Genomic DNA, 72,089 nt, shown 5'->3' with positions numbered 1-72,089 from the left:
ATTTGTACATTAACTTTTATTTTATCTTTGCTGCAACACAAGTGTTTTTCCCAGTGGAAACCTAGGTATACATTTGTGGATGTTCAACCTATAACCTTGCGCAAGTGCTGTCAACTGTTGGGCATCACTCTGAAAATATCAGCAAGTCAATGCAGCAGTGCTCAAGTCGCTCGTGACCACAAGAATACATAGATGTGTTTGGTTTGCTATATTCTACTGTACAATTGAATATTGTTATTGTTATTTTGCATGATAATAATTGAATGATCATGTTACTATTAATTACAATAAAGAATTTTTTGTAACTAATTATTTCAGTCCATAAAATGAAGCCATGTTTAAAGTTTAGAGAATATGGTTTGAAAACAAATACATATGTTTGGAGAAATCTTGCATCTAAAATCATTAAAAATATCACCTGAGAGCATTACCACTAAAATTTTTTTCTTCCTTCCCCCCACCCCCAAAAAGGTCAGGTCTCTAAGAGTTAATATATAAGGAGCAGTTAAATGAAAATAAGACAGATGAAAGAAATTGGCCAAGTGCAAGCAAGACTTACGCACTGAAGGTTCCATGTTGTTGTTGTTGTTGTTGTTGTTGTGGTCTTTAGTCCTGAGACTGGTTTGATGCAGCTCTCCATGCTACTCTATCCTGTGCAAGCTTCTTCATCTCCCAGTACTTACTGCAACCTATGTCCTTCTGAATCTGCTTAGTGTATTCATCTCTTGGTCTCACTCTATGATTTCCAGTATGAGACAAGATGGTCAGTGCCTTCATGGAAAATTTTTTTTCATTGCTTACAGAACCATGACTATTCAGGTGTGCACCACATTTTGCGTAGCTAATTGATGGCCATATATGTCTTTCTTTAGGGCTCTAAAAATATGGAAATCACCTCTGGAGAGAAATCAGAACTGTATGGAGGATGTGCAAGAGCTTCCCAGCAAAACTTCTGCAGTGTAATCAAAACAACAGGTACAGCAGTTCTGGGAAATCCATTCTGACCTTTTTCTTTGACTGCAAGGGCCTGCTGCTCATTGAACTTTTGGAACTCAGAACCACATCAACACACGGCAGTGCATGGACAGTTTGCAAAAATTGTGGTGCGCCATCAAGCCTGAACATCAAGTTATGTTGACGGTCAGCATCATTCTGTTGCAGGATAATGCTCGCCTACGTGTTACTAAGGTTGTTTTGACTATGCTGCAAAAGTTTTGTTGGGAAGCCCTTATACAACCACCATACAGTCCATGCAAGTTTCATAGTTTTTTAGCCCTGAAGAAAGACATTAATGGCCGTTGATTTGCTTCAGACAAAGAGGTGAACGCCTGGGTACGATCATGGTGCCACAGGGAGCCACAAACATTTTTCCATAAAGGCACTGAGCATCTTGTCTCACAGTGGTTTAAATGTATTAACAGTTATGGTGGTTACTTTTGAAACAATAAGCAATTTACCTACTTTTCTGTCTATCTCGTTTTCATCTGCCTGTCTCTTTGTAACAACTGCTCCATCCCATATTAGTTCCTCATGAGTAAGATGTAATCTTTTACGTTTAACTTATTTAACCTCGGGGTTATCTGGTGTTCAAATAGGTACAGGATATCAGTCTTTTGAAAGTGCTCTATATTTTCCAGACAAGAAATTCTACCTTATAACTCAATCTTCTGATTCTGATTAAATAAGCTAACCTTACTTTCCTGCACATTCTAAAGCATTTTGTGGGGCTCTCCTGTTATTTTAACATTTTTGACAATGGTGTGTGTAGCAGAGGCACGCACTGAGCCTGCGCAGCCCACACAGGACTGTAGCCGTGAATGCTGGGTGAAACTCGACTCGTGTTGCTCAGTCAGCCAGTCAAGCTGCACTGAGGCCCACCAGGCAATGCCCTGTCAGGACCCGAATGGGTGTCCATGCAGCTTGGCTGCTTGTGAAGAGCACACCTATTAGGCAACACATTGTTGCATCTCTGTGGCCCGTTTGCAAGCAGTTGTTTTTTCATCACACAGTATTTATCGACACATTACTACACCTCTGGTCTTATATTAAAATAACTGATGGCTGTAACATCAGCAACAAGATGTTAATTCAAACCTCCACAACTGCTTGTAATTATTAAATCAACTTATTGTTAGGTGGATGTGAAAAACGTTTGTGCTTTACGATGCAGTGAAAATAGTCAATTTTATTAATGTTCGTCCTACCATCCTATTGATTAGTGAATTTTTGTAACACTAACCTAGGTATTTGACTAACACAGATGTAAGATGTATCTAAAAAGATGATGAGACTTACCAAACAAAAGCACTGGCAGGTCGATAGACACACAAACATACACACAAAATTCAAGCTTTCGCAACAAATGGTTGCTTCGTCAGGAAAGAGGGAAGGCGAGGGAAAGACGAAAGGATGTGGGTTTTAAGGGAGAGGTTAAGGAGTCATTCCAATCCCGGGAGCGGAAAGACTTACCTTAGGGGGAAAAAAGGACAGGTATACACTCGCGCACACACACACACATATCCATCCACATATACACATATATATACTGCTTGTGTCTGTGTATTTGCGGATGGATATGTGTGTGTGTGTGCGCGAGTGTATACCTGTCCTTTTTTCCCCCTAAGGTAAGTCTTTCCGCTCCCGGGATTGGAATGACTCCTTACCCTCTCCCTTAAAACCCACATCCTTTCGTCTTTCCCTCTTTCCTGACGAAGCAACCGTTTGTTGCGAAAGCTTGAATTTTGTGTGTATGTTTGTGTTTGTTTGTGTGTCTATCGACCTGCCAGCGCTTTTGTTTGGTAAGTCTCATCATCTTTCTTTTTAGATATATTTTTCCCACGTGGAATGTTTCCCTCTATTATATACAGATGTAAGATGGTTATATCACAGCACAACTGTTCTTGTATTGTAAGACATTATCTTTTTCTCACCGGATACACCTTTCCCTAGGCAAGTCTGGCTTCTGACTGTAGCTTATTTCACAGAAATTTTGTTAAAAAATCAACAGTTGAAATTTGTTACTTCACAGACCAAACACAAACCTGTGTAATGTGCAAGGCTGTATGAATCATTCATTAAAGTCCTTGCAGTTTGGGAAATCTGCCTAAATTTCAATCAAATTGAGTGCTTCAATACCCTTCATAATTTCCAAGTAGAAATTCATCTTACTTCAGACAAAAATGTCAAGAATAAAATTAAGAAACATCTGAAGGGATTTGCAAAAATTTCAAACATTATTTACCTGCTCTGTCTAGTAATAACAACTAGATACAAGATCACTTGGAAAAGACAATAATTTTGGAACCCACATGTACTGTAAATTTAAACGAGCAGCTACTTGAAACTTCCAGGGTCTAAGTTACAGAAAATAAATATTAGTCACTGATAAGTTCCTGGCTAAGCTTAAAGATGGAGTTTCCAATGCTATCAAACAAAGCGGTAACAAGAGTATTACCCATCTCGTCCACATAACAGTGCAGAAAGGCTTTTCCTTCTTACACGTGTATAAAAGATAAATCCTGAAACAAACTTCACAGCGAAAGTAATTTGAAACTGTCTTTACCATATGTGATACCTGATTTCAAAGTTATGTCATGTACAAAGCAGGCAGATACTCCGCAGTGAATTCTGAGGAAGGGTTGAGCCAGCCAGCTCCATAATGAAAACTTTTAAATTCACAGAAAAATGTAAAATACATTAATATTGCATACTGGACCTACCCATTGTGCATAAGGTTCATCAGCCCTTTGGATGTGGTGCAGGTGAAATGTAAAGTGTTATAAAAGCATTGGGGCTATAAACCCCGATACCAAACAAGCTGCGGACCTCGACAGCACATTGCAGCTTGCGCACTCTGTTGCTGGTACAGTTGAGCTCCACTACCCTCAATGTGGGCAACAGGAGGGAGCGGTCTGCTGCATCCGGGCTCTGGCAGGTAAATGTGGCACGATGCACGGCTCTGGTGTGTAGCCCTGACAACATAAGAAAGATATCCCTCAACACAAGAAACCACAGGGATCTTACTTTGGTTGACAGTGGCCGCCAACATTTCCTGCAGAAGCTCGGCCAACCTTTCTTACTCAGGTGTAGGCCATGATTAGTACATCCTCATCTCTCAATTGCAGCAACAGGCACTGCACTCATCTGAGATTTCATTTCAGTCAACAGCAGCCTGCACAACAGCAGCTCAAAGCAGTGTAAACCCAGGACTGACACGGTGTTGTAGGACATCCACAAACTCACACTTGTGTGTGAAGTTGATACTCCTATTCCATTCAGGTCACCCCTAATGCTATAATTTCTCTCTTTTAGCCAGGCTGTCTTCTGCTCCACCTAATACGATCAACTGAACCTCTTTGTCAAGATACTTACAATTCACTATTTCCTCTGTCACCTGGTTAAGACTAGCACTTGGTTTCAAAATATGGGGTGATTATAATTAAACTTTTGCTATTTGTGCCAGTGTAGATGGAAAACTACAAACCATATAGGTATCTAACTATACAGGAATTGTTGATCGTTTGTTTTGTTTTAGGGTGCAAAAAACAACTGAGGTCATACACACCCAAGTCAAAACTATAGAACACAGACACAGAGACAAGGGAAATGACTATATGTCGGTCTTAATGGAAAGAATAGGAAACATCTAAACAAGGCACATGGAAAAAGGGCTAAAAAAAAACACCATAAAAATGGAGATCCAAAACTAAAAATTAAATGGCCTTCACCATATTGCTTTGGCAGATAAAAAGTAAAACTCGGGCAACAGCCCGTGCATCATTTGCTAAAACAGTTGATAAATCAGATGGCCAACCCAAGATGGAACGTAAATTAGTAAAAAAAGGGCATTCCAGCAGGTAGTGGCAGACAGTTAAAATTTGAGCGCAATGTGTACAAAGTGGTGGGGCAGTGCCATTGAGCAAATGACGGTGGCTAAAAAGGCAGTGCCCAATATGCAGCCGAATTAAAATAATCTCCTCCCAGTGGGAGGGCCGAGAGGAGGTTGTCCAAAGTGCCGGGAGAGGCTTAAGTAGCTGAAGCTTATTCCCGTGAAAGGAGGACCATAGGCGATGCCAAAGGGACACAACCGTCTGACAGACGGCAATGCAGAGATCATCGTAGGGAATAGAGGTACTCATGGGCTTAGGTAAGAGAACTGCAGCCTTGGCAGGAGCGTCAGCAGCCTCGTTTCCTGGCAGACCGACGTGACCAGTGATCCACAGAAACATGACATCGGCTCCACCAAGACTGAGCAAATGACAGTTTTCCTGGACCCGCTGGTGTGGAACTGGTAAAAGAACTAGTGAACGAAATCCAACTAGCTCTTTTGCTATCCCGAAGAACTCGAAGACACTTTGCATGCATCTGTTTATAACAAATGCAGTTTTCCAGCGTAGGGTGGCAGTTAAAAACGCAGAGAGCACGTCTCCATGCGCAAATTGCATCATGGCACATCACAGTCCACCGAGGGACTGGACATGATGTGGTAAAGAGGAAGTGAGAGGAATGGAATGTTCTGCACCAGTGAGGATAACGTTTGTGAGATAGTCGTCCACTTGGTCATCACAACTGAGGAAATCTTGTTCTGCGAAGGTTGCCAGGCAGTAGTTAAGCTGCCATTTGGGCATGCATGTGGATGGGGTAGGAGTCAGCAGACAGAGAGCACACGGGAAGTGGTCGTTCGAGTAGGTGTCAGAAAGAATGGACCACTCGAGACGAGGGGCAAGCTGGGCAGTGCACAAGGGTAGGTCCAAATGGGAATAGGTGTCTGAGGAGTCAGAAAGGAAAGTGGGTGCACCAGTGTTGAGGCAGAAGAGATTGAGTTGGTTAAGAATGTCGGCCAAGAGGGCACCCCTCTGGCAGGCCCTGGGAGAACCCCAAAGGGGATGATGCACATTAAAGTAACTGAGTATCAAAAACGGTGGAGGTAGCTGCCCAATAAGCTGAAAAAAGTCAGCCTGGTGACATCGAAGGACGGAGGTTCATAAATGGTACAGAGAGAGAAAGTCAGGTGGGGAAGGAAGAGGTGACCGGCAACAGCTTGAAGATGGGTAGTCAAGGAGATGGGTTGACTATGAACGTCATCCCGTACAAGCAGCATGATGCCCCCATGAGATGGGATGCCAACCTCAGGGGGAAGGTCAAAATGAATTGGTAAGTAATGTGGAAGCTCAAAGCGGTCTTGAGGGCACAATTTCGTTTCCTGAAGGCAAAGTACAAGGGGATGCTGCAATGCTAGAAGCAGCTGTAAATCCTCTTTGTAGGACCAAAGGCGGCAGACATTCCACTGGAGGATAGTCATAAGGAGGAAGAGATGTAGGGGTGACAACTCGGTGTCCACGGAGAGACAGCCGGTGGAGAGTCGCTACTACAGGGCACAGAAGCAGGAGGATCCTGCTCCATGTGGTCCACGCAAGCATCGGCATGCTTGTGCAGTTGGTTGGAGTCCAATGCCGAAAAACATTTGGTGGTGCGCACCAGCGAGACAGAGGCCGGCCGGGCTAAGCGATCATGTGACGACACTGTTGAGCAGGATCTTTGAGTTGGTGAAGGGGAAGACTGTTTGTCTTTAGCGGACTTCTTCGTGCCCTTCTGCTTAGAGGAAGACTTGGGTGTTGGTTGGCTGGAGGGACGGAGGAAGTCTTCCCGGGAGTATGCCTTCTGGCCTTTCCTGCCCACTGGTTGTGTAGTGGGTAGCTTCGCCTCATAAATGAGAGTTTGACAGTTTGTTGTACAGCAGGACAGGGGGATGGTGGCGCTACCTCAACACTGGGCAACTTCACAACCTCGGAGCCAAATTTGAGGTCGCATGTCTGTGTAGCCATGTCCTTCATGGAATGAGGGGTAACAAGAACTGAACTATAAGTGCCAGATGGGAGAACACAGGGTTTGTGGCTAGCCAGTAACTTGCGAGCTACTGGGTAAGGAACTTTTTCCTTTGCCCAAATCTCTTGAACAGCCCGCTCTTCAAGATACATGGGACAATACCGGGAGGAGGCGGCATGGCCGCCGTTACAGTTGATACAGCGGGGAGAAGGAGGCGGACATACGCCCTCGTGTGTATCCCTCCCACAGGTTACGCATTTAGCCAGGTGTCAACAAGATGTTCTAGTGTGATTGAACTAATGACACTGGTAACAGCGCATCGGATTCAAAATGTACAGCCGGACTGTGATGATGTAATAGCCTGCTTTAATCTTGGACGGCAGCACCACCCTATCAAAGGTGAGGAAGAGAGTGCAGATGGGCACCAAGGAAGAATCAACTTATTTCATGACACGATGAACGGCAATGACACCCTGATCAGAAAGGTAAGATTGTATTTCAGCCTTGGTCAGACCGTCAAGCAGCCCGGTGTAAACTACACCACGGGAAGAATTCGAAGTTCTATGTGCCTCAACACGAACAGGGTAGCCATGGAGAAGCGAGGCAGCAAGAAGTTGTTGCGCTTGAGTTATCAGAAGCCGTCTCCAAAAGCAAAGAGCCATTCTGTAAACAAGAGCAGGATTTCACAGGACCAGCAATGGTGTCAACACCTTTCTGAATAATAAACAGATTGACCATGGCAAAGGACTGACCATCTTCAGTACATGATACAACAAGGAACCGTGGTGCAGCAGGAAGGGTCTTCAAATCAGTAGCCTCATTACGTTTTCGTTTCGTCAACGTCGATGGAGAGGATGAGTGACTCATTGCAAGGAAATCCCCCATGACTGCCAGCGTCTCCGATGGTGCGCTCCTTCCAACTGGGGGCCCCCTAAGGAAAAAAGGAGCCAAAAAAGAAGTTGAGACTGTTCGCAGATCAGCAACAGAATGCAGAACATTCCCATTAATACCCCAGATATGTTCCCCAATAGAGGGGAAAAAGAATAGCAAGAGGATAGACATGCAGAACGGAAGGGAAAAAGTGCTGCAAAGGCTGGGGCCCCATGGTAGCCAAGCAACAACCCGCCAGAGTGGCTAGCCCCCTGGGGGGCTATATAGGAATGATGTTAAACAATGAGCACAGGATTTGCATTGTTAGTAGTGTTAGTGTCATGACTTGCTGTAAGGCACTGGTATTGGTACAGTTATGTAGTGTTTAAAAAGAAGTATCATTTGGAGACAGTCAACATGGGTCTGGACAAGGGCTTTACTCGTAAAGCTGTTTTATCAAAACAACAATCGTGCTGATGCCCTTAGCGAGGATTGTTGCATTAAAGGAATAGGGAGAGGTCTTCTCAGGGTTGAAAACATTGTTTCAAAGTTCTAATTACTTTGAGACTTGGGAGTTGCTCCTGGGAGAAGCTGATGGACAATTGGGCCGCTGTTTGTTGAAGTTACTGTAGCAATGGCTGGGACTGCTGCACCTGTTGTGTGATCTTCAAGCAGTGCATGGTCTGTCATGCCACTTGAACTTTCCATGATGCACCATTTGAAAAGTGCTGCAAACAATTGTGAAATGATGTCTTTTGTGCTGTTCCACGCTGTTGGTTGGATGCAGATGGGCATCATATTCAGCAATGTTTGTAACTTGGAACACAAATAATATATGCAATTAACAAATGTTACATTCTCATGTGGAAGTAAAAATGTTTCTTTCAGTTGTTTATTTATTGTCTCTTGTCCTTACAAACGGCTCTACAATCACTCATTTTTCCATGGGATGGGGGGTTTCTCCCAAGTGACGAAAGTTTAAGTATAACCACCCTATACTTGTGTCCAGGTTCTCTACTCCTAATCTGACCTGCAACACTATTATGGCTAGCCTTCTAGCTATCAGCAAGACTTTTTTCTCAGGTATCTCATTTGTTACCAGTTAGATAGTTTCTTTGCTAGAAGTTTGCTGCACCCTACAGCTTGTGACTGAACCGCTGAATCCTTCCATCAGTAAATGGGGTATGTTCTCAACTGACTCGGTTGTTTTAACCCCCTCCACTGACGGAGTGACCCGCTTCCTAATTCCGTATGTATATCACCAATACGGACTTGTAGCTGTCACGCCTTTGCACTTACTGCTAGTATTTTAACAGCAAATAGCTCAGTCCTAATGGTAAGAGGTAGTAGTGAATTCAAGTTGTTAATATTTGAATACCAGCACAGCTGCCACATGCTCAGTTCACTTTTACTCCGCTCCTACCCTCGCCATTGCACAACATTAACTATGTGCTATTTGGACCTTGCTAAGCTATTAAATTCACTTGCGTGTACATTTTGACCGTTAGTCGCCAGTATTTACCTAATGATTAAAGCACACTCCTAACCAGACTATTTCCCAAAGAGCTGTGATGATTGAATGGGTTTGATCCACGGCCTACAGTTCACACGGTAACACTGCCTACCTGACCCACTTAACTTGGTATTGAGCTTATGTATCCAATCATCACTGCTAGAAGCAGTGGATAATCCTATCAGCACGACGAGAGCAGCAGACTTACCGTCGAATCCTCCTGAAAATACTTATAACTACGGTCGCCAGCTCTGAAGGAGCAAAAGAATAAATCAATTTTTGGCTCATTTCAAAGTGAAATGGCTTGAGTTGAATTTAAACTTAATTTCGAATATTACTATTACTGATCATTCAAGGTGATTCAACCAAGCAAATGCTCTTTCAATTTCTGTGTGTTGCCTTGGTAATTACTACCAAAGCTATTTATGCAACTTGGGTTAACAAAATTCTATCCTTCAACTTTATGTAATGATTTTGGATATTACTCTTTGAACAATTGATATAGAATTACTTAAGTGACATTACTTTAAAAGTTACTCAGAAAAATTTAAGTAAACTATAAAATGGCGACTCATTCCAGTGTGACCATTGCTCTTTTCAACATTCTTATACGCTAAATTATTCTACAACAAAAAGAATTGTAAATGAAAGAGGCGATGGTGGCCTCAGTCTGATTCCACTATACTATGTTTGAGGTTACTACACTTTACAATGAACAACATGCGTCGTAATTTTACTCATAACTGTATTCTGTCCTCTGTACTTGCATAAAAAGAAAAACTGGTATTCTCCTTTTACATTTCTATAAAGTTCGAGTTAACAGTTACAAGCAGTCTTGCCTTGGGTAGATGTGCCATTGCTGGCGGTGAGATGTATGTGGATAACGCAACCCTTCACGCCTCATGCCCTTAATGGCAGCTGGAACCACGAGCCGTAGCACTCGTATAAACTGCTGCACGTTCGCCATAAAATCTGGGCGCAGGAACTCTTACAATCAGCCCCAGTGGCATAGAGGCAACTTCGATAACCATTCGTCGCATTTTACTCCACAGACATCGACGATATTCGCCTCTTCGCTGTTGCACAATCACTTTTGCGTGAGCACAGTTACACACGTCCGATCATGTCGACACTAGCCAGGCCATTCTATTGTTCAGTCCCTGTGTCTCCAGCTACCACGAGCGACGTTCGTATCACCAAGAGTGGGGGCCTTCCCCTACCACATTTTTATCGAAATCATTCAGTGTTTAAGAAATTTTATATTTATTACCCTGGAGGTCATACCAGTCTTAATGATTTACTACTAGCACTTAATAACATTAAATTATACAGTAATAACTTATAATTAACAAGAAAAGGAATATATTTGAGTCCGAGAGCTTAGTGCATTGTCTGATAGATAGCATGGTGGTGCCTTTCCGCTGGTGTCATGCTCGCGCTAATTCCCGGTTTCGCCAATAGATGGCATCAGGGTGTGCTCCATGGCTGTCTAACACCAGCCCACCCGTTTCCGATGCGCGGGCTCCAAATTACTATCAGCCTACCATCATTTCAGTTCCGTTACACACACCCCACTTCTTATTGAAGTATCTAACAGTGATAATTCAATAATAAGTCTCTCCTATAATGAATCTGAAAATGATCGTTAAGCTTTTTACAAAGGGTTTTTCCCTATCTTACTGGTACACCTCCACACTTATATTACATATTTAAAATTAAACACCAATTCTTTCTCTCTTTATGACTAAACATTACATAAATGATTTACATAGAAGCTCAGTCTTTCCCTATCTGTTTAGTCTCTACTTAAACTAGAAGTTTCATTAGAATACTGCAACATATTTTAGTGAACATTTACCTTTCACATAGAACAAAAGAAACAAAACTATTTACATATTGCTTTACTTTAACATTTATTTATTTATATTCAATCTGGTGGAATCTGTGGTTCATACCTTTTGAGTTTTACTATGTTTCTTACTCCCACGCTTTTGCCTGTTAATGGGTCCTCTAAATAATAAGCATTCACATTGGGTATGGACATTATTTTAAATGGTCCATTATATATATTTGCTGATCTCGTTATTAATTTCACTTGACTTTTCATGTGATTTACAACAACAAGATAACCTATTTTGAATTTAGGATTCCGTACTTTTTCGTCGTGACAACGAATTCTCGCATCTGCTTGTTTTCTCATCTTGTCTTTTACTAAGTTCTTTTTGCTATCACAATCTAATTCAACTCTATCTGGAAATTCTAGTAGGTCTTCTACTACACTTTTACTTCTTGTCTTTTTCAGGATTTCTTCTGGAGTAAATCCAGTGCTCTCGTTTGTTAATGAATTCATGATTTCTTCGAATTTACTCACGTACATGCCCCATTTCTTGTGGTTTCTATGGCAGTACGTCCTAAATAACCGACCTATCTCGTGCATATATCTTTCTGCCGGATTGCTTGATGGGTGATAAGCTGAGATATGTACCACTTCTACCTGTTTCTCAGTCATCCCATTCTTCCACATTTTTGAGCAAAACTGAACACCATTATCTGATAGTATTCTCTTTGGCTTCCCTACTTTCACAAAATAATCACACACCATTTTATCATACACAGCTCTGGCAGTAGCTTTTCTCAAGGGCTACAGCTTTATATACTTTGAGAAAAGTTCAACTGCTACAAATATGTACGCAAAACCCCCCATGGTTTTCGGTAATGGTCCGAAGATATCTACTGCTACTATTTCTAATACTTCATCCGGTCTTATTGCTTGCATGGGCCCTTGTTTAGTGGCATTTGTTACTTTCGCCTTTTGGCATAGATCGCAAGATCTTACCCTCTGTGCTACCCTTTGTGCCATGTTGTTAAAGGTAATGCATTCATCTAACTTATCGGTACACTTCCGTGCACCACAATGACCATATGCCAAGTGAACATAATCTATTAGCACTTCAGTGTGTTGTTCCGGCCAACATACTCTCCACTTCCCTGGATTACTTAATCTTTGAAGATACAGTACACCTTTATGTATTTTATATGAAGCCCTTATGTTAGTTGCGTCCGGATTGTCAAACTTTACCTTTACCGACTTGAGTGCATCATCATCACTTTGATACCTTCGCATATTTAGACATATTTCCCTAATTTTTTCTGTTCCTTCCACTTTTTTGAAGTAATTCACCTCAAAAACATCTTCCCTGTTCTTTACGCTTTCTAGTGTCTCACAACCTTCCGGTAATCTCGACAGAGCATCCGGTACTGCATGTTCTTTTCCTTTAACATACTTGATCTCTATATAAAATTGTTGTAAAAACAGCGCCCATCGGGTCAACCTGTTATGTAACAATCTGCAGTCTTTCAAAAATATTAAAGCTTTGTGGTCTGTATGGACCACAGTCTTATGTCCCCATAAGAAAAGTTTGAAATTTCCTAAAACCCCATATTATAGCTAAAGCCTCCTTCTCTGAAACCGTATAGTTTCTTTCGTACTTAGACATGGTTCTACTTGCAAATGCTGTCTGTCTATGAGTTTTTTCCACATCTATCATTACCTCCTGAAATATGGATACTCCCAATCCATAATCTGAACTATCTGTTGCCATGTGGAATGGTTCACATAGGTCAGGGTACCATAACTTTATGTTTTTAGCCAAATTGTCTTTTAGCCAGTTGAATGCTGTTTCACATTCCTCAGACCATATATACACACTGTTCTTCTTAAGTAGGTTGTTCAGATGTGGGCTATTAAACACCTGATCATCCACATACTTACGATAAAAGGAACAAAGTCCTATAAACAACTTTAGTTGTTTTTTATTCTTGGGAGCTGGACAATTTCTTATTGCTTTGACTTTATCAGGATCCTTTTCAATTCCCTCTGGTGCTACTATGTGACCCAAAAACTTTATTTGTTTCTTCACAAACTCGCATTTTTTCAGGTTCAGGGTCATTCCTCCTTTAATTAAAGCTTTGAACGCCCTGTCACATAACTCCATGTGCTCTTCCCATGTCCTTGTAGCAATTAATAGGTCATCTACATAAACCTCCTTTAATTAAAGCTTTGAACACCCTGTCACATAACTCCATGTGCTCTTCCCATGTCCTTGTAGCAATTAATAGGTCATCTACGTAAACAGCGATTAACAAAAGTTCACTCCCTAAAATTTCGACTAAATCCCGTATGAACACTGAAACGGAAGTATTTAGGCCAAATGGTACCACTGTGTAACGGTAGCATTTGCCATTGAACAAAAATGCCGTGTACTTCCTAGACTCCTCACTTAATGGGATTTGCCAGTATCCTTCTGTTAGGTGTAAAGGTGGTATTGTGGGCATTTGAATTGGTAAGAAATGTACAGTGTACTCTTGATTATTCATGTGTGGATTCTCTGGTTGGCATATTATTCATGCATAAAATAAAATAAATTTGCACTATTTTTCTCCAGCGAACAGCAATAATCAACCCACCACGTGAAAATAAGTTCCCTTTCCACTGTTTAAATGACTGCTACATAATAACAGAGTACCGTTGTCCATTGTTCAGCTAGCCTGTTCCATGTGAATCCAAACAAACTCAGTTTTCCATGTGAAACAAAGACAAACTAAGTTTTCTGATGTTAATCAGCATGTAACTGTCAGTGAAGGAAGTTAAAAGAAATTTGCAAAAGAGATGATGGAGAAACGAAAGAATGTGTGTTGACATTGAAACAAAAATTTGAATTAACTGAATGATTTGATAAGGGGGAAACTGCTGCAAAACTAGGTGCTGGTTATGGTACTGGAATGCAGACTGTTCAGGGCATTAGAAAGAATAAGCATAAAATACACAATATTGTCAGGAAATTTGATTCTAGCTCTGGACAATCTGCACGAAAGCATGAAGAGATTTACATCTGATGAACTAGATGCTGCTCTTTTGCAATAGTTTAGCTAAAAACGAGCAGAAGGTGTCATTCTTTCAGGTGTGATGTATGCCGAAGAAGCTAAATTTTTTTCATAAAGCTCCAGGGTTAGAGGGAGAGTTTAATGCCTTATCTACATGGCTAACCAGATTCAAACAATGTCGTGGAATTCACAAACTTACTGTGCAAGAAGAGCAGCTTAGTTCAAATTCTTTTAGATGTACAAGAAAGTGATTTTCAAGGTTTCAGTGATGAAGAAATAACAACTGTACAAATAATGAATCTGGAAATGGGTTTAAATGGTATTGAAGACATCAGTGGAAATGGAAAAAAAAAGAAACTTGAATGAGTGGCTGAAGACTGATGCATGTGAATCTGTCTTCCAGTACTTGAGTGATAGTGACATTGTGACTGCTGCTTCACAACAAAACAACAAAGAGGAAAATGAATGTGAAAGTGGGGATGAAGACAGTGACATTGTCACTGTACCACTTGCAATGTGTTGCTATTCTTCCGGGTTATAAGGGTCAGAGGGAGTTTCATTACAATGACATTACTGCTGCAAGATAAATTTGAAATGCCATGTGGAAAAGCTTAAACTCCTCTCAGAAGCAGACCAACATCACAGACTGTTTTAAGAAATAAATAGGCTTACAGTACCTATGCACAGAACTTGGATATTCTTTTGAACAAAGAACACGTTTGATCTCTATAATTCATGCTTCCTCTCCCCCACACTATCCTGAATAATTGAGAGTATACTGTAAATAAGTCGAGCAGAGCTGAGTGAGAAATCATCATACTGAAGATACAGGCCGCAAATGAGGAAATCCACTGACATAAGCAGCTTTGACAGGGGGAGGGTTGTTATGGCCCTGCACATAGGAGCAAGCATCCTGAAAACAATGAAGATGGTCAACTGTTTGTAGACTACTACTGTGATTATCTAGGAAAAGTACTTGAAGGATGGTGAAGTCATAAGTAAGCAACAATGTATTGTATGCCCACATCAGAGACTTGTACACTCTGTAAACCTGTATAGGCAGCAATCTGTGACACATTACAATGCTGGCGCAGGAACAGGTGTTTTGGAGCACACCATTCAGTACACATTATTGAACATGGGTCTCCACAGCAGACCCCATGGCATCATCAACTATGATTGCAAGGGGAGGAGCCATTCAGATTGGAACATAAATCAATTGAAGCCTACTACTTGGTTAGATGAATCTTCTGTTGTTACAGAAGGTCAATGGTTGTGACCGATGTGCCATTGTTCAGGGCAAATAGGTGCTCGAGTCATGCACCATGCCATGAATGCAAGCTAGTGGAGCTCTATTATGCTATGGGAAACATTCACTTGGCCTTCCATGGGTCCTTTGGTAGTAATTGAAGGCACCATGACAATTATTGACTAAGTGAACATTACTGCCGACCACCTGCATCCCTTGATGCAGATGTCTTCCCTGATTGATGGCATGTCCCAACAAGATAACTGTGTGTGTGTGTGTGTGTGTGTGTGTGTGTGTGTGAGAGAGAGAGAGAGAGAGAGAGAGAGAGAGAGAGAGAGAGAGAGAATCATGCTACATTGGTTTGACGTGCTTGGCTGTGAACTTGTGTTGATGTGTGGTCATCAAAGTTGCCTGATTTGGACCTGTTGGAACACATTTGGGATACTATCGGACACCAACTCCACACCACAAATGATAGGTCCACAATTTCTGGAAATTATCTTACCTGTTCGTAGACATTTGATGGCACATACCTCTGGAAATCTACAAATGACTTGTCATGTCATGCAAAACCACAGCTGTACTGTGTTCCAACGGTGGACTAACATGCTGTTAAGCAGATGGTCAATGTTGTGGGTCATCAGTGTATGAATGAGTTACACTTTGTATGGCGAAAGGCAGCACTGAAGCTATGTGACAAAAACAAGTAATTTATGAGGCCATGGAAACACAAAAGTGTTCCATAGACACAATTACAAAATCACATTACATGATTGGTTGTGGTAGGGGTGCAAAGCAGCCACACCAAGACCACTTTAGTAGTCAATGCTCTGCTTTCACTTACCCACTACCTGGTTACCTGTTGTGATGCCCATGTACATACCAGTTGTCAAATGTGAGATATACAGGGTGAAAATTACTGAACTAAATGAAATAAAATCGTAATAACTTCTGAACGATTTGTGTTAGGACATTCAAAATGTATGGCTGGCTGCAGGGCATGATGTAGGCTAAATCAGTATGCACATTCATGGTTTGGTTTAGCAATGAAGCCCACTTTCAGTTGGATGGGTTCATCAGTAAGCAAAAAACTAAATCACAGTGAGGTTTGAGAAATGGCCTGTTGGCAGTTCACTATATTGATTCCTCCACAACATATCTCACAATGAGATACGAAGGAAAAACTACATACATTCTAGCTGAGGTATAAGTTTAGAAACAACTTTTCTTCTCATGTATTATTTCCAACTGGAACAAGAAAGGCAGGAAGTGACATTGGTACACAAAGTACCCTCCAACAAAGCCAATGGAGGATCTGCAGAGTGTGGATCTAGATGGTAGGTTTGCATTATGACTTGCTGGCATGAGATCCTAAAGGTTGTGGTTACTTTGTATGGGATAATCTGGATAGGAATACATGTGTTAGATTGTCTGGACATCACAATTGCATTGACTAGATTCTAGGCTATCTGCTTTGGATCCTTTTGTTCCTGTGTGCAGTTTGTTCAGGGGTGTCTAGCCTTCTTAGGGGTGGTTTTTTTAAGTTAATCATATCTCCACTTTAGGCTGATCTTGGGTTTTGTCATAGAAAATGTTGCTCTGAGGAAACCCACTACAGTGGCATGTAAATATCTGGAAGTACCTAAACATCTGTGGGATAAATGGACCAACTGCAGATGACACTTTCTGACCATAGCCACCTCGCTCATTCGATATTTCAATGAGTAGTCACAAGCACCAGATGAGATGAATACTAAATGAAAGGATTAACTGATGTACACTGTTGCAATATTATGCTTCAGGGAGACTCCCCCCGCCCCTATATTTAAACAATAATGTACGAAAACCCAAGATGGAGTGGTTGTATTTACCTGAAGGAAAGGTTAGACATACCTGAGAAAACATTGCAACAGCTAATTTGTTTGATTTTGAAATTTATCGATCTACCATACATTTGAACAATAGGTGAAGGTTAATTGCATGCATCAATTCATTAAAGTGGAATATCTCACTGTTTTTTAATAAATAATTATATTACATAAATTTTTTTCATTTAAAATGTTGAATGTACAAAAATAAATTACACAGATTTGGTATGTATGAAATTTAACCCTGTCCAATACTTCTAACAAGTTGTTTTCCTGCAGTCATATTTTTAATAAATTCTTTCTTCTGTTCAGACTGCATCATAGACCAATTAAACCATGATACCTAGAAAAAAGAAAAAAAATATTTACATTTTTTCGAAGTCGGTCTCTGGCAAATTCTAAAAATCAATATACACGTCACTTACCAAGGTAGGTTTGTAGCCCAGTCTCTTAAGCTGTCGAATTTTGGTAACTATTGCACCAACAGGTCTGTCCTCCCCTCTTATAAATAAATTCCATCCTCCAATTACAACAGCATACCACAAAGTTTGATCTTCATTTGTTGGAGGTGGTTTCACAAGATGAAGAGGAAGTTCCTTGAAGTTAGCAGGTATATTACTTGGCTTTCCATTGTTGTCAATACCAAAGACAATATCTGTTAAGGCATCATAAAAGAAATACAGTGGTGTAATATATAACAATACAACTCTATTAAGGGTGTAATATGACACTATGGAGTGCTTCTAAGCAATTATACTTCCAACACAAGCTTAGTATTAATTTTAAATATACAATTAAATTTGTGACTACCCTGCAACCTTCTTCCTACAAGCAATTATACTTCCAACACATGCTTAGTATTGATTTTAAATATACAATTAAGTTTGTGACTACCCTACAACATTCTTCCTACAACTTAATATTTTCCATAAATAACGTATGAGTTTACTATGTAGAAATAAATACATTATCTCCAGGGAAGTTCACTTGAGAAATTAGGAGACTGAATGGTTGGGCAGTGCTTGTCTCTTGAAAGTAAGTACTGGTCAGCCAGTTTGTCTCCTCTTGATTTTAATTATACAGGGTGTCCCACATAAAACCACTATGCCTCACACCCAAGATTCAAGTAACAATGAACTAACTAAAAAAAAAAGAAAACAGTAATGTTAAAAACATCTAGTTACCCGTTTATAAGAGATGCCAGTGGTGTGCACAAGCATCTCAAGACAGTATTGGCACTTCACAAGCAGTTAGACTAGAGATGATTAACTGGTATGTGAGGCATACCAATTTTATGTGGGAGACTCGGTATTTTCTGAAGTTGTTCTTGTCATCCTTACCTGCTCTCTCATACTGGGGCAGAATATGTACAGCATGTAAATTATGTGGTCCTCCAAGAATTTCTTCAAGACTGTCCATCACTTCAAGCATAAATTTGTCTGTTTGGCTATGGCTTCTTTTTTCCCTTGATGGAGTCCACTTTGTATTACTCTGCAACAGTATTTACAAAAGAACAATGATAGAAGAAATGAGCTATCCAGGCATGACTCACAAGCTGCCCTTACATCTTTACTTCCACCAATACCAATTGTAATTTCTAAGCTTCACTGAGGTCCCTCTGCATAACTCACAGAATTAGCACTCCTAGCAGGAAGACTATTGTCAAGAAAAGACTTAGCCAGAGCCTAGGGATTGCTTCCGGAATGAATTTTCATTCAACAGTGGACTGGACACTGAAGAGTAAACATTAATTCTGGGAAGTTTACACTATTTTATGCTGCAGCATCTATGTCAATTTCTTAAGGCCATTTGCATATAGTTCTCTATCTTGAAGGTCCTATCTTTTATATGTTAACAGCTATCATCTTTAACTACAAAAACAGTGAACTTAAATTGGCTAACATGTAGACTGAAATGGTTTGAAATTTGTGTGTTCTAATTCAAAACCTTGTATAAACTACTCAAAAAAGTTTTGTATTGTCCTCATGACTATTTCAGATTATTTTTTAATTGGAAACCTCTTTCTCAACACTCTTTTGACCACAGGAAATTGCTATATACAGCTATCAGCGTGACAAAAGTGAAAGTAAACCTCCACCCTCAGCACAGTTCGACAGAAGCGCACTAGCACTACGTCACCAAATCATGAATGGGAGAAAGCAACTTGTGTACACTGTTCAGCCTGTCAAGATATCAAAATGCCTTGAACAGTCATTTCAAGTTTACACCACATTCATATTGTCACTTTATGGCAAGAAGGTTCATCAGCATGGGAAGTTAACATCTGCCAAGGGGACGCTTCTCCACCCTATTTCCACCTCAGTATTTGTTTTTCTTAAATATGATCCCGATGGACCAACTGTGGTGGGGGCAATAATTCTGAAGCTCAGATTTTTGCATGTTTGCATGTTAATGTATATAACTGCATGTACAGGGTGGCCAAAATGTAAGTTAACATTTGAAACTGCACAAGTTCATAGGATAATGTAGGTGAAGTGGTAAAGCTGGATACACATGCCTAAAATGACATGGGATTTTACTGAAACCAAAAACGAGTGCAGAAAATTGCCAACAGATGGTGCTGGACAGCAACACACCAGTGTTGCCGCATGAAAACCCTGTATATAATGATTTGTAGTGAGAGAGTGAGTCAGATGGGCCAGCAATCATGGCATGTTGACTTTACCAGAAAAGGAACTGTTAGTGAAGTTTTGCTGTCAGAATGGAGAATCTGATACTGCAGCTTTATGTACCTACCGCCATAAGATGGGTATCTGAACAGGTAAAGGCCCTGTGACAAATACTGCTGCGAAGAAAATGATTATGAAGTACAAAGCCATGGGTTGTTTAGACAAATCGTTCCCATCGTGGACAACAAGACAAATGCTACTGCTGCTTGGAAAGTTCAGGAAGAAATTGAGATTTTAGCAGTTCATCTCCCTATGATGATGTTAGCGCTCCTGAAGTTACGCATTGCACCAGCATTCCATGCACTGCTTTCTAGTGCCTGCTCAGCTGAAGCATATTTCCCGGGTTAGTGCGAGCAATAAAATTTCTCATGGTCTTTCCCTTAAATTATTCTACAGTGCACACTGTTTGTCCAATGTAAGGTATTTTGTAAACCCCTGGTCTTCTGAGATCTGCTGCATTTTTAACTGATCTCAGTAATTTGCAGATTTTTGATGCAGACCTGCAGTCAATTTGATTGTGTGCCTTTTCAGCAGCAGGTGGCTTATTTTACTTGTCACAGAGCCTCTAAACGGGAAAAAAGCAAGTTTCTTTTCTTGCTCCTTGTCACTGGTCTCACTGCGATTCTTGCTTTTGATACTTCATTAACTTGCCGATTGCTGTAACAACTGTTCTTGAAGACCTTGCATATACGGTCAGCTTATGAGGCAGGTTATTGGTGTCTGATATTGTTCTTGCATAATATGTTAAAGTTTGTAACACAGTACACTTTCCTGCTGAGTGACGATGGCTGATGGCATGCAAGACCAGATCAGTGTGAAATTTTTCCAGCATTTGAACTCCTCCCTTCTGAATATTCACTATGAAAATGGAGATGCCAGTAGCTTAACATTCCTGGATGTCATGGTTAGAAGAAAATCCAACGGAATACTGAGACATAGTGTATACCACCATAGAGTTATATTTGCAGACCAAAAGCTGTCATCACTCTGCAAAATGTGGTAGTGCCTTTGTGTCGAAGCAAGCCAGGATAATTTTACTTCCCCTCTTGTTTTGCCATCTGCCTTCTTAAAATTCACTGTTTCACTTTTAATTAGCATTAACATAAATGCGTATAATCTGATTTTCATAAAAGAGAATGGTTGGCCCTCAGTTTTAAAGAATATAACACCAGATATAATTTTGTGCTTAGTTTTATGTATGTAATTGATTTTATAACTTAGTTTGACTATTCCTAGTTAATACTTTCATTAGAGTGTGAAATCAGTAATTGTTTTGTAACTTAAATTCTATTGTTGACTTACAAACAAATATACATTCTGTTGTTGTTGTTGTTGTTGTTGTGGTCCTCAGTCCTGAGATTGGTTTGATGCAGCTCTCCATGCTACTCTATCCTGTGCAAGCCTCTTCATCTCCCAGTACCTACTGCAGCCTACATCCTTCTGAATCTGCTTGGTGTATTCATCTCTTGGTCTCCCTCTACGATTTTTACCCTCCACGCTGCCCTCCAATACTAAATTGGTGATACCTTGATGCCTCAGAACATGTCCTACCAACCGATTCCTTCTGTTAGTCAAGTTGTGCCACAAACTCCTCTTCTCCCCAATTCTATTCAATAACTCCTCATTAGTTATGTGATCTACCCATCTAATCTTCTGCATTCTTCTGTAGCACCACATTTCGAAAGCTTCTATTCTCTTCTTGTCCAAACTATTTATTGTCCATGTTTCACTTCCATACATGGCTACACTCCATACAAATACTTTAAGAAATGACTTCCTGACACTTAAATCAATACTCGATGTTAACAAATTTCTCGTCTTCAGAAACGCTTTCCTTGCCATTGCCAGTCTACATTTTATATCTTATCTAATTCGACCATCATCAGTTATTTTACTCCCCAAATAGCAAAACTCCTTTTCTACTTTAAGTGTCTCATTTCCTAATATAATTCCCTCAGCATCACCCGACTTAATTCGACTACATTCTATTATCCTCGTTTTGCTTTTGTTGATGTTCACCTTATACCCTCCTTTCAAGACACTGTCCATTCCGTTCAACTGCTCTTCCAAGTCCTTTGCTGTCTCTGACAGAATTACAATGTCATCGGCGAACCTCAACGTTTTTATTTCTTCTCCATGGATTTTAATACCCACTCCGAATTTTTCTTTTCTTTCCTTTACTGCTTGCTCAATATACAGATTGAATAACATCGGGGACAGGCTACAATCCTGTCTCACTCCCTTCCCAACCGCTGCTTCCCTTTCATGTCCCTCGACTCTTATAACTGCCATCTGGTTTCTGTACAAATTGTAAATAGCCTTTCGCTCCCTGTATTTTACCCCTGCCACCTTCAGAATCTGAAAGAGAGTATTCCAGTCAACATTGTCAAAAGCTTTCTCTAAGTCTACAAATGCTAGAAACATAGGTTTGCCTTTCCTTAATCTTTCTTCTAAGATAAGTCGTAGGGTCAGTATTGCCTCATGTGTTTCAACATTTCTACGGAATCCACGAGGTCGGCTTCTACCAGTTTTTCCATTTGTCTGTAAAGAATTTGTGTTAGTATTTTGCATCTGTGACTTATTAAAGTGATAGATCGGTAATTTTCACATCTGTCAACGCCTGATTCCTTTGGGATTGGAATTATTATATTCTTCTTGAAGTCTGAGAGAATTTCGCCTGTCTCATACATCTTGCTCACCATATGGTAGAGTTTTGTCAAGACTAGCTCTCCCAAGGCCGTCAGTAGCTCTAATGGAATGTTGTCTACTCCCGGGGCCTTGTTTCGACTTAAGTCTTTCAGTGCTCTGTCAAACTCTTCACGCAGTATTATACCTCCCATTTATCTTCATCTACCTCCTCTTCCATTTCCATAATATTGTCCTCAAGAACATCGCCCCTGTATAGGCCCTTTATATACTACTCCTTCCACCGTTCTACTTTCCCTTCTTTGCTTAGAACTGGGTTTCCATCTGAGCTCTTGATATTCATGCAAGTGGTTCTCTTTCTCCAAAGGCCTCTTTAATTTTCCTGTAGGCAGTATCTATCTTACTCCCAGTGAGATAAGCCTCTACATCTTTACATTTGTCCTCTAGCCATCCTTGCTTAGCCATTTTGCACTTCCTGTCAATCTCATTTTTGAGACGTTTGTATTCCTTTTTGCCTGCTTCACTTACTGCATTTTTATATTTTCTCCTTTCATCAATTAAATTCAATATTTCTTTTGTTACCCAATGATTTCTACTATCCCTCGTCTTTTTACCTACTTGATCCTCTGCTGCCTCCAGTACTTCATCCCTCAAAGCTACCCATTCTTCTTCTACTGTATTTCTTCCCCCCATACCTGTCAATTGTTCTCTTATGCTCTCCCTAAAACTCTGTACAACCTCTGGTTCTTTCAGTTTATCCAGGTCCCATCTCCTTAAATTCCCACTTTTTTGCAGTTTCTTCAGTTTTAATCTACAGGTCATAACCAATAGATTGTGGTCAGAGTCCACATCTGCCCCTGGAAATGTCTTACAATTTAAAACCTGGTTCCTAAATCTCTGTCTTACCATTATATAATCTATCTGATACCTTTTAGTATCTCCAGGGTTCTTCCATGTATGTAACCATCTTTCATGATTCTTAAACCAAGTGTTAGCTATGATTAAGTTGTGCTCTGGGCAAAATTCTACCAGGCGGCTTCCTCTTTCATTTTTTAGCGCCAATCCAAATTCACCTACTACGTTTCCTTCTCTCCCTTTTCCTACACTTGAATTCCAGTCACCCATGACTATTAAATTTTTGCCTCCCTTCACTACCTGAATAATTTCTTTTATCTCATCATACATTTCATCAATTTCTTCATCATCTGCACAGCTAGTTGGCATATAAACTTGTACTATTGTAGTAGGCGTGGTCTTCGTGTCTATCTTGGCCACAATAATGCTTTCACTGTGCTGTTTGTAGTAGCTTACCCGCACTCCTATTTTTTATTCATTATTAAACCTACTCCTGCATTACCCCTATTTGATTTTGTATTTATAACCCTGTATTCAGCTGACCAAAAGTTTTGTTCCTCCTGCCACCGACCTTCACTAATTCTCACCATATCTAATTTTAACCTATCCATTTCCCTTTTTAAATTTTTTAACCTACCTGCCCGATTAAGGGATCTGACATTCCACGCTCCGATCCGTAGAATGCCAGTTTTCTTTCTACTGATAACAATGTCCTCCTGAGTAGTCCCCACCCGGAGATCCGAATGGGGGACTATTTTACCTCCGGAATATTTTACCCAAGAGGACGCCATCATCATTTAATCATACAGTAAAGCTGCATGCCCTTGGGAAAAATAAATTCTGTATTAATTATAAACATTAGGAGGAGTAACTAATAGTATTCTTAAAGGATCCATTTGGCCCTATTAGAAAACATGTTAGCAAAGCCAACTCTTAGTTAATTCCAAAGTAATTAACAGTTTTGTACAAAGTATTGTTTGCATAATGATATTTGTCAATTTCAAGACGTAAACAAATAATTCAACCTAACTCTTGCAGTAGAAGAAACTGTTAAAAGAACCAATTTTTTGATGCATTCAGTTAATTTAATGAGTTAAGTTTTAATTGTAATTTCTGTAAATTAAACTTCAAACCGATTTTTGGTCCCGAGACAGTCAGTCCACGGCCGAGTTTCAGACGAGAAACCTGTATTGGTTAGAACAAAAACAATGTGTCTGTGAAATAAGTCTAACACAATTAGACCATGTGTTAAAAAAATGACTGTCTGCTCCATATGAACCTTGTCACTTTTCAAGAACTGTGTGGATGGGTTTTTACTTTTCATAGATATTCAACAGTAAACTAGTGTAGCAGTATGTGGATGTTCACCTGAAAACTATTAATGAGGCTTATTGAAAGTTAAACATAGTGCACTGGCCATATTAAATGTGTATATTGGGGGTTGTGAAAAGTGAAAGTAAACAACTGTGAAACGCAAATGTGCATTTGTTGGCTACATCATTTACAGTAGACAGTACTGCACTTCCACCCCCTATTTTTCCAGCCAGTACATTGACACTGAGGAATAAAAGAAGGCACGACCACGCCATGTGGTGCCTCAGGTGAGGGATATTGTGTATGGGTGCAATAAAATAGGACTCGCAAATTCTGAGCAGTGAACTAGATAGTGGTTTACAGTGCAATGGTGCAACAGCCAATCAACGCATGGGTTTCATGGCCACAGTATGACAGCAACCAATCAGCGAGCGGGTTCTATGGAAGCAGCCATTGATTACAGGAGTAGCCAATCTGCATGCAGGTGGACACAGCTGACGTTTCACCAAGAGAATTACAACTTGCTGCAGCTGTGCAGTTCCAGATAACAACCACAACAGCAGCAGCTGAGAAGAAGAAGAGTGAATGAGAATAAGGTAATTCATTGCAAAAGCTGTTTTGTATTCAGTGATACACAATGAATGACTTTGACGAACGAGAGAGTGTGACTGAGAACAAAACTGTAGAGGTTAAGTTGTTAAATGAACAGAAGGACCTAAGTGGGAATAGTTCTATAGTGATTATAAATCAAACATGAATGTAACTTTGAATGATGTGGATGAAAGTCCTACTGTAGGTAGAAAGATGAAAGCGTCATCTACATTGTGTGGTTATGTGAGTGAAATGGACAAAAACAGTACTGAAGTGGGTGAGATCGTTAAGGTTAAGGAGGAGGGCATCTAGTAGTGAAAGTCAGCAAGGGCAACAGTTTATGGCAGACAGAAATTCGGAACCAATGTTAAGGCAAATTATGAGTAGTCTGAGTAATACGAGTACGAAAGAAGACATTAGTAGTATGGAAGAAGACATTAGTTGTATGAAAGAAGACATTAGTTGTATGAAAGAAGACATTAGTAGTATGAAAGAAGACATTAGTAGTATGAAAGAAGACATTAGTAGTATGAAAGAAGACATTAGTAGTATGAAAGAAGACATTAGTAGTATGAAAGAAGACATTAGTAGTATGAAAGAAGACGTTGGTAGAGCAGAAAAGAAAACTGATAGCATTAAAGCTGACATAACTAGCTTAAATGATGAACTGAATGAAGAAATTAAAAAGGAGATTAAGATAGTCAGCTCTAATCTTCAAGAATTAAATAAGAAGATTGAGGAAGTAGGGAATGATTGTGATGAAACGATAAAGAAAGTAGAGCAGGATACTAATGAGAAATTAACATTAATGAGTAGTAAATGTGTAGAAGAGAGAAAGAAGCTTTGTCATGAGTATAGTAGGATGGTGGAGGCTTCTGAAAAACAGTGTAAAGATGAAGTCAAAGGAGCCAGGAAATTTTGTGCTGAAAATAGGTTTAAACCAAGTGTGCAGTAGTGGTATGGGAAAAACTGGTAAAAGTAAATAAAAATGTAGATTCAAAATTGGCTGAAATAGAGAAAAAGATGGAAGAGGTGCAAAATCAAAAGCATACAGTGTGTAATGCCCCAAACAGTCCTTCATTTGTTAGTTGTAAGAAATTTAATAATTTTGAATCATATGGAGAAGGGCATCCACTGGAATTCATTAGAGAATTTAATGATTTGCCTGAAACATGGAATGACAAAAGAGAAAATGCCATTTGTGAGAGGTTTTTTGAAGGGGGATGCTTATGGATGGGCAGCTCAGGTAGCTGATAGTTGTACTTTGTGGCAAAGCTTTGAGAAAGCATCTTTTGATGAATATTGGACCTCAGCTTTGGATAAACAAAGTGAAATATTTGGACAAAGAGCTAGGTAGCGCTTATTATGGGCTTAGAAATGATGTTGTCCCAGAAAGTTAGAGAATTGCTTGTACCAGCCCCTAGGGATAATATTAGTGATTTCTTGATTTATGTTGATAAAGTGGAGAGAGTGTGCAGTATGTGGATGTTCACCTGAAAACTACTAATGAGGCTTATTGAATGTTAAACATAGTGCACTGGCCATATTAAACGTGTATATTGGAGGTTGTGAGAAGTGAAAGTAAACAACTGTGAAACACAAATGTGCATTTGTTGGCTACAACATTTACAGTAGACAGTACTGCACTTCCACCCCTTATTTTTTCAGCCAGCACGTCAACACCAAGGACAACAAATGAAAAAACAAAGTAGGTGAACCATCACACCTTATGTTCACTCTTCACTGCAAAACATTTGGTCTTTGCTCCTTCAGCCTGCCAGGTGATCTGCAACATCTAAGAATGGTGTTCCAACATAATGGTTATTCTGATAAACAGATATGTAATGCATTGCCATGAAAGTGAATTCAGTGTATGGATGTAAATGAAGATGTGGAGGCAACCACTGCAAAAGCTTTCTTGTTGTATTTTTGCAGTAGGTCTTAGAGAATAACACGAATCCTCAAAAGAGACGTTTTTAAGTGCATTTTTCATCCACTGGTAACAATGACCTTGGCTGTAGAAAATGGGGTTTATTGTGAGAAATCTTGTATTGGACAGATATGGACATGTTGCACACTATCAGAGCAATGTGTAGAAAAACTACTGTTGTATATGCCTGGACCAACATGATAATTCAGCAGCAGCATAGCGCTGCCTGTTTTATGAAAAACATATTTCATCATCATTCTGGATTGTATTTTTGAGGAGGCCATAAGTATCCATATGGCAGACAATCTTATAAACAGGGATGTGTGATTTGAACTAAGCATTTTTCTCATTTTATTAAGACACAAGAAACAAGAACCTGTTATTTTTATCCACAGAAGCATTTGGCATCACAATCATTGCCCACTGCTTACATGCAGAAGGCTTCTCTTTGGCTCCCAGTAGTGGGCACAATGAGGCCACTTTCATCCAACTGTAATGCCTGTCGGTGTATGCGTAATTAATGCTTACAGCCCAATAAATTTAACACCTCAGCACAGTAATCATCAGTTGCATTTAGGAGCACTGATGACAGCAACTATCATCACCTGAAGATGCCAAACACGTGCTTCAATGAAATATTGTGGGATTTGCATAGTGTTACCCCACAGCATACACGAGAAGTGTATTTGTATACAAGAGGCTGATCTACCCAAGGAAAATCCTGTGATGGGTCTGGACCAGACTGTACTGGGTGGGTATACCAGACAGGTCTTGTACCTGGATCTTTCACAGTGGTGTGGTCCACACAGCAAGAGGGTGGGAGCATGTGTGGCATAAGGATGGTCTAGGTTATCATGTACACTCGGTGGGTTGCTAATACCACTTTGGGAGGGGTGGGAAGGATTGGTTGGTTAGTTTAAGGATTAAAGGGACCAAACTATGAGGTCAGTCTCTCCTACTGCAACACACAAGTCAACAAAACTACACACCAAAGAACAGCCTAGTGCGTGTAACTGAAGGGAAGAAAACCCCAAGGTCTGTTGAAAGTCAACAAACACTAGGGAAAGGAACAAGGAAGAAGAAAAGGGGGAAAGTCAGAAAGGCAAGTGATCCAGGGATCAGCAGAGGTCCTCAAGGGCAGAAACTGAGATGAGGGACATACCACCCCTCCCTCCCCCACCCAGACCAAAGGCATCCCACCCAACAATACACAGTAAAGACTAGCAACATGAACACGGCACTGTGAGAAGCACAGGAAAATGGAGAAGAACACGAAATCAGACAGAGAAAGGTTCCAAGAGCGAAAGAATGGGTAGGGTGAGGGCTAGGGCAGACTATCAAGCCCAAAGAGCCATTGCCCGGTCAGGGCAGAGAGGGCAACAGGGCGTTCTGCCATCCTCTAAATGAGCCGACAAGGCTGAGGTGTCTTCTCTTAGAGAGAGTGATCAAAACTCCCTTCACAAAAAAACAGCTGAAGCATCATCTGGTAACAACAGGGGTAACAAGTCAGGAAGATTAAAGAGTCCCCCAAAAGGTGGCTAGGTTAGGACAGTTCAACAAAATAAGGACGACTGTCAAATTGGTGCAACAAAGACAGTGGGGGAGATAACCATGAGTCGCCAACTAAGTACGGCTGATGTGGAGCCAACATAGGACAATGGAGTCCTTGTGAGAAGGCTGCATGGAGGACCTCCACAAATTAGTGGTCTCCTTTATCACCCATAGTTAGTTTGGTAAACTCAGCGTATGCAGTTCCATCCTCCAAATCCTAAGAACCTGATGGTATAATACCAATCAAAAAGGTCCAGTGCCATATTACCAATCGCAAAAGATGGCTTGCCAGCAGCCAATTTGACCAGTCTGTCAGCGAGTTCATTCCCTGGGTACAGACAAAGGCCACCGCGCATCTAAACTGTATGAGGGCAAAAAGGGTATCTTGGATAGTCAGGACCACGGAATGGTGAGGGTAACAATGGTCAAGAGCTTGTAAAGTACTCAAGGAGTTGCCACAGATGAGGAAAGATTCAAGAACAGATTTGCTCAAGAACACAAGAGATGGCTACTAACACCACAGTGAAAACACTGCAGCTGTATGACAAGGAATGAAGCTCGGTACATCCCACATGAATGTAAGCAAAACTAGTGTGACATGCAACCACTGAACCATCAGTATAGACTACTTCTGAACCCCGAAATGTACCGAGAATGGAGAAGAATTGGCAGCAGAGCGCCTCAGGCAGGGCTGGTCTTTTGGATCTCATGACAGGTCAAGACAGAACTGTGGGCGATGGATGCACCACGGAGGTGTATGTGAATGGGCCCAGAGAAGAAGTGTTACAGGGGAAAGATGGAGTTCTGAAAAAAGGGAGTGGATGTGGATAGTGATTGTAACCCCAGACATAGGCTGTCATTGTGGGAGGCAGATCTCTGTACCTGGAAAGAGAAGTAGTTTGGGTACTCTGGGTAGCAGTAGATGACTAATACATAAGCGATCAATGCTTACTGGTGCCAAACATGCAATGATTGAACCCCTGCCTCTCCTGGGAGGCTGACCACACAGTTCATCCCAAAGACAACAGTTGCCAGTCATACCCCACCATGGTGTATCAGGTTCACCAATATAATGTCGAAGATGACACCAAACTGTATGCGAGACTCCCATAATCTAGATGGGACTGGACCAGCACTTTGTAGAACCATAGCAGAGTAGAGCAGTTTGCACTCAAGTTGTTATTGCTTAGGCATCAAAGAGCATTGAGATCTGGCCAAAATGTCTTCTTTAGTTAATGAAGATAGGGAAGCCATGTCAATCAAGCATCAATGCCAGTCCTAAAAAAGAAAACAAAAAGTATTGAAGAGTCCATCACACTGAGGAGCTGGCCATCTAGGTACAGATCCAGATGGGAACGCTGGCAGCTGAAAATTGGAAGCTATCAGTAAGAACCCAAAATTGCACTCTTTGTATTGCTCCCTGCAGTCCACAGTCAACAATGCCCATCATGGATGAATAAAAATAAATACAAAAGTCATCAGCATACAAAGAGGGAACATAGGTCCCATAGCTGCCACCAGACCACTGATAGTCACTAAAAAGAGAGGTGCACTCAAAACAGAACCCTGTGGAACTCCTTTCTCCAGCAGATGGGAGGTGCTACAGGAGGTGCCACCCTGTACCTGAATAGCGTCACATGAAAGAAAATTCTGGATAAAAATCAGGAGTGAGCCATGGAGACCCCACTCATGTAAGGTGGTTAGGATGTGGTGGCGCCATGTGGTATCATAAGCTTTATGCAGGTCAAAGAAGACTGCAACAAGGTGTTGCTACTGGGCAAAAGCCATTTGTATAGCAGACTCCAGGTGAACTAAATTAGTTGCAGTAGAACAACCTTATTGAAAACAACCCTGGGTTGAAGCCAAAAGGTCCTTGGATTCATGGATCCGATACAGCCTTTGACTCGCCACACATTCAAGTAACTTGCAGAGGAGATTGGTTAAATTGATAGCTATCCATCTGAAGAGGTTGTTTACCTGATTTCAAAACTGGAATAATGACTCTTTCTTGCCAATGGGAAGGGAATTCTCCTTTGCTTCAGAGACAGTAAAAAGGGAAAGTATATGATGTTGGCTAGCCACCAATTAGTGTTGAAGCATTTGGTTGTGCACTCAGTCCAATTCAGGAGCCACGTAAAGGCAGGAAACAAGAGTGCTGGTGAATTCCCACTCACTAAATGGAGTGTTTCAGATCTCCAGGCGATGGAAAATGGAAGATAAAGGAAGTCGTTCCAGACAGTGTTTGAGAAGACGGAATGTGGGCAGATAGTGGACCGACGCTGAGGCCTAGGCGGAATGCTGAATAGAATGCTCAGCTATAGAGCCCGCAGACTGGTGAGGATAACACCATTCAGGAAAATTCCCGGGACACCTGTTGGAGGATGGTGGCCAAAAATGTGCCTGATCTTTGCCCATACCTGCGAAGAGGGAGTACGCTGCCCTATGGCAGTGATATATTTCTGGTATTTAATTAAATATCAGGCATGGGCATGAAGTTGTTTAACGGACAGGAGGTGGTCGAGAGACAAGTGCCATTTGTAGCATTGGAGAGCCTGATGGCTCTAGCGATTTCAAGGATCCATCAAAGGATATTCTTCCATATGGGAGACACTGAGGAATAGAGAATCGCTGGAGCAGCTGCGAAAAGGATGGTGTTGGTCAAACTTTGTACGGACTTATCAATGCCATCATATGGTAGAATGGTTGAGATGGCAGCCAAGGAAAAGGCATCCCAGTCCACATTGGTAAAGGACAACCTGGAAGGGCACCCAGGCGAGTGATGCTGAAGAAAAGATAGCTGTTGCACAAATCGTCATGAACTCCCCACTGAAGTATGAGGGAGCTTCAGGGTTGAGGAGGCACAGATCCAGTCCTGCCAGAAGGCTTCAATAATCTAGCCCTGATCAGTGGTCAGAGAACAACCCTAAAGAGGGTCATGGGCGTTAGAATTCCCAAGGAGACTGAAGGGAGGAGGGAACTGTTGAAGGAGGGCAAGAAGAGCAGGAAACATAGGAGTGAAATCTGTGGGGAGATAAAAACTGCAAATTGTTACTGCAGAATCTAAATGGGCCCGAACAGCCACCACTTCCAGTGCTGTTTGAAGAGGAATCCAGGAACTGACACTGTCCGTATGGTCCAATCTGCAGACACCAAAGGAGGTTCACAAAGGGGCAAACTGGTTGTGACAGAAGGCATGGGAACCACGAAGAATCAGCAAATGAGTATTCATGAAATGAAATTCCTGCAATACAATACAAGCTACAGAGTAGAGAAAAAGAAGAGACTGCAATTCTGGAAGGTGATGATAGTAACCATTATTGTTCCATTAGAGAAGAGTAGTATGAGTGCCAGGTCAGAATCAACCATCGGGCTGTGTCGGAGTGTGTCACTAGTAAGGGTGGAGTGACATCCATCAATGTAATACTGAGCCCAATTTAGAGGGAGGGGGTGACACCCTCTGGGATGTAGGGTGGGCCTCATGCCAAGACATACACAAACTTCAGTTTCTTCTTAGGAGAGTGTGAGGAGGTGTGTTTGGGAAGAGAGCAAGTCGCAGCAATATCTGGGTCCAAAAGAGAATGAGTGGTCCTGAGGCTCTCAGGGCACGGTTCCTGCGTCCAACTCAAAGTAGCAGGCTTCTTGTCTTGGAGAAGCCAGGGAGAGGGGTTCCTAGAAGCAGCTCCATCCCCAGCGAGTACCAGAGAAGAGGTTTTTTTCTCTGGTTGAGGAGAAGGAGCAGCTCTGTGAAGGAAGGGAACAGGAACTGCCATGGAGGAGGAAAGGGAAGGGGGACAGGATGGAGGCACAGAGAAAGCAGGAGGATGAGGAGGAAAGAACACAACAGAAGCAAAAGTAGATGTTAAAGAAACTAGGTGCTGACAGACTAATTTCTTTTGGACTCAGAGGAGGATGGATGGTCAAGAGTTTTGAGTTCCTCACTCTTTCTTTCTGTTTTATGGATCAGGCAATATGGCGAGCAAGCAGAAAGTGGTCTGGAACAGTTCATGTACTTGGGCAGTGGGTGCAAGGACTCCCCATATATAGAGAGTGGCCGCAGGTGCCGCAAATAGGAGTTGCCTCCCATCGTGAAGACATGACCGAGACACAGGAAATGGTACATGGAAGGTGGGCTATAGGATTTCAAATCTCAACAGTAAACTGTAACTTTGACTTTTTCCAGAAGGTATTCCCTTCAAAAGCCAGGATGACTGTCCTTAGGACCTCTCTGGACTTGCCAGACAAAATGAATGCCATGTTGTGCCAGATCAGTTCCAATTCGTCATCAGATTGGAGGAGCAGATCCTTGTGGAAAATAATGCTCTGGGTCATATTTAAGGACTGGCGAGGAGTAACACCCACTGGGATGTCTAAGTGCTCAGAAGAACAAAGGGAAACTGACTGACTGACTGACTGACTGACTGACTGACAGAAGAGGTTTTAATCAGTAGGGAAACTGACTGCATTTTACCTAGGGAACAAACTTCCCCAAACTTACCTCCAATGTGTCCTACAAAAAAAGAGCAGTTATACAGCAGCGAAAGTCCATTACTGCACATTAAAAAACCAAATAACAGGGAAAGGGTTTTGCCACAAGCTGTCAATCCTTGCCCTTCTTCCAGGGAGTGGCCAGGGAGGGGAAGACTGATGAGGTAAAATTAGGAGCAGAGAGTGAACAAGCAGACATATATCAGTCTGCTTGTGTCTGTATATGTGTGGATGGATATGTGTGTGTGTGTGTGCGCGTGTGTATACCCATCCTTTTTTCCCCCTAAGGTAAGTCTTTCCACTCCCGGGATTGGAATGACTCCTTACCCTCTCCCTTAAAACCCACATCCTTTCGTCTTTCCCTCTCCTTCCCTCTTTCCTGACGAAGCAACCGCTGGTTGCGAAAGCTAGAATTTTGTGTGTATGTTTGTGTTTGTTTGTGTGTCTATCGACGTGCCAACGCTTTCATTTGGTAAGTCACATCATCTTTGTTTTTAGATATAATGTCTATAATTGTGCGGTTTTTGACGTGACAGAGGCCTGATGTTGGATTGCATGGAAATGTGAGAGTAGGCACACTCGCTGTCAAGTTTCATGCCGATCACATCTGACGATCACAAGAGAGAATCACCATTATGTGTTCCAACCACACTGTAAGCCCTTCACACCTAAGCCCAGCATCTGGGAACAAGTAATGGACACCGTAAAACAATCTGTGCCATCCTGCACCATCAGTTGGAGACTAGCAGCAGCTGGACTTTGGAATTAACATATAGTGTGTATGCTCCCATTGACATCACAACACAAACAGCTGCATATGGAGTAGTGCTGCAGTTGGGAAGCATGGAGTGCCAACAAGTGACATTGCATTGGTTTCAGCAATTAACTGCAGTTACGCACTATCCTGGAAGACCATCATCGGTGAGTATGGTGACAACCTAACATGAGCTCTCATTTCTCCAATGTTTTGGAGAGGCACAACAATGTTGCTCTTGGCGTCACGGTATGAGGAGCCATTGGGTGTGACATCAGGCCACAACTGAAAGTGGGCGAGAGAACTCTGATGGCACAACAGTTAAGTCACAGACATTTTGTGTACTCATGTGTTATGTCTCATGCAACAATACTGAGGTACTATTTTTGAACAAAAAAATGCTCGTCCACACATGGCACGTGTCTCTATGAACTGTCTGCATGTTGTTGAGGTACTCACGTGGGTCACGAGATCCCCAGATAAGTCCCTGACAGAACCTCAGATGTCAACGCTGGCCCAGTGCCCGTATCCAGGATATGAAGTGCCAGTTACAAAAATGTGTGTTTCAGGAGAGAATGCAACAGCTTTATGGCACCCTTCCCAACTGAACCAATGCATGTGTTTAGGTCAGCAGTGTACAACATCCAATTGATAAAAAAATGGGCTCATACTACAAGTTCTTTGTAAATTTGACTTGAATTTTGTAATCACTGAAATAATGTTGCATACCATCTCAACCCCTGCGGTTTCATTTCAATCCCTTTTTCCCTGCTTGACTTCTTTTTTTCAAGCAGTGTAAATGCAGAAAAGCATCAAATAAAATTGTTGACAGTACGAAAATCCAACTGCACGTGTAGGTACGGCAAGTTTTCAAAAAGTAATCTGCAACAACACTGGACACTCGAAAGTATAGTAGCAAGGTAGTTCTGGTAGAACAGATGCCAAAAAGTAAGTGAACACGTACTATTACTCACAGTAATTTCTAAGACTGAAAACACATTGCAAGAATGTTAGGGGTATAGGGGAAAAAAATCAATGACTGTTGCCCATTAATGTGCATCTACCATTATGGAAGGCCCAATAAAGCTACTTCTGCACTCTCAATGCTGCAGTAATACCTATATCACAATTCTGCACTGGTAAATATGGGCTGTCATCCCAAGTGATTTTTTTTCCTCCATAAAGTGCAGATATATTATGTATTACATTATTACCTTTGTAATCCTTGATCTTGTTCTCTGAGAAAGTCTATTCCCATTATAGTCTGGGCATTCCAGTTCCACACCAACATCCAAACAAAGTAACTCACGTCCATATGCAAACTCATTTTTACCTGTTACGGGGAAGAAGACCAAAATAATTATACACGTTGAATTTAATAGTGAAAATAATCAAAATGAAAATGCTCACTAACTCATGCTATGTTCCTACCAAAAGAACTGAATATTTGCTGAACATTTCAGACACAGGAAAATGATGTACAGAGGAAATATGGGAATTTCTTATCCAATGTACTTAATGAGTGTAGTAGAGCTAATCACTGAGAACACACAAAGCATAAAGTAGGACATGTGCAAACAACTGTTGATACAATAAAAACTACCATTGCAAAAGTGACATTAAAATCTGTAGGTTGGCTACAAATACTACTGCGCCTTCCCTCAATATATACCAGGTGATCAAAAAGTCATATAAATTTGAAAACTTAATAAACCGCGGAATAATGTAGATAGAGAGGTAAAAATTGACACACATGCTTGGAATGACATGGGGTTTTATTAGAACCACATCTACCGTTATCGAGCCTTTTTTCTTCGAGGAAATGCGTGATTCTGGTTTTGTAACTGCTACCGTGATGGATGAGAGGTACGCCGATATGTTACAGAATCGCATCATCCCCAGCCTGGCTGATAAACACCTGCTGGAACGTACAATGTTTATGCAGGATGGCGCTCCACCCCATGCTGCTAGATGCGTGAAAGAACTCTTGCGCGCGTCGTTTGGTGATGATCGTGTGCTCAGCTGCCACTTTCGTCATGCTTGGCTTCCCAGGTCCCCAGACCTCAGTCTGTGCGATTACTGGCTTTGGGGTTACCCCCTGAAGTCGCAAGTCTATCATGAGTGACCGACATCTCACCATAACTCCGGACATGCTTTACAGTGCTGTTCACAACATTATTCCTCAACTACAGGTATTGTTGAGGAATGATGGTGGACATATTGAGCATTTCCTGTAAAGAACATCATCTTTGCTTTGTCTTACTTTGTTATGCTAATTATTGCTATTCTGATCAGATGAAGCGCCATCTGTTGGACATTTCTTGAACTTTTGTATTTTTTTGGTTCTAATAAAACCCCACGTCATTCCAAGCATGTGTGTCAATTTGTACCTCTCTATCTCCATTATTCCGTGATTTATTCAGTTTTCAAATTTATACTGACTTTTTGATCACCCAGTACAATTATTGTTTGGCTATCCTGTAAGTCTTCAGTTTTATCATTAATTTGATTTTTCTTCATTCATTACATTTACTTATTGCATTACTTGGTTTATACTATGCAGATAAATTTTCAGGAAGGTGGACTGAGTTGAGACATTTCAGGCAGCAGAAGAAGTTAAGAACTAATTCCGAATATGGTAATAACTATCACTTAGATTAGATTAGATTTACTTTCATTCCAATTGATCCGTAGTGAGGAGGTCCTCCAGGATGTGGAACATGTCAGAAAAACAACAATACATGACAAATATTTACAACTAAAACAAATAAGCTAATGTACCATTCCACAGGTCCCAAGTGGAATGATCGTCATATTTTAACTAAGAGTCATTTTACAAATACTAATGCACTGAATTTAAAATAAAAAAGTTTTTTATTTATTTATAAGGTAATAAACATGTAATACAACTACTGAAATACTTATTTACAATGAACACATTACTGCACTGAAATGGTGCAGAAGTTAGATTATACTTACACACAACCACACACACACACACACAAATTTTCAGTGAACACATTACTGCACTGAAATTGTGCAGAAGTTATGTTGTACTTGTATACAAATCAGTTGGTTTTACTAAGAAATTCATCAATGGAGTAGAAGGAGTTGGCCACCAATAAATCCTTTAGGCTTCTCTTAAACTGAATTTCATTGGTTGTTAAGCTTTTTATGGCTGCTGGCAAGTTATTGAAAATGTGTGTTCCTGAATAATGCACACCTTTTTGTACAAGACTAAGTGACTTTAAATCCTTGTGAAGATTATTCTTATTTCTAGTATTGATTCCATGAATTGAGCTGTTGGTTTGAAAAAGTGATATATTTTTAATGACAAATTTCATTAAGGAATAAATATATTGGGAAGCTGTAGTTAGTATCCCTAGTTCCCTAAACAGGCTTCTGCAGAATGTTCTTGAGTTCACACCACATATAATTCTTACTGCACGTTTTTGTGCCCGGAAAACTTTAGCTTGGCTTGATGAATTACCCCAAAAAATAATCCCATATGACATTATGGAATGAAAGTAAGCATAGTATGCCAGCTTTTTCATTTTTATATCCCCTATGTCTGACAAAATTCGCATTGCAAACAGAGATTTGTTAAGACGCTTCAGCAGTTCTGTGGTGTGTTCCTCCCAGTTGAATTTATTATCAAGCTGTAATCCCAAGAATTTAACACTGTCCACTTCTTCTATCTTCTTGTCATCATATGTTAGACATATACTCTTGGGACACCCCTTACAAGTTCTGAACTGCATGTAGTGTGTTTTTTCAAAGTTTAGTGACAAAGCATTGGCTAGGAACCAGTGATTAATGTCCACAAATATTTTATTGGCTGATCTTTCTAAGACTACACTTGATTTGCTATTTATTGCAATGTTTGTATCATCGGCAAACAAAACAAACTTGGCATCTGGTAATGTTACTGATGAAAGGTCATTGATATACACAAGGAAAAGTAAGGGCCCCAAAATGGAACCTTGTGGGACCCCACATGTAATTAGCTCCCAGTTGGATGATGCCTGATAGCTTGATACATGTCTCTTTCCTAATAACACCCTTTGTTTCCTGCCAGAGATATAAGATTTGAACCATTTTGCAGCATTTCCTGTTACACTATAATATTCTAGTTTACTTAAAAGGATATTGTGATTTACACAGTCAAATGCCTTTGACAGATCACAAAATATACCAGTTGCCTGCAATTTTTTGTCTAATGAATTAAACTTCAACACACTATTAGTCCTCATGAACACTTTATTTTTAATCGGTGATAATTTTACATGAAATTAGCTTCATCGTATATAGACCACAGTAGGGTCATTAAAAAGTAAACAGTAAAGATACAGTCTCAAATACTAAAATCAAGATTGTTCATCTCAAGTGAAAGAATACAGCTATAATCTTGTATATTAAAATCAACATTGTCCTTATGATAGAACCCTTTTATATTTTAACTTACGTTCTTTCTTGTGCCTGTATCTACATATACACTGTGCAAACCGCCATATAGTACATGGCAGAGGTACATTTTACCAGTATTAGTCATTTCCCTTTCCTGTTGCAGTTACATATAGAGTGAGGGAAAAATGATTGTCTAAAAGCCTTCACATGAGCTCCAATTTCTCGCATCTTATCTTCATGGTCCCTATGCAAAATGTACGTTGGTGGCAGTAGAACAGTTCTACAGTCAGCAAAAAATGCTGGTTCTCTAAATTTCCATCCATAATGCCTAGCAAAAAGAGTATCATCTTCCTCCCAGGGATTCCCATTTTAGTTCATGAAGCATTTCCTAATACTTGCAAGCTGAGCAAACCTACCAGTAACAAATGTAGCAGCATACCTATGAACTGCTTTGATGTTTTCCTTTAATCCAACCTACCAAGGATCCCAAACATTCACACAGTATTCAAGAATGGCTCACACTAGAATTCTATACACCATCTTCTTTATGAATGAGCTACATTTTTTCCAAAATTCTCCCAATAAAATGAAGTCTAGCAAATGTCTTCTCTATTACCAGCCTGACATGCTCACTCCATTTCATGTTGCTTTGCAACATCATGCCTAGATATTTAATCACTGTGACTGTGTCAAAGCTGTATTTGAACAATACAGCACTGTTTTTCCTACTCATCTACATTAACCCACATTTTCCTACTTGTAGAACTACCTGCCACTCATCACATCAATTAGAAATTTTATCTACATCATCTTGAATACTCCAACAGTCATTCAATGATAACACTTTCCTGTAAAACATAGCATCATCAGCAAACAGATTTAAATTGTTGCTCATTATATCTGTCAAATCATTTATGTATATAGAGAATAAAAGCAGTCCAATCACACTCCCCTGGGACACTCCATGACATCCCCGTCTCTGATGAACACTTGCTGCCAAGGACAGTGTACTGGGTTCCATTACTTAAGAAGCCTTTGAGCCAATTACATATCTGGGAACTTAAACTATATGCTCAGGCCTTTGTCAACAGTTTGCAGCGGGGACCACATCAAACACTTTCCAGAAATCTGCCCGTTGCCCTCCATCCATGGGTTGTAGGATATCATGTGATAAAAGGGCAAGCTGAGCTTCGCTCGATCGGTGCTTTCTAAAACCATGGACAGAACCTTTTCTGCCTCAATGATATTTATTATAGTCGAACGCAGAATGTGTTCAAGAATTATGCAGCAAACCAATGTTAAAGATATTCATCTGCAATTATGCCGGTTTCTTCTCTATCTTTCTTATATCCATGAGGCATTTGCACTCTTTTCCAGTTGCTTGTGACTTTTGCTGAGTGAGAGATCCATGATTGTGCAAGCAGAGTAAGGGACCAATGCCACAAAGTAGTCTCTGTAAAACCGAATTGGGATTCTATCTGTAACTAGAGGCTTATTTGTTTTCAACTCTTTCACTTGCTTCTCTATGCCACAGATGCCTATTTCCATGCCATCCATGTGGGAATGTTTATGAAAAAAACAACAGTATGTTTGTATCATCCTCCTGCATGAATAATTTCTTAATCGTCAAATTCAAAATTTCAGATTTGTCTTCTATTGCCACCGCAGATTGGTCAATGAGCGGATGAGACGCCTTCGACCTGTTTAGTGATTTTACACACGTATAGAATTTTCTTGGAATCCCAGCACGAGCTTTTGCTGAGATATGACAGTGAAAGTAGTTGTATACTTCATGCATTGATCTTCTTATGGTTGCATAAATTTCTGCTAACATTTGCCTGTCAACATCTGCTCATTCTTTTTAGAACTGAGTGTGCAACAACGTTTCCTCGGCATTTCCTTTTCATAATTAATGCAATTACTTGGAACATACGTCTCCAGAATGTGATTTACAATCAGTTATGTCCTCTCATTGTCTAAGTTTGATGCTAACAACTGGTTATCTATTTTTTCTAGAAAAGATACTATCCTAGTCTTCTTGATACATTTATTAACTTTCAGAACCATCTTCGCTATGATGACATCATGATAGCTAAACACTGTCTGTACACTAACTCTGTCAATAAGGTCAGGCCTGTTTGTAGTTACAAGGTCTAAAATATTTGCATTAAGTTTGAGTTGTCTAACTACTTGTTCAAGGCAGTTTTCAGAAAATGAGTTCAAAAGTATTTCACAAGACTGTCGTCTATCTGTCCCACCTGCAGTGAATACATAGATGTTCCAGTCTATACGTGGTAGATGTTGCCTCCAACTAATACTGCGTGATCTGGGTATTTCCATGCCACTAAACACAGAAATTTCCTAGAATGATTCTAAAACTATTATGGCAGAATCAGGTGGCCAATAAAAACACCCAACAATGAACTCAAGGTCATCTAGGCCTGCTACCATTGTCCAGATAACTTCACAGGGCATATTATTTTTATTTTAATTGTTTTTAATGACAAGGACTGAGCAGAGAGGACACCTGGTAAACATTTTGAGGACATTCACTTAGCATGAGTTTGCTGCTATTGCTAGCCTGTGCCTTAGTTCTAGTGTTGTGTTTGTGAAATGTTTCCCTGGCAACACTTTCCTTAATGTTGTTTCTGACAAAGAGTGCAGACACACAGATTTAAAGATTCACAGCTGTTAGTATCCTAAATCTAGTAAGAAAGAGGGCAAGAGTACTCCACAGGACCAGCCTTGCATATTGGACATATAATGTTTTTCTTCTTTTAAAATGTTACTGATGTAAGAGGAGTGTCCCAACATGAGAAGGCCATATGAAATATGTGACAAAGAGCCCAAAATATGTCCTACAGAGATAATTATTAATGACCATATCTCTCAGTTTACAAATGAAGGAGGACATTCTTGAGATATTTTTACAAACTTGGTTGACATGCCCTTCCCAAGTAAGTTTGGTGTCAATATGTATACGTAAGAGTTTGACACATTTATTTTCTACATTATTAGACAATAATAACACCTACATCTACATGACTACTGTACAATTCGTAAGCAAGTGCTTGGCAAAGGGTTCGTCGAACCATCTTCAAGCTATTTCTCTACCATTCCACTTTCCAACAGAACGCAGGAAGAACGAACACTTAAATCTTTCCATGCGAGCTTTGATTTATCTATTTCTATACTTTGCAAACAACCATGAAGTTGATGGCAGAGCAATACATAGGGGGTTGTAGTATATTCCTACAGTAATCATTTAAAGTTGTTTCTTGAAACTTTGTTAATAGACTTTCTTGGGACAGTTTACTTTCATCTTCAAGAGTCTTCCAGTTCAGTTCCTTCAGTACCTCTGAGAGACTCTCCCATGGATGAAACAAACCCGTGACCATCCATGCTGCGCTTCTGTATATAAACTTAGTATCCTCTATTAGTCCTATCTGTTTTGGGTCCCACAAACTTGAGCAATATTCTAGAATTGGTCACACGACTGATTTGTAAGCAATCTCCTTTGTAGACTGATTGCTCTTCCCCAGTATTCTACCAATAAACCGAAGTCTAGCACCCGCTTTACCCACGACTGAACCTATGTGATCATTCCATTTCATATCCCTAAAAAGTGTTACAACCAGGTATTTGTATGAGTTGGCCAATTCCAATGTGACTCATTGATATTATAGTCATATGATACTATGTTTTTTCATTTTGTGACGTGCACAATTTTTCATTTCTGAACACTTAAGAGCAAGTTTCCAATCTCTGCACCACACTGAAATCTTATTAAGATTTGAATATTTATGCAGCTTCTTTCAGATAGAACTTCATTCTAAGTAATTGCATCATCTGCAAAAAGCTGATTTCACTATTGTTTCCAAGGTCGTTAATAAACAGTATGAACAGTAAGGGTTCCAACACATTTCCTTGGGCACACCCGAAATTACTTCTACATCTGACAATGACTCTACATCCAAGATAACATGCTATGTCCTCCCTACCAAAAAGTCTTCAATTCAGTCACAAATTTCACTTGATACCCCACATGGTTGTACTTTTGACAATAAGCATAGGTGTGATGCTGAGTGAATTGCTTTTCAGAAATCAAGACATACTGCATCTACCTGGTTGCTTTGATCCAGAGCTTTCAGCATGTCATGTGAGGAAAGTGTGAGCTGGGTTTCACATGATCGATGTTTCCGAAATCCATGCTGGTTGGCACTGAGGAGGTCATTGTGTTAAAGATACCTCATTATATTTGACCTCAGAGTATGTTCTAAGTTTCTACAACAAATTGATGTCAAGGATATCGGGCAGTAGTTTTGTGGACCACTTCTACTGTCCTTCTTGTAAACGGGTGTGAAGTGTGCATTTTTCCAAGAGCTGTGTACGGTTTTTTGTTTGAGAGATCTATGATAGATTGTAATTAGAAAAGGGGTCAACTCAGCTGCAAATTCAGTATAGAATGTGACAGGGATTTCACTGGGGCCTGGAGCTTTGTTCAATTTCAATAATTTCAGCTGTTTCTCAACACCACTGATACTTATACTTGATCCATTCATCTTTTCAGTGGTATGAGGATTAAATTGAGGCAACTCTCCTGGGTTTTCCTTTGTAAAGGAACATTTGAAAATGAAGTTAAGCATTTCAACTTATGCTTTTCTACCCTCAATTTCAGTTTCCGTCTCATTCGCTAGGGACTGGACACAAACTTTGGTGCCACTAACAGCCTTTACATATGACCAGAATTTCTTTGGGTTCTGTGTTAACTTCTTGTTGTGGTCTTCAGTTTGAAGACTAGTTTGATGCAGCTCTCCACGCTACTGTATACTGTGAAAGTGTCTTCATCCCTGAGAAACTACTGCAAATTAAATCATTCTTTGATGTTTCAGACCCAACCGATCCCTTCTTCTAGTCAAATTGCGCCACAAATTTCTTTCCTCTCCAATTCTATCTAATACCTGATCATGTCATCGACCATAAGTTACTGCTTAGGAAGTTATATGCCTATGGGATACGTGGAGTTGCCCACAAATGGTTTGAATCATATCTGTCAGACAGGTATCAGAAGGTGGAGATAAGCCAGGCAGATAGGACATATTCATCAAGATTCGAGAGAGTTTTGTATGGAGTACCCCAGGGATCTGTATTAGGGCCATTACTGTTTTTAATATTTATCAATGACCTACCAAGTCAACTATCTGAAGCAGAGGCAGTACTGTTCGCTGATGATACAAGTTTGTTTGTTAAAGCAAATAGTGAAGCTGACTTACAGGAAAATGTCACATTAGCAACAGACGAAGCAGACAGATGGTTTAATGAAAACAGACTCATTGTGAATGCCAAAAAAACAACGTGGATCAACTTCAGACATATTACAAATAAAATAAAAACTAACCTTACAGTAGAACTGGGTAAGTGTAAGATTGAACAAGCATCATACACTAAATTCTTGGGAGTATGGTTTGATGAACACTTAAGATGGGAAAAGCATGTAATATCATTGAACCAAAAATTAAGTCAAACATGTTATATGCTTAGAATGCTTAAAAGCTCATGTAATATTAAAACAGTGTTATGTGTTTATTTCTCATTCATGCACAGTTTATTAAGATACGGCGTACAGTTTTGGGGGAACACCAGTCTAACAAAACACTCATTTAGACTACAAAAGAAGGCAGTCAGAATAATAAAAGGTATAGGATATAGAGACTCTTGTAGGCAAGCTTTCAAAGAATTAAAAATCATGACACTACCATCTTTATACATATATGAAAGCATATGTTTCTTAAAAGAACACGAGGAATTTTCTACATTAAACAGAGAATTTCACAACTACGAAACAAGGAATAGGAATGATTTCCACAGAGAAATTCATAAAACAGCTATGTATCACAAAAGTGTACTATACCAACCCAAAATCCTCTACAGTGCTCTCCCCAAAGAACTAAAAATAATACCAAAACTGTACGTATTTAAAAGAGAATTAAAAAACATGTTATTGAGCAATAGCTTTTACAGTATTGAAGAGTTTATGAATCGTTGACAATAAAAGTGCAGTTAATATTTCCCTGGCATGAGAAATATGTGTAATTGCTCACATTTAAATACTTGCCGTTTCTATGAAATTGTGAAACGGTGTTAATGTAAGAATGTAAATAATCTTTGATGTGAGAATCCCTAGCTTTTTTTTTTTTTTTTTTTTTTTTTTTGGTACGTTGTTATCCTACTTGTATATTTTTATGTTAATGTTCTAAAAGTTCTATTAAAATTGTAATGTCTAAGTGACAAGTAAATTCAATTACAAATTTTCATGTATATGTATTTTAAACTGTAATGTTTATTGACAAGTCCTATGTCATTTCGATGATGTACTACAAGGACGCTAATAAATTGAATTGAATTGAATTAGTTACAACATCTACTCATCTAATCTTCAGCATTCTTCTGTAGCACCACATTTCAAAAACTTCCATTCTTTTATAAACTATTTTATTGTCCACCTTTCGCTTTCATAGATGACTACACTCCATGTAAATATTTTCAGAGAAGACTGCCTGACACTTAAATCTATGCTCGATATTAAATTTCTCTTCTTCTTATTTTATTACAATGACCATTTCTCCCTATGTAGGTGGGGTGTCAACAGAATATTTCCTCATTTGGAGAGATAATAGATGACTGAATTTTCATGAGAAGATCCTGCCACAACGAGAAACACATTAGTTTTAATGATTGTTACCACAATTTTCATATCATGTCTGTGACACACTCAACCCTGTTAGGCAATAACACAAAACGAGCTGCCCTCCTTTGAACTTTTTCTATTCCCTCCATCAATCCTATCTGATGCTGATTCCACACCAAACAGCAGTTCTCTAAAGATGACAGACAAGTTTAATTCAAAGAGTCTCTTTAGAAGACTGTTGTACCTTCTATTTGGTTTGCTTTCCCCACAACATTATCCATGTGACCATTCCAATTTACGTAATTTATAATTGTGTAATCCTTAAGTATTTTGTTGAATTCACACTCTTTCAATTTGCTACTCACCACATAGCGGAGATGCTGAGTTGCGATAAGCACAAAAAAAAGATTGCAAAATCTTTTTGTTGTGTGTATCGCGTATGGTGAGTAGCAACTTTTCTTCTCTAATATTGTTACATTCCATCCTGAATCTTCCACTGCTCAATCTTTCAATTTGTTTGAGTTATTATGTAACCAAGATTTAATGCATTCCTTTTAGTATTCATGCTGATGACTTCACACTTTTCATTATTTACAGTCAATTGTCATCTTTCACAGATATCTTGAATAAGTCATTTTGCAATTTCTTTTGATCTCTGATGAATTTACAGGATGGTAAATGATGGCCTCATCTGCAAATAATCTAAGTGGGCTGCTCAGATTGTCTCCTAAATCATTTATATAGGTCAGGAACAGCAGAGGACCTGTAATACTCACCTGGGGAATACCAGATATTATTTCTGTTTTATTTTATGACTTCCTAGCAATTACTACGAACTATGACCTTTCTGACAGGAATAATGACTTCAGTTACACAACTGATATGATGCTCTGAGTGCACACAATTTGATTGGACGTGTCAAAACCTTCTGGAAATCTAAAAATATAAAATAAATTTGAGATCCCATGTTGATAACACTCATTATTGTGTGAATAAAGAGCAAGTTGTGTTTGGCAAGACCAGTATATTCTGAATCTGTATTTGTTAACAAATTGTTATCTTTGACTTAATTCATAATGTTTGAACACACAATATCTTCCAAAAATCTAATGCAAATTGATGTTAGTAACATGGATCTGTAATTCACCAGATTACTTCCATTTCTTTTCTTGAGTAATGGTGTGACCTGTGCAACTTTCCAGTCTTTATGTACAGATCTTTCCTCGAGCGAGTGGTTGTATATGATTGCTGAATAAGGAGCTATTATATCAGTACACTATGAAAAGAATTAACTGGTATAATACCTGGACCTGAGGCCTTGCCTTTATCAAGTGATTTAAGCTGCTTTGCTACATCGAGGATATCTACTTCTAAGGTACTCATGTTGGCAATTGTATTCGATTCAAACTTTGGAATATTTATGTCATCATCTTTGGTGAACAAATTTTTGTTGGTTAGTTGGTTTAAAGGCAGGGGAAGGGGCCAAACTATGAGGTCATCGGCCCCTTGTTCCTAATAAAACAATGTCAAAAGTGTGAGAATAAAACAGACAAAACATATAACACAAAACGGAAAGAAAGGAAAAGCCACAAGAAACAAGGGAAGGCAACGAACACTAAAAGGAACAAAAGAGGACAAGAAAGCAATAGAGAGACGCTAGAAAAGGAAGAGAGTAAAACATGAAAGCAGATTACAATGGTTGGTCAACCACGAGAATAAAAAGGGAAAGCCAGCCACTCTGCAACACATTTAAACCTCCACCCTAAAAGCACTAGGGTGGAGGACACAGAGGGACATGTGCTAAAACCTACATAGAAGTATAAAACCCACTCTCACGGATAAAACGTAAAAATAAAGCTGCTGTGGAGGCACTGTTGCCAACACTGAAGGCAGGGTGCTGGGAAAGTTAAAAGTCTGCCGCAGAGCGGCTAAAAGTGGGCAATTCAGCAAGAGGTGGACGACTGTCATTTGGGAGCCACAGCGACACTGAGGTGGGTCCTTGTGCCGGAGTAGGTAACCATGCGTTAGCCACGTATGGCCAATGACGAGGCAGCAGAGGAGAACTGATTCCCTGCGAGAGGCCTGCTTGGAAGACTTCCACACATTCATAGTCTCAATGACACGCAGTTTGTTGTGTGTGCTGTTATGCCATTCCATCTCTTAAAGCCGGAAAACCCCATGGTGTAAGACAGAATGCAGGTCAGCTTCGGAGATGCCTATCTCCAGAAGCAGTTTCCGCGTTGCCTGTTTGGCCAGCCTGTCGGCAAGTTCGTTGCCAGGGATTCCGACGTGTCCTGGGGTCCACACAAACACCAGGGAACGGCAGGACTGTTCCAGGGCACAGGTGACTCCTGAATGGACGCTACCAGAGGGTGGCGAGGGTAGCACTGGTCGACAGCTTGTAGGCTGCTCAGTGAGTCAGTACACAGGAGAAATAACTCACCAGGGCATAAGCAGATGTACTCAAGAGCACGAAATATGGCTGCCAGCTCTGCAGTGCAAACACTGCAGCCAGCTGGCAAGGAGTGCTGTTCAATATGTCCTCCGTGAACATATGCGAAACCTAAGTGGCCATTAGCCGTCGGTGTAAACCACTTCAGAGCCCCGGAACACGTCAAGAATTGAGAGGAAGTGACAGAGGAGAGCGGCGGGGTTAACGGAGTCCTTAGGGCCATGCAAAAGGTCCAGACACAGCTGTGGCCAAGGCATACACCATGGAACCGTACATGAATGGATCGCAAGTAGAGGTGGTAAAGGGAAGGACTCCACTTAGGAGAGAAGGACCACACGCGAACCGTGAACCGCAATCAGCCCCGATCTGGGCTGTCGATGCAGGAGACGGACTGCCGCGGGTGGGAAAAGGAGACGGTAATTCGGATGCTCGGGGGACCATGAATGTGTGTTGCGTAACTGGCAAGCAGTTGCACACGTCTGATCTGCAGTGGAGGGACACCAGCCTCCACCAGTAAGCTGGTCACCGGACTCGTCCTAAAAGCTCCTGTCGCTAATTGAACCCCACAGTTGTGCACAGGGTCGAGTAAATGCAATGATGAAGGTGCTGGCGAACCATAAACCACACTCCCACAGTCAATTCAGGATTGGACAAGAGCTCTGTAGAGCCTGCAGCGATCTGCACCCCAACTGATGTTGCTCAGGCAATGGAGGGCATTGGGGTGCTGCCAGCACTTCTGCTTAAGCTGATGAAGATGAGGGAGCCAAGTCAATCAAGCATCGAAAACCAGTCCTAGGAACTGATATGTCTCCACTACAGTGTGTGGATCGTCATTAAGGTAAAGTGCGGGTTCTGGATGAACGGTACAATGCCGACAGAAAAGCATAACATACAACTGTGTGGCTGAAAACTGGAAGCCGTGGGCTAGAGCCCATGACTGCGCCTTGTGCATGGCTCCCTGGAGGGGCCGCTCAGCAACAACAGTACTGGAGCAGCAGTACGAAATGCAGTCATCTGCATACAGAGAAGGTGAGACGGAGGGCCAGACAGCTGCTGCTAGATCATTAATGACCACTAAAAATAGAGAGAGACTCAATACAGAGCCCTGCAGGACTCCATTCTCCTGGATATGGATAGAATTATGGGAGTCACCAACTTGAACTCATAGTACGGAGCGATGGGAAGTTTTGGATAAAAATCGGGCGTGGTCCCCGGAGACCCCATTCATACAATGTGGCTAGGATATGATGTTGCTAAGTGGTGTCATATGCTTTACGTAAGTAAAAAATGACAGCAATCAGGAGTTGCCGTCTGGAAAAGGCTGTTCGGATGGCAGACTCGATGGACACAAGATTTTCAGTGGCAGAGTGACCCTGGCGGAAGCCGCCCTGACATGGAGCCAGCAAGCCACGTGACTCCAGGACCCAATCCAACCGCCGATATACCATATGTTCCAGCAGCTTACAAAGAATGCTGGTGAGACTGATGGGCTGACAGCTATCAAGCAGGTTTTTACTGGGTTTGAGCACCGGAATGGTTGTGCTCGCCCACCATTACGATGGAAAGACGCCATCGCACCAGTTCTGGTTGAAGATGATGGGAAGTGTAGCTTGAAGTCAGATGAGAGATGTTTAATTATCTGGCTGTGGATGCGATCAGGCCCAGAAGCTGTGTCAGGGCAACGTGCAAGGGCACTGGGGAGCTCCCACTCTGTAAATGGGGCGTTATAGGATTCACTGCAGTGTGCAGTGAATGAGAGGACATTCCCTTCCAGCCGCCGTTTGAGTGTGCAAAAGCCTGGGGGGTAATTCTCCAATGCACAGGCTCAAGTAAAGTGCTCGGAAATCGTGTTTGCGTACATAACTCGCCATTTATGGTAACACTGGGGACAGCTGTTGGGGTCTGGTACCCAAAAAGACGATTGAACTTTGCCCAGACTTGGGAAGGTGACGTGTGACACCCAATGGTGGAGACGTATCTATCCCAACACTACTTCTTCTGTTGTTTGATACGGTAGCAAACACAGGCACAGAGCTGTTTAAAGGCTGTGAGGTGCTCCAGGGAAGTGTGCCGCTTATGCCACTATAGAGCTCGCTGACACTCCTTAAATGCATCAGCGACTTCCGGCAACCACCGAGGGACTGCCATACGCCTGGATCGCATTTTCTGCCACAGAAAAAACTGTGCTAGTCACCTGCTCAACCATCAGATTGATGTTACTGTGTGGGGGAGATTCAGCAGTGACAGCAGAGGTGAAAGTTCCCCAGTCCGCCTTGTTCAAAGCCCATCTTGGCAGGCATCTGTGCACCTGACGCTGGGGCAGTGACAGGAAGATGAGGAAGTGGCCACTACCACACAGGTCGTCATGTGCTCTCCAGTGGATAGATGGGAGAAGTACTGGGCTGCAAATTGATAAATCAATGTCCGAGTAACTACCATGACGCACACTGAAATGTGTGGCGGCCCCAGTATTTAAGAGGCAGAGGTCGAATTGCAACAGTAAAGTTTCTACATCTCTGTCTCGGCCAGTGAGCATGGTACCACCCCAAAAGGGGTTATGGGCATTAAAATTTCCCAAAAGTAGGAAAAGTTTAAGGAGTTGATCAATCAATGCAGCTAATACATTCAGGGGTACTGCACCATCTGGAGAGATACATTGCAGACAGTTATTTCCTGCGTTGTCCTTATTCTGACAGCCACAGCTTCAAAAAGAGTTTGAAGGGGCTTCTGTTCCCTACAAACCGAGTTTGGGACATAAACGCAAACTCCATCTGACACTCGATTATAGTTGCTACGGTTCCTGTAATATCCCTTATAGCCACGGCGGCAGGGGTCCGCATTTCTGGGAACCAGGTTTCCTGGAGGGCAATACAGGTAGCAGGTGTAAAGCTTAACAGTTGCTGTAGCTCAGCCAGGCGGTGGAAAAAACTGCCGCAATTCCACTGGAGGATGACATCGTGAGACTGGGAAGGCATGGAGCATTCAATGAGGCAGTTTATGCCTCAGAGTCACCAGCTGCCACCGATTTACTGCTTGAGCAGTTTATATCCATTGTGTCTGAGGGTCTGGCGAGATCTAGGTCTTCAGCGGACACCAAATCTCCACCCCTTCCTCAGCCAAAGAGCTTGTAGGTTGTGGTGGCGTGGGTCTTAGAGGGTTTTCTTTTTGGATTTCTCTCACTGTTCCTTGGGTTTCCCTGGCTGGGAGGACTTCACTGACTCAGTCTCTGGGACTGAGGATGAGTGTGAAGCCCTACGACTAGCTGCTTTTGGGCTCTTCAGCCACTGGCAGGTGTCGTCCTTCCCACTAGAAGAAACCTGGGAAGGGAGTGACCCAAGAAGACTTATGCTTCTCTGGCTTAGAAGTGGGTATGGATGTCCCTGATGGTTGGGGGTGGAGGGGGGGTGTTGTTGTTGCTCCCGAAGTAGGTGGTGCAGGAGCAACAGGGAGAGAAATGCCCTCACCATCAAGGGGCAGGTGTAGTCTTCCAGCTCTGAGAGGTGACCTAGGTTGGTGGAGCTCATGGTGCCAGAACTGTTGTAGCGGCGGCATAAGACGATGTCATATGGACAGGATGCAGGCATTCAAATTTTCTCTTAGCCCCAGTGTAGGTCAGTCTGTCCAGGGTCTTGTACTCCATGATTTTCCTTTCTTTCTGGAGAATCCTGCAGTCAGGCAAGCAAGGCGATTGGTACTCTCCGCAGTTGACACAGATGGGAGGCGGGGCACATGGACTATTGGGATTTGATGGGTGTCCGCAATCTCGGTATGTGATGCTGGAAGTACAGTGGAAAGACATATGGCCGAAGTTACAGCACTTAAAGCACCGCATCGGGGGAGGGATATAGGGCATTACATCACACCGGCAGACCATCACCTTGACATTCTCGGGCAATGTATCACCCTCAAGGGCCAAGATGAAGGCACCGGTGGCAACCTGATTATCCTTTGGACCCTGGTGGACACGCCGGACAAAATGTATGCCTTCTGCTCTAAATTGGCACACAGCTCATCATCAGACAGCAAAAGAGGCTTCATTGTCATGAAAGATTCCGCATCAGCTCTCGAACACACAAGGCACCAGGGCGAATAAGATCCGCTGCCATCCTTAGCCCGATGTTCCTCTCATGGTGAGGCCCGGGAGGGGAACAATTTGGGGTTGTACTTCTGTGAGTTGAATTGAGCTCGTGATCGCTTAGAGACAGCTGGTGTTTCACCACCAGCAAGAGATGATGTACTACGCTTCATCGCGTGTCATTCGCCCTGGTGCCACCTACTCCGACCAGGGGCCCTCCCCACGGGCGCCACCCAGCCACAGCAAAGGCCACCTGGCAGAATGGCCATTGCTGGGAGTCCCGATGCCCCAGGGGGATGGGCATCTACACCTTGGCATGTGTGTGTGGAGTTAATGGCGCAGGCATCACCAGTGAGATCCCTGTGTGGCCAAGGGGCTACAACCAACAGGGTACATGGTGGCCCCACCACAACAGGCTAGCTACCGTGCTGGATATCAGGTGCAAAGAAGTCAATGGTCATCGTCGGCGCAGAAACCGACACTGCATAGTTTATGGTGGAAAACGCACCCAGGAAGGTGTCCTCGCCAAAGAGATGGAGAATGGGCAGGACTCAGTGCGACGATGAGAATGTGGGCTAAGGATCTCAATGCACGATTGACACAATTCACCTCATAAAGCGCCCTTCCCCAATTGGCTCACTCTTTGGGAAAATTTTGAAGAATGGAGGTCAAACCCTACAGGGGACCATCACATCAAGGCCGAAACATGTGAAACTCCTTTTAGTTGCCTTGTACGACAGGCAGGAATACTTCAGGCCTATTCTAACCCCCGGACTCACAGGGCGGAAGAAATTTTGGAAAATCATATTTAATAACTCTGCTTTAGTGGCACTGTCATCAGTAACATTGTCATTGCTACTGTGCAGTGAAGGTACTGATTGTGTCTTGCCACTGGCGTATTTTATGTACAACCAAATCTCTCTGGATTTTCTGTTTCAAGACAAAGTTTTGTTGTGGAAACTTTTATAAGCAGCACACATTGAAATCCATGCTAAATTTTGAGCTTCTGTAAAAGATCGCCAATCTTGTGTTTGTTTAAATTTGGCATGCTTTCTTTTGTTGCTTCTGCAACAGTGTTCTGATCTGTTCTGTGTACCATGGAAGATCATGACCATAAATTATTATTTGGTACAGATCTCTCAATTGCCATCTTTAGCATATTTCTTTGAATTAAAACCACATCTGGTGTAAACTTATTTAATCGGCTTGGAAGGAGTGGAAACCATCTCTTAGAAAGATGTCAAGCAAGTTTTCTTTTCTTTTTCCTTTTTTAATAGGTATAGTTTGTTCCCATTTTTGGTGGATTTGTATGTTACAGTATTTAGTCTTGTTACAATGTTCTTGTGGTCACTAATCTGTGTACCCGTCATGATGCTCCCTATTTGCTCAGGATTATTTGTCGCTTAGAGGCCAAGTATGATTCCGCAACCATTTACATTTTGAATGGGCTCCTGAACTAATTGTCTGAAAATTTTTCAGGAAAAGCGTTCGGTACGATTACAAACAAGATTTAATGGCTACCATCAACTTTAAACAAGTATTTTTGCCAACTATAATTGTATGTGTTGGGTACCTACTTGAAAAGTGATTCAAGTTTTCCTTGAACTCTTCAGCAGCTGTATCGTCTAAGTCAGGTGGCTGGTAAAAGGAACCAATTATCGATTTATTCTGGTTGTCAAGTATAACCTATACCCTTACTTACTCACAGGAATCATCAACTTTCATTTTGCTACAAGGTAAACTATTTCTGACAGCAATAAACACTCCAATACCAACTGTACTTAATCTACCCTTTCGGAGAAACGTTAAGTGTTACAGCTTCAAAACAATTTATGGAAGATAGTACTTTATAGAACAACACATGAGAGACAGGTTGTGCACAGCACTGAACACACTGACTGGACAACAGTAATGCAGAATAAAGAATAGATCAAGCACTCGTTTGCTGTTGCTTAAATAATGCTGTTTCTTTGGTGGCTCACCAGTATGTGCCAGAGGGCCAACAGGTGGCCTCTAAAGTGGGCCCGTAAACTGTGCTGATGCATGCGCTCTGAAATCACACAGTCATGAGGGAAGGTACATCACTTGTCCATTCTAGGGGGTAGTAAAATCACATACATACATATTTAAAAAACACTAGCACTGGTACCATGGGGGAGGGGGAGGGGGGAGAAGAAGAAGGAGGAGAAGAAGAAGAAGAAGAAGAAGAAGAAGAAGAAAAACACTGATCTCACAAGGCACTGAGATCACAAACCATGGAAAACACTAATGACAGCACTGATGTCCAATTCATTGTCCGATGATGGTGGCAGCTAAAGCATTTGGCGGGCAGGCAATGGTGAGCAGGTGTGGAAGTGGTGGTGGGGGAGTTGTTTGGCGTGCCTTACCCCCTCTCATGAGACTTGTAGGGCAGGACTGCAGATGACATCTCCATAGTGGCATTCTCGTAGTGGTTAACAGTCGGCGCTGAAGGTATCAGCGGGGGTGTTGGGGGCGACGGCCACACAGGACCCAGCAACAGGGGCCATTGTGGCTGCACCGGTGACATCAACTGAGGAATGGGAGCAGAGGCAGGAACCCCAGACAGCTATCTGTCAAGCAGTATCACCTTGTGCAGCATGAACTGGAACATCTGTGACACAGGAACAGGCATCGGTGGCGGCAGGGACAGGGGAGGTGGAGGGTCCTCTGGAACAGGCCCCACATGGGTGTCCGCAGCTGTTCAGTGACGGGACGTCCACTCGTCATGAGTGAGGATGACGCACAGGCGCTGGACCCAGCCACACTAGACAGAAGGACAACCAACACTACTATGGACAAAACAGGAAAATAAAACCACACTGAGAAGCAAGAAACAGGTAGAAGCGATAAAAACAAGAGAGCGGATGACCGTGGCTGGCTGACCACTAGAATAAAAAGGAAAAGCCAGCCACTCTGCAACACATTAAAACATCCAGCCTAAAAGCATTAGAGTCGGGAACACAAAGGGACAAAGGACATGTGCGAAAACTTATACAGAATGATAAAACCCACCGTCATGTATAAAACATAAAACTAAATTAGCCAATGAGGTGTTGTCAGTTAAAATTAATGGCAAAGAGTCCGGTAACTGAAGAGTACATTGCAGGGCAGCCAAAGGAGGACAGCTCACCAAGATATCGGCCACTGTCAGCCGGGCACCGCACCGACACTGAGATGGGACATCATGGCGCAGGGGGTAACCGTGCATCACCCAAGCATGGTCAATGCGGAGCCGACAGAGAACCACAGAGCCCCTTATGCCATTCTGCCTCCTAAAGCTGCAAAAACCTTGTGGTGTAGTACTGAACGCAGAAGAGTTGCAGAGAAGCCAATCTCCATAAGCAGTTTCCACGTACTCAGTCTGGCCAGCCTGTCGGCTAGTTCGTTGTCTGGAATTCTGACTTGACCTGGGTTCCAGACAAACATCACTGAACAACTGGACTGTTCCAGGGCATAGATGGACTCCTGGATGGTCACTACTAAAGGATGACAGGGTAGCACTGGCCAATAGCTTGTAAGCTGCTCAAGGAGTCAGTACACAGAAGAAACAACTCCCCAGGGTACGAACGGATGTGCTCAAGAGCACGAGATACAGCCACCAGCTCGCCAGTGAAAACACTGCAGCCATCAGACAAGGAATGCTGTTCAATATTTTCTCCACGGACATATGCTAAGCTGATGTGATCATAAGCCATCGAGCCGCTGGTGTAAACCACTTCATGGCCTCAGTACATGTCAAGAATCGAGAGGAAGTGGCAGTGGTGAGCCGTGGGGTTAACTGAATCCTTACGGCACGTGAAAGGTCCAGGCGAAGCCATGACCTAGGTGTATGCCATGGAGGTGTACATGAATGGACCTCAAGTAGAGGTGGTAAAGCCAAGGACTCGAGTTCGGAAAGAAGGGATCGGACAGGAACTGTAATTGGAGGTCCTGACCTGGGCCGCTGATGTGGGAGATGAACCAACGTGGGTGGTAAAAGGATATGGTAATTCGGATGTGCAAGAGAACTACGAATGTGTGCAACATAACTGGCCAGCAGTTGTGCATGCCTAACCTGCAATGGAGGGACTCTGGCCTCCACCAAGATGCTGGTCACCGGACTCATCCTAAAAGCTCCTGTTGCGAGGCGAACACCACAGTGGTGCACTGGGTGGAGTAAACACAATGCTGAGGGTGCCGCTGAACCATAAACCAGACTCCCATAATCAAGGTGGGATTGAACAAAGGCTCTGTAAAGCTGCGGCAGCATAGAGCGTTCTGCACCCCAGTTGGTGTTGCTCAGGCAGCAGAGGGCACTGAGGTGCTGCCAGCACTTCCGCTTAAGAACGAAGGTCTGGGAGCGATGTCAATTGGGCATTGAAAACCAGTCCTAAGCATTGGTATGTCTCCACTACAGTGAGGAGCTCGCATTAAGGTAAATTTATGGTTCTGGATGAAGGGTATGACACGACATAAGTGCATAACACCCAACTTTGGGGGCGAAAACACCCATACCGGCACAGCAAAAACCGTTCAAATGGCTCTGAGCACTATGGGACTTAACATCTGAGCCCATCAGTCCTCTAGAACTTAGAACTACTTAAACCTAACTAACCTAAGGACGTCACACACATCCATGCCCGAGGCAGGATTTGAACCTGCGACCATAGTGGTCGCGCGGTTCCAGACTGAAGCGCCTAGAACCGCTCGGCCACACCGGCTGGCACTGGCGCAGCAGTACGAAATGCAGAAGTTGTCTGCATACAGAGAAGGTGAGATGGATGGTCCGACAGCTGCTGCTAGATCATTAATGGCCACTAAAAATAGAGAGAGAGACTCAATACAGAGCTCTGCAGGACCCCATTCTCCTGGATATGCGTGGAACTATGAGAGGCGCCAACTTGGACACGGAAAGTAACAAGTGACAGGAAATTTTGGATAAAAATCGGAAGCGAGCCTCGGAGACCCCACTCATATAATGTGGCAAGGATATGATGTTGTGTCGTACAGTTTTCGTAAATTGAAAAAGACGGCAACCAGGTGTTGGCATCTGGAAAAGGCTGTTCAGATGGCAGACTTGAAAGACACAAGATTATCAGTGGTAGAGAGACCCTGGCAGAAGCTGCCCTGACATGGAGCCAGTAGGCCACGTGACTCCAGGACCCAACCCAACCTCTGACACACCATGCATTCCAGCACCTTACAAAGAAATCTGGTGAGGCTGATAGCTATCCACATCAAGCGGGTTTTTACCGGGTTTGAGCACCAGCATGACGATGCTCTACTGCCATTGCGATGGAAAGATGCCATCACACCACATTCGGTTGAAGATGACGAGGAGATGTCACTTGTAGTCAGATGACAGATGTTTAATTATCTGACTGTGGATCTGATCTGGCCAAGGAACAGTGTCGGGGCAATGTGCAAGGGTACTGAGGAGCTGCCACTCTGTAAATGGGGTGTTATAGGATTCACTGTGATGTGTAGTGAACAAGAGGATTTTCCCTTCCAGCCACTGTTTGAGAGTGCAAAAGGCTTGTGAGTAATTCTCTGATGCAGAGGCTCGAGCATAGTGCTCAGCAAAGTGCTCGGCAATTGTGATTGTGTTGGTAGACAACACGCCATTTATGTTAATACTGGGAACATCTGGGGGTTGGTGTCTGGTACCCGAAAACTAATTTGATCCTTGCCCAGGCTTGTAAGGGTGACACATGGCACCCAATGGTCGAGACTTATCTCTACCAATCGTTTGATAAGTTGGTGAATGCGGGCACGGAGCCATTTAAAGGCTATGAGATGCTCCAGGGAAGGGTGCTGCTTATGCCACTATAGAGCTCACCAAAGCTCCTTAATTGCTTCAGCGACTTATGACCACCACCAAGGGTCTGCCTTTCGATGGGGGCACCCTAAAGAACAAGAGATCGCATTTTCTGCTGCAGAAAGGATTGTTGTAGTCACCTGCTCAAACCATCGCATCGATGTTCCTGTGTGGAGGAGATTCAACAGTGACAACAGAGGTGAAAGTTTCCCCTGTCTGCCTTGTTTAAAGCCCATCTGGGCAGGCGTCCATGTGCCTGACGCTGGGGCAGTGACAGGAAGATGGGGAAGTGGTTACTACCACGCAGGTCATCATGTGCTCTCCAGTGGATAGATGGGAGAAGTCCTGGATTGCAAATTGATAAATCAATGGCTGAGTAACTACCATGAGCCACACTGAAATGTGTGGCAGCCATAGTATTTAAGAGGCAGAGGACGAACTGAGACAGTAAAGCTTTGACATCTCTGGCTCTTGTCACCCCACAAGGGATTATGAGCGTTAAAAAGATGAAGGCACTGGTGGCAACTTGATTATCCCTCAGACACCGGTGGACATGCTGAACAAAATGTATGACTCGCCGCTCTAAATTGGCGCACAGCTCATCGTCAGATTGCAAATGAAGGTCCTTGTGAAATATGACACCCTGGACTATATTTAAGCTGGGGCGTGATGGTTACAGAAACCTCCCCCAGCTTGTCACAAGTGAGTAACCCAGATCTCATTTTGGACAAGCCCTCCACCTCCCCAAATTTGTCCTCTAAATGCTCAACAAAAAACTGAGGCTTCATCAACATGAAAGATACACCGTCAGCTCTCGAACATACGAGGTACCGGGATGAATAAGAGCTGCTGCCATCCTTAGCCTGACGTTCTTCCCATGGTGTGGCCAGGGAGGGGAACAATTTGGGGTCTTACTTCTGTGTGTTGAATTGAGCCCGTGGAGCTTAAAGACTGCTGGTGTTTGACCACCAGCAAGAGATGATGAACAACGCTTCATCGCATGTCATCTGCCCTGACACCACCCACTCCTACCAGGGGCCCTCCCCCATGAGAGCCACCCAGACGCAAGAAAGGCCACCTGGCAGGATGGCCATTGCCGGGAGCCCTGATGCCCCAGGATGATGGGCATCTACTCCTCAGCATACATGGGGAGTTAACGGAGCAGGCATCAGCAGAGTGATCTCTGTGTGGTATGGGGGCTACAACCGACAGGGTACATGGTGGCCTGGACACAAAGGACTGGCTACCGTCCTGGATATCAGGTGCAACCAAGTCCATTATCATTGTCATCTTAGAAAACGATACTGCACAGTTGATGGAAAAATAAGCACCCAGGAGGGTGACCTTGCCCAACAGTTGGAGAATGAGCAGAAGTGAAGATCCACGTTGGTGAAGGATGCTATAGGTCTCAGTGCACGATGGACACAATGCATTATGTAAGATGCCCTTCCCCAGTTGGTTCGCTCTTTGGGAAAATTTTAAAACAATGGAGGTCAAACCCTACAGGAGACCATCGCATAAAGGCCGAAACATGTGAGACCCCTTTTAGTCACCTCTTACGACAGGTAGGAATACCTCGAGCCTATTCTAACCCCTGACCTGCAGGGGGGGGGGGGGGGGGGGGGTAAAGGAAGAGCTGTGGTTGATGCTAAAGTAGTAGCTCAACCAGGCTCTTGCAGTTTCAGGGGACCTGCCAGATACATACTTCTGCATCTGCATTTCAAACGTCTGAACCATGCATTCGGCCCCACTGTTAGATTGAGGATGAAATGGGGGAGCTGTGAGATGGCGAACACCACTCACCAGACAAAAAGATACAAATTCTTGAGAAACAAACTGTGGCCATTGTTGGTATCCACTCTATGTGGAAGTCCCTTAACTGCAAAAATCTTAGATTGGCCCGAAATAGTGGCTTCCATGGACATGGGCGGACAACGTGCCACATAGGAAAACTTGGAATAGGCATCCATTACAATGAGCCAGTACTTTAGGAAGGGCCCAGGAAAATCAACATGTAGACACTACCACAGGTGCTGCAGTGTCAACCAGGGGAAAAAAAGATGCCCGTGGGGGCCACCTGTTGCTGAACACAGTGAGTGTCAGCGGTGATAAGCTGTATAGTGTCCCCGTCTATGCCTGGCCAATAAACATGCCACCAGGTCAAAGCCTTGGCATGATAGATCCCCCAATGAAGCCGCAGTAAATTATGGTGTAAGGAAACGGTAATCGCAACCTGGGGAGCAGTGTCCCCCGTAGCTAGCAAAAGAACCTCATCAGACAGAAAGACGGTGTTGGAGGGAAAAGTAATTACTCAACTGTGCAAGGGATCTGAGGCAAGGTCCAGGGGTTTTATCAGCTAGCCGTGTTGTACAAAAGAGAGGACCCGACTATGTACAGGACCTGTGGTGATGGCCGATGCTATTGTAGCACTAGTGACAGGAAAACCACTGACTGCATTCTGGTTTTCAGTATGTACATAGAAACAAAGCAATTTGTCCTATTCGAACTCCGGGTCTGGCTCGATCTGAAGGTAAGATAAAGCATTGGCGTGTTCCGCCATTGGTCGGTAATGGATCTGGTAATGTTAACGGGGAGGAAGACAGCCCACCACTAATGATGTGCTACCTGGTCTGACACAGAAGCTGAAGGGCTAAAAAGGGCAACCAGCAGTTTGTGATCCAAGGTTAAATGGATTTAGAACCACAGAAAAAGATTTGAAATTTTTTGAAGATGAATACAATTGCTAAAGCCGCCTCTTCAATCTGAGAATACCAATGCTGAGCGAAAGTGAAAGTCTTAGAAGTATAAGCAACGGGTCGTTCAGACCTATCCGCATATTTGTGCACCAACACCATGCCCAGACCATGCTGAGAGGCATCTGCAGCGATGAATCAACACACCATTAAACTAACCATGAAGCTCAGTTAACACAGTGTTACATCTTTAAACACATCTTTTGTTGTGCTGGCTTTAAGACCAGGCTGTTGGCTTATTTTGGATGTTTTTGCTCCTTGTTGTCTTATGGAATTATCTTCTGGGGCCTCGCACCTATAGTAAATAAAGAGTTTACTCCGTAGATGTGAGCAGAAAAAAGAACATTCTGCAGAGGAGACAATTGCACATCTTGTCTTTTTAAGGATTTTGTAATTCTTACACTCACATCCCAATGCATATAGTCACTCAATGGTTTTTGTTCCTAATAATAAAAGTCCTTTCCAGCTGAAATGTGATTTACACAGTGGGAATAAAAGATACAAAATAATTTTCATGTCAAATTCATCTCCTTGTCTAGGCTTCTGTCTGGACTTGTGCATTCTGCTGGAAAAATATTCAACTAACTCTCATTTAACATAGCAAGAATTTGGGAATACCAAACAAAGCAATGGAATGAAATTTTGCTCTGCAGCAGTATGAGTACTGATATAAAACTTAATGGCAGATTTAAACTGTCTGCCAGAGTGGGACTTGAACCCGGGACCTTTGCTTTCCTGGACAAGTACTTTACCAACTGAGCTATCCCAGCTTGGCACATGAGCCGGGCTCAGAGCCTGGAAGGTAGAAGATGAGGTACTGCCAGAAGTAAAGCTGTAAGGATGGGTAAAGAGTCGTGCTCAGGTAGCTCAGTTGGTAGAGCACTCACTTGGAAAAAGCAAAGGCTCCGGGTTCGAGACCCATTTTGGCGCACAGTTTCAATCTACCATGAAGTTCCTAGATCAAAGGAAAATTAAAAACCTACCTCATCACCCACATTTTGTACAAATTATTTAAATATCTAGGTTTAGAGACTGAACAGTTATTACAGCTACATGGCAAGTAGTAGATTTTATTGAAAACTTGCCTGCGGGCCTATGTAAACAACACTCAGTATTCACAGATTAAGGAAACATTTTCTTTTGAATGATACTATTGTAATCAAGTAATATTATGCTACCAAAATGTAAACACCAGCTATATGGTATAATTGAGGAGACAGCAGTTTTTTTTTTTCCACAGTAGCAGCTTTTTTTTTTCCTATCATTTATTCAATTACATTTAGCATCCGTAAGAATGAATCACATTAAACAATATAAGATAGTGTCCTGTTAGTATTGTTCACAGATTGAGTTTCTGTAATATGTTTCTCTATTGTATATGTATACCTCAACTCATTCCACAGCCCAGAAAGTTCTCCTTCTCGATGGGATTTACAGAAAAGAATGAATAAATGAATTCAAACTGTTAAGATTTCTTGCCACCAACCGCAATGCCCTCTCTTTCCTAGTGAGGCTCCAAATTGACTCAACATGCAGCTCAAGGCAGTATGTGATCTTCTCAAGAATCTTGCATGCTTGGCTTGTTCATACAGAAGAGACATGAAGCAGGTGACCCAGAGGTTCCAGTATTCCCAGTCCCTGGCACATTTAATACTCTACCAAAGTTGGTTGCAAAGGAACATATAACACTTCTAGTAATAACATTACGCAAAAGAAAGTTGCCACTCACCATATAGTGGAGATGCTGAGTCACAGATAGCTTTCGGCCTGTAAGGCCTCTGTCAAAAATAGACAAAACACACACACACACACACACACACACACACACACAAAACTGCTGTCTCACGCAACTGTAGCCACACTGTGAGCAGCAGCACCAGTGCACGATGGGAGTGGCAACTGGATGGGAGTAAGGAGGAGGCTGGGGTGGGGAGGGGAAGCAATAGTACGGTAGGGGTGGTGGACAGTGCAGTGCTCCTGGGGAGTGCGCAGGGATAATGTGGAGAAAGGGTAGGGCAGCTATGTGCAGTCGGGAGATTAAATGGACGGTAGGGGAGAGGTGAGGAGATAGGGAGAGGTGAGACGTAAAAAGACTAGGTGCAGTGGTGGAATGAGGGCTGTATAGTGCTGGAATGGGAAAGGGACACTGGATGGGTGAGGACAATGACTAACGATGATTGAGGCCAGGAGGGTTACGGGAATGTAGGATATATTGCAGGGAGAGTCCCCACATGTGTAATTCAGAAAAGCTGGTGTCGGTGGGAAGGATCCAAATGGCACAGGCTGTGAAGCAGTCACTGAAATGAAGAATGTCATGTTTGGCAGTGTGCTTAGCAACCGGGTGGTCCACTTGTTTCTTGCCCACAGTTTGTCAGTGGCCATTCACGAGAGCAGACAGCTTGTTGGTTGTCATGCCCACATAGAATGCAACACAGTGATTGTAGCTCAGCTTGTAGATCACATGACTGGTTTCACAGGTAGTCCTTCCTTTGATGGGATAGGTGATGTTTGTGACCAGACTGGAGTAGGTGGTGGTGGTGGTGGGAGGAGGATGTATGGAACAGTTCTTGCATCAAAGTCTATTATAGGGATATGAGCCATGAAGTGAGGGGTTGGGGGCAGGGCACGACAGAGGTAGTCGAAATCCTGGTAGAGAATGTAATGCAGTTGCTCTAGTCCTGGGTGGTACTGATTTACGGGGGAATGCTCCTCTGTGGGTGGGCAGTGGGACTTTGGTAGGTGGTGGGAGACTGGAAAGATAAGGCACAGCAGACTTCTTTTTATACAAGGTTGGGAAGATAAGCCAGGGGATTATGTACTTGTTTCTTTAACTGAAGCTGGAAGATCCAGGAAGAATTGGGACTATTTTGTAGACGTGATTCTCACAGTTTTACACAACTATGTGCATTCTCATGGGAAGTGCTGGATTTGGCCCCACTAATGATGACAAGTCTTTGGAAAAGATGTATCAGTAATGTTGAAGAAAGTACAAACTCCTTATTTAATCAATAACAGAGTCCAGTTTGTGTTTAAGTAATAATGGTACATTTGCACATATGATTTTTCATACTCCATTTTGTATTGCATATTTTGACTGATTTCATACTAACATATTATATCTCTGTGTGTCACACACACACACACACACACACACACACACACACACACACACACACACAATTTCACAAGTATCATTACATTTCACATAACTGTTTATTTTACATACAACTGCAGTAGGTCAAAAGGTAACCATACGGTAGGCCTATACTAATTTGTAACTGTAACAAACATGATAATCATCACATTATCAACAATAAGCATAAAGAATGGATAAAAAATATGTTTATAGTGAAACAAGCACTCTTGATACATAAATCAATGCTCAAATGTTACAACTTCACTCCTGAGAGAAAAAGAGGAAGAATGAAATGTAGGAAGACTGTTGTGCAATAGAAAGTTATGATTTACATACACACATTCCTGTAAACATTTCTCAAAAGCACTTCAATATCAACACTGTTCTGAGAATAAAATCTTTTTGGAATTTTCTTACAAGTGATATATTATTACTTAAACATGCGGATTTTAAGTGCTGTGCAAGTCTGCAACTACATTTCAGTGCAAAAATCTCTTTTGTAGTTTTGATTTTCTTTCTAGTTCTTAACCACCACATAAAAAACTGTGTATACATACCATAAGTATTTTTTATGAACTCATGTTGTAGAACACTGTCAATCAGATCCAAGTGATAGGTATCTCTCAGTGATAGATAGTACAAGCAACATGCGAGACACTTTGGATACAGCTCAATTTCTCGTTGTCGGCTTGGACTGTGGAGTTCTTCAGCTATTATCTTGTAAATACACGGAGTTGTCTGCGGATCGTAATCGTATTGCGTGAGGGCTAGGGCGAAACGCTCCAAGTCTTTCAACCTAGCCGTCTTCACCTCATCACAAAACCGCTGAGAAATAGTGCGCATCAGATCCTTGTGAAACAGCTGCACGTTTGTACCTGCTAATGCTACATGGACGAGACTTAACAGTGAAAGACGGGGCACCTGATCCTTTAATTTCTCTAGACAATAGTATAGGATGTCGGCGTGATGTGGTGTTAAGGAGTATCTAATTATCTTCAAAATAGCAACGAGTGTAATGTCATGAACATTATGGAGTTCGTTTGTTGTACGTGCCAGTATTTCTGATATCAAGACATGGCTGTGAATTTTTGTTTGCGATTTGAAAAAGCCCATTGCAAAAACACCAATCTCGTCAAGGGACAGTTCATCGAAGCACTTCTCAACACTATATTCGAATTCGTACTTGATGCATTCTGGATGCCACCTACGGTAAACATTTGTATAAAACATGCATTGTATTAGTTGATAAGGCAACAAACGTGTTGGCTTTTTACCCAATTTAAAATTTGCAAACCACATAAAATCCGACTTTCGTACCAAATATAGTTTGTACCAGTGATCACAGACGTAAAGTACCGTGTTCAAATTCCAAGTTTTAATTCTTTTTACACATTCCTTATCAACAGAACGCCAGATTTTAGCAAAGTTTGGCGTTTCTACTGACTTTGCCATCGGCCACAAACGTAAACACCGAAGAATACCAAAGAGATTTTCATCAGACATTTTTTCACTCTTGTCCGCGACAGCTGCACATAGGTTACTGAATAGCTCGTCTGAAATCTCATGTGGATGACTAGCTACATAATGAGATACAGTTTCAAAAGCGGCGTATACATCATCAACTTTACCGTCGCTCCAATCTGTTTTAACGATTTCTTGGAAATTTTCTTCGGATACATGCTTTACCTCTATTATGGCAGGAGCTAGAGTTTGTGAATACACTGGAAGTCTCTCAAAAACCGTATGAGCGTAAGCATTCTCTCCTTCTGCAAAAAGCTTCACGTTTACTGCAGCAGTAGTGCATATTTGTTTATGAAGAACCGGTAACCTATAACAGATTCTACTCAAGCACGGTTCTCTGAGAGTATTGTAGTGACTGGCGAAATATCTGGATGCTGTATAGAAGATACACAATTTATCACAAGCTGACCGATTCAAACATTTGTAAGTAAACGTTGAAAACTTGAGGAGTGTTTTCATTTTGTAATTTCAAACATCTCACATGCGCTATCGGCTATACCCAGTACGGACTGCAATTGTCAAGTGTTCAATGCAGTTTCGCCAACTCTGAAGCACGATTTCCCCCTATCGCATTTGATATCCCCCTTAGATCTGGCCAAAATCACCTAAATAGTTTATCAAACCACGGGCCGGTTAGACAATCTCCCGTTAGCAGTCGGTTATGCTATGTTCCCGGAACAGCGTGAAAAACGCGTTATACGAAGCCAGAATAGCGCCTAACCGGAGAATAAACTCGAGATAACTTAACTCATTAACTGGCTATTTTTGGCTGGTTAGCGAGCTTATCCGGGGAATAAGTTTTCAAGATGGCATGAATAGTGACAGTTGCAGCTGCAGACAGCGATGTCGAGTTTTTGTCTGGACTGTTCAAGAGAATGAGGAAGGAGAAAACAGTGAGATGACGCCGATTCCGAATTTATATTCAGATTTCGCTTTGTCTTTTCAATCTTGTACGTGAGAAAATGGTTCGAATAGCTCTGAGCACTATGCGACTTAACTTCTGAGGTCATCAGTCACCTAGAACTTGGAACTAATTAAACCTAACTAACCTAAGGACATCACACACATCCATGCCCGAGGCAGGATTCGTACCTGCAACCGTAGCGGTCGCTCGGTTCCAGACTGTAGCGCCTAGAACAGCACGGCCACTCCGGCCGGCGTACATGAGAAACTGGAGCATATGACAGACAGTTGAGACTATTTCTCTGTTTTCTAAAATAACACTGCGTAATTTCCAAGAATGTTTGCCTATCGAAGCCGCGGGCTCCAAACGATAGATATCAAACATGCGATTCTAAACCGATCACACGACTGTGGTGACAGGCGTTGTGAACGTGTTTAATTGTTTATAGTGGTCACTACAGACAAAAGAAGAGCGTTACTAAAATAGCTGTAATTACAAAGAAAACGACTTGCCTCACTCGTCGTCGTGAGGAAGTCCGTTTGATGTGTCTATTATGGGAAGCATTCCCTTTTTGCGGTAACCTGGCTAGATTCTTCCAGTGTCAGTATGTTACGCCCTACGAAGCCTTGCACCAGTGTGCAATATTTCATCCCTCAAAGTAGCCTACTCTGGGTATCTACATTCAGTCCTCAGTTATGGGATAATGTTTTTGGGGGTAAATGCTGGAAACATACAAATTATTTTCAAGATACAGAAAAGAGCTGTTCGAATAGTAACAAATAGCAATAACAGGGCACACTGTAAAGAGTTGTTCAAAAAGTCAGAAATTCTGACAGTTCCATGTGAATATATTTATCAAAACATAATGTAAATAAGGAAAAACATTAATCTATATACCACAAAGAGCACAATTCATGACCATGGAACCAAATCTAGACACTGTTTACATCTAAACAGAAGAAACAAATCAAAAACTCAGTATAGTGTATTAAATGATGGTATTAAATAGTACAACAGATTATCACTAGGAATAAAAGATGTAAATGATCCCCACACCTTTAGTCAAAGGCTAAAAAATATTTACTAGATAATAGCTATTACACTGAATATGAATATTTAAAATAACTATAGACTGAGGTTGATGAACATTGTACTCTATAACAAATTTAACTTGGCATGATTAAAAAAGTAGGAATAAGTATAGGAGCTGTATATACTGTAAAGAGACACGTTAATTTTATAAGAAATATTGTACAAACATTTGACAACATCCATGCAATGTATATTGTTCTATGGATGAATAAATAAATAAATAAATATGGGTAGAGCATTTTTTTTCAAGAGTGAAGCCCCTCCATGCCCACACCGGCATGATGGCCAACTGAAAAGGTATACTGCCAGCTCTAAATAAAGGTTAGTTTTCGCTAAACTGAGGTGTCGCAGGATGTGGGTACTGCGTTGTTTGCGTACGTCTGATTAAAGTTGACCATTAATACAAGCTCGTCCAGAGATAGATTGGGTCGAAGGGCGAACGAAGGGTAGCGGTTTGAAGGGCAGTGGAAAAACAGTCCCTAGGATGGAGCCAAAGGAAAAAAACCTCTGTGATAGTTAGGTCGGGTAGTAAGAGCAGTAGCGGACGTCCTGCTGCCTGCTACAGGTCGTGCAAGGGTGGGGGGTATCATGTATGTCAATACCTTTGACGTTGTGCGGCGCTGTTACTCGGCGGCTGCCGCTGGGTGTCTTGTTGATCTCTTGGTCAGCATCAACAAACCTATAACAGTTAGGTTCATCATCGTTTTGTGTCCGATAGGTCATATATCAGATACACAGTGTAGGGTGTTGTTGGCGATTTGTTTGTGCGTCAGTCGGCGAGCTCGTCGGTTTCCCTGCTGTAGCCTGTTGGTCGGGTTTGATAGCAGCTGGTGTATCCAATCAACATTGCTGATATGCAGGGGCTTGCCGACGTTTGTCGCTTGTTGGTGTATGTTAGCTTGCCATAGGTAGTTATGCCCTAGCTAGTAGTGTCTTTGGCTGCTTATGCTTCCACTTACGGTTGTGATATGGGTAGAGTGTCACATTTCCGACAAAAATTTTAAAAAATTTCTACATTGCATAAGCATGGAATTAGACTCTTCCACGTGAGGCAATCGGCCGAAGAAACGTCTACAATACTAGACATCCCATTCGCTACCGTCATAAATCGTTTGGGTTTTCCTTGCATCTCACAAATAATTTATCATAACGCCCGCCACCACAGTCGCGTGATCGATTTGGAATCGCAATTTCCATATATATCGTTTGCAGCCCGCGGCTTCGATAGGGAAACATTTTTGGAAATTACGTTACCTAACACTGTTTATTTGTAGTAGTATGCATTTGATTTCAGTACTTCGTTAATTCCGTTGTGTTATTTGTATAAATCAGGCACATTAAAATGAAGGTTCGTGCCAAAATAGTCTTATGTATCTGGCGTTTGATGCAATTCCTGTTTTGTTTTATTTAGCAGTGCCTTAATGGACTTAACAAATCGAAGAACCACATCAATTATGATTACTATTTGTATTAACAGCTGTTTCAGTTTTAGACATAAACATGTTTTTTCATGTAGCAAAAAGTTTCGATGAAACCGATGTGTTCCAATTTCTTTCAGCCACATCACTTTAGTAGCTGAAGATCTTTTTCCACTGTTTTTTTTTTTCTACTAGGAGCGACCCTTTTATAAACAACACAACAGTATCAGAACAACTTTCACGTTTTGGTAAAAATATTAGGATTACAAGCCCATTAATGCTTCAGAGCAACATTCTTTCCCATCTATCATTATTCACAGAAGCCTGTGAACTATTTGTGCTTACTCAAGCTAAGTTTATCACATTAAGATTAACAGGAAACTTAGTATTTAAAAAGATGGTGATGCCTCCTCGGCTACGGAACATAGCTGTTGTGTTTCTCAAATGGCTCTGAGCACTATGGGACTTAACAATCTATGGTCATCAGTCCCCTAGAACTTAGCACTACTTAAACCTAACTAACCTAAGGACATCACTCAACACCCAGTCATCACGGGGCAGAGAAAATCCCTGACCCCGCCGGAAATCGAACCCGGGTGTGTTTCTCAATTATCAGCATTATCTGCATAGATCCATCCATATTTATCGTAAAACAATAGCTATATATGTATGTTATAGGAGCAGAACAGGAATCTAGTTAATAAATATACATAGTTGTAGCATTTGTCAGTCACAGACAGGTAGCCTAGTCGCAGACAGAGTCAGTAAAAAAATGGCTCTAACAAGGTAAGCACCGTAGCCGGCCAGAGTCAGTCGCAGTTGAAGTCAGCTCAGTTAGTTACTAGCTCAGTAGTTGGCGTCTGTTAGTTCACATCACCGGCTATGGGAGTGTAGTGTTTATAACGGGACTTGTACTTCACCAGCAGTGAGGCTACGTGGACTTTTACAGAAGAGCTTGTACCACTACACATGGACTGTCTTAAAGACAGGTAACATTCGGTTCTGGAAAATAAAAAAAAACCCTGTTAATACCTGTGTAGTTATGTTGTAGAAGGAGGATACCGGCCGACAAACAACATCCTCTCCTTGTTTGCCCTGGCAGAATACTTTCAGTAGCAACGAGATGACACAAAAGTGGCGACGAGAATAATTCAGAGCAGAAGAAGATTTTGTTTGCTTCTCTTGTGTTTTAGCTTTCAGGGGTGATAGTGTTTCTTTTTGCTAATTTGTTGTTGTGTTCTTGCATGTATTCCAGGAGGGGAAGCCGCAGAACTAATCAAATTTCGCTTATCAGAGGCTTTGCTTGCTTTCTAGCTATAACGCATTTGTGTAAACCGTGGCTACCCTGCCCCTCCCCGCGCCTCAGCTGCAGACAGCCAATGTGATGGATCTAACACAAGTTTCTCAGTTTCAGAACCAGCAAATTGCTACTTTGCTGACGACGTTGCAACAACTACATGCTGCACAAGCCACATTGGCCGCACAACAGACGAACAAATCAGCCCAAGAAGTGTTGCCGACAAGCATATCACTGTTCCGGCAATATATCGACACAGAAGAGGAATGGCTCGAATACCTGACACAGTTGCAAGCACATTGTCAAGTTCATCATGTAGAAAACACTGTAAAGCTACAATACTTTCTTTTGATTGTGGTGTCTCCAGTGTTCAAGTTAACACAAAAAAATTTCCAATGGCGTCTCCCGACCAACTCAGCTATGACCAAGTAATCGCTGCATTAACTCAATGTTATGACCAGCAAGTCCAAGTAGCTACAACCAGATATCAGTTCTTTCGCTCGCAAGAAAAAGCCAGAACAGACGAACCACCAGTAGTACACAGAATTAACGGGAGTGACTAGGAAGTGTAAATTTAAGTGTAGTTGTGGCAACTTTTACAATGATTTAATGATTAGAGATGCAATAACATTCAATGTCCCAGATAGAAGAATAACGAGCAGATCTTAAAATACTCAGATCCATCACTTCCCAAAGTATTGCAAATCTTAGAGCAATATGACTCGGGTGCCATAGAGACCGATAAGTTTGACCAGGTCCTGGGTCCTGATTCGTCAGGTCGAGTCGCTGCTCGATTCCGACCACTCAGAGCAGCCACAACAACGAGCGCCTGTATGGCCGCACGGACAGCCACGTAGACGTGTAAACAGAACTGTGAACTTAGTGAAGTCTTGTCCTAGATGTTTTGCTCGCCATAAAAGACAGGATTGCCCATCACGTAAAGCAACATGTCACACACGTGGGAAAAATGGCCATGTACAAGCAGTTTGTTTGCAACGGCACAAAAACGCCAATTTTGTCAACCTTCAGAAAAAAACAGGCTCATGCACATGGAGTGAACGCTGTGTTTTCCAAACCTACAACAGATTCTGACAAATCTAGCGATGTGCAGCGTCGTTCTAACAAACTATTTGTCTCATTACACATTGCTGGCCATTGCGTGAACCTTCAGTTAGACACAGGTGCCTCAGTAACTTCGCAGTAACAGTTAGGCTCACCATTCCTTTCTAAATCTAGCAAGCACCTCACTGCTTACAACGGACGGGAAATTACAATGCTTGGACAGTGTATTTGCCTGCCACTTAGCCGGCCGCGGTGGCCGAGCGGTTCTAGGCGCTTCAGTTCGGAACCGCGCGACTGCTACGGTCGCAGGTTCGAATCCTGCCTCGGGCATGGATAAGTGTGATGTACTTAGGTTAGTTAGGTTTAAGTAGTTCTAAATTCTAGGGGACTGATGACCTCAGATGTTAAGTCCCATAGTGCTCAGAGCCATTTGAACCATTTTTTGCCTGCCACTTACAAATCTCACACTGGGACAGTGAATTTTACAGTTTTGAAATCCAGGGACAGTGATAACATTTTCGGTTTAGACGCCTTTGATTTGTTTGGCCTTTGATTTGTTTGGCCTTGCCATCCACAACAACGTACTTTTCACACCGGATTGTGATCCAAAAGACAATGTAGCTAGCTTGCTTTAAGAATTTCCTGCGCTATTTTGAGAAGGAATAGGAAAAGCCAATAACTTTGAAGTATATGCTACACTGAAAGACAATGCACAGCTTAAGTTTTTCTGGGCCCTCCCGTTCCAATTGCTTTAAGAGACAAAGCAGCCAGTGAACTGAAAGAATTGCAGGACAATGGTGTAATTGCTCCCATTCAAGCTAGTCAAGGACAAATCCTCTCGTTTTGTTACCTAAACCTTCTGGTCTCATTCCTATTTGTGTTGACTTCATGTCTATCTCGTGGATAAGCTTGGTGCAGGACATTACTTTTCTAAGATAGATTTGTGTTATGCCTACTTGCAGATTTCACAGGATGAAGAATCGCAGAAAGTGTTTGTTGTAAATACACATTTCGGACTGTTCAAGTATTTGCATCTGTTCTTCGTCAGTGCTTCCTGACCTGACATTTTTCAACGTCACTTGAAACAGCTGACTGCAAAAGTGCCATTTTGTTTAAACTACCTTGACGGTATTGTCGTCTCAGGTCGTACACCAGAGGAACACATTGCCAATTTGCGTACTATTTTTCTAGTGTTTTCAGAAGCAGGACTCAAGTGTCGTCTCGAAAAGTGTGACTTTTTTTCAAACTGAACTACAGTAATTAGGTTATATGATAAATAGTGATGGTGTGCACCTTCTTCAATCTCATTTGCTTGCAATCCGTGACCTGCCTGTTCCTCGCAACATGTCTGAACTGCAGTCAGTACCAGGCAAGACATACTACATTCGGTTCATACCGAATGCTGCTCAGATCGCAGCTCCATTGCATCGCTTGCGTCGCA

The 72,089-nt window shown here is 41.9% G+C and overlaps 1 protein-coding gene across 1 annotated transcript; it reads right to left on the bottom strand.

Annotated features, from left to right (window-relative positions):
• Window positions 1-17,340: 17,340 nt before the first annotated feature.
• LOC126175230 (FAST kinase domain-containing protein 5, mitochondrial) lies at window positions 17,341-65,415 on the bottom strand. Its single transcript, XM_049921864.1, has 5 exons — window positions 63,912-65,415; window positions 35,240-35,358; window positions 18,550-18,700; window positions 17,635-17,864; window positions 17,341-17,552 (listed from the first exon to the last, which is right to left on the bottom strand). Exons 1-5 carry the CDS (start codon window positions 65,332-65,334, stop codon window positions 17,448-17,450), a joined length of 2,028 nt encoding a protein of 675 aa, XP_049777821.1. The 5' UTR covers window positions 65,335-65,415; the 3' UTR covers window positions 17,341-17,447.
• Window positions 65,416-72,089: the final 6,674 nt, after the last annotated feature.

Source organism: Schistocerca cancellata, chromosome 3 (assembly GCF_023864275.1).
Source record: "Schistocerca cancellata isolate TAMUIC-IGC-003103 chromosome 3, iqSchCanc2.1, whole genome shotgun sequence".
In the NCBI taxonomy this organism is placed as follows: Eukaryota; Metazoa; Arthropoda; class Insecta; order Orthoptera; family Acrididae; genus Schistocerca; species Schistocerca cancellata.
The sequence above is the reverse complement of the archived record's forward strand: the minus strand, read 5'-3'. Positions and strand labels throughout refer to the sequence as shown.

What these genes read in the sequence shown, in the direction of transcription:
- LOC126175230 (XM_049921864.1), bottom strand. Translation starts at nt 65,334, where the DNA reads ATGAAAACACTCCTCAAGTTTTCAACGTTTACTTACAAATGTTTGAAT. An exon ending in CAAGATCAAGGATTACAAAG is followed by an intron (nt 18,701 to 35,239) that starts GTAATAATGTAA and finishes ATACTGTTGCAG; the next exon opens with AGTAATACAAAGTGGACTCC. An exon ending in GCCCCAGTATGAGAGAGCAG is followed by an intron (nt 17,865 to 18,549) that starts GTAAGGATGACA and finishes ATGCCTTAACAG; the next exon opens with ATATTGTCTTTGGTATTGAC.